General features: G+C 46.9%; 1 protein-coding gene, 1 long non-coding RNA gene and 1 other non-coding gene across 3 annotated transcripts; 1 reads left to right on the plus strand and 2 right to left on the minus strand.

The window, feature by feature from the left end:
- Positions 1–3,504: 3,504 nt before the first annotated feature.
- On the minus strand, positions 3,505–26,131 carry LOC130680893 (zinc finger protein 541-like). Its single transcript, XM_057492614.1, has 13 exons — positions 25,361–26,131; positions 21,893–23,720; positions 20,175–20,233; positions 19,737–19,896; positions 18,103–18,427; positions 9,501–9,564; positions 8,769–8,911; positions 8,288–8,391; positions 7,014–7,089; positions 6,375–6,463; positions 4,144–4,287; positions 3,799–3,980; positions 3,505–3,688 (listed from the first exon to the last, which is right to left on the minus strand). Exons 1-13 carry the CDS (start codon positions 25,588–25,590, stop codon positions 3,517–3,519), a joined length of 3,576 nt encoding a protein of 1,191 aa, XP_057348597.1. The 5' UTR covers positions 25,591–26,131; the 3' UTR covers positions 3,505–3,516.
- Positions 26,132–31,235: 5,104 nt separating this feature from the next.
- Positions 31,236–37,241, plus strand: LOC130681004 (uncharacterized). Its single transcript, XR_008994038.1, has 3 exons — positions 31,236–31,444; positions 31,588–31,684; positions 36,979–37,241. It is a non-coding gene; the product is annotated as an uncharacterized LOC130681004 (long non-coding RNA).
- A 16,442-nt stretch (positions 37,242–53,683) lies between these two features.
- Positions 53,684–53,821, minus strand: LOC118924538 (small nucleolar RNA SNORA15). Its single transcript, XR_005029636.2, has one exon. It is a non-coding gene; the product is annotated as a small nucleolar RNA SNORA15 (small nucleolar RNA).
- Positions 53,822–71,617: the final 17,796 nt, after the last annotated feature.

Here is a 71,617-nt window from a genome sequence, read left to right on the forward strand (position 1 = left end):
TAATTATAAAAAATTCTGGCCCAATAACTTAATAAACATGGTATTAAGCAAACTTTTCTTTCAGAGGTGTGAATCTTTTCACATGTGACTATGAGTCAGTCCTCATGATTGGAGCTTGTGTAGAAGATACACTACAGAGATAAATATTTCAACTCTCTTTGACCCCTTAGCAAAATAAATGAGAGCAATAAAGTTCACCCCTTCAATTCTTGCTTTGTTATCAAATATTCCCCAAATCATTAAGCCAATAAAAGTGATATAGTCTTTCAGGGGAAAAACAACAGCAAAAATATTTTGTGGGTTTTTTCCCCTCAGGCATTTTAAGAAAACTTCAATTCTAGATGTATGAATGAAATTACTTCTAAAAATTACAAAATTCTACCAGCTCAGAAATATGTGGCTACCTTTAGCAAGAAGTTAGACCACTACCCTAAAAAAATAGTATTAAGCCATTTCATAGTTTTCTTCCCCTCACTATAAACTGAGAAGAAATGTTGACCTCTTCTCTCATGTTTAGTTAAATTCAATTAGATCCATATATGAAAAAAATAAAAGATTAGGTGGTTCCGGGAGTCAACACTTCCTCTCATCAAGTGTGAGGAGACATTGATTAAGAGCCTTCGTCACACTGTTTAGTGTACATATACACAATGGGATACTATTCAGCCATAAGAAAGAAACAAATCCCAACATTTTTGCAACAGTGTAAATGGAGCTAGAGAGTATTATGCTCAGGAAATAAGTCAGGCAGAGAAAGACAAATACCAAATGATTCCCCTCATTTGTGGAGTATAACAATGAAGCAAAACTGAAGGAACAATATGAGTGTATATCAATAATACCTTAATAAAAAAAAGGAAAAAAGCCTATGATCATGTTAAGAGATTGGGTTTACATGGATCTACATCTAAAACAAATAAGCTACAGATGTTACCCAACCTGCTGTGACCATAAACGAGTGATCCTAAAGTGAAAAAAAATCCATTTTAAGCTCATTTGTTCGCCGCTCCTTTCATTCATTAACCCATTCATTCATTCATTCATTCATTCATTCCAGTCCTCTTCAACTAGGCTGTTCCTTGAGTATAAAGATTCTGTTTGATGAATACTCTGCCGCTAATACCCAGATCAATCTTAGATACCCAGCAGATGGTCAGAACATGTTTTTTTTAATGCAGCGCGGTAAACAACACCTCAAAATTTTGACCCCTTGCCTCTAAGGAATAGGGAAAAAAGTTCACTTTAACCTTTTGACTTCTTTTTGCCCTTCACCCAAAACTGGGTCACCTGGTGATATCTCATTGCTGATGCAGGGAAAGTGGCTTTGGGGGGCAGGTGGGAGGAGAAACTGAGTTCCTACCCGACCAGACTGTGTGCTCCGTTCCAGCCCTTGACAATGTATTCGGTCTCTGTAACTCTTAAATACTTGTGTCTCTGCGGCTTTCTTCATAAGCCTAAGATTCAGCTTTAAATAGACACTTTTTCCATGTGGCAAAAGTAAAAGAACTTAGGGTATTTTCCCCTAAAAATAGCAGCTTGCTCTTCATTAAGCGGCAGTCTACTGCCTGCTCCTGCATTCAGTCCTTTCCCTGGCGACATGTAATATAACAAAGGAAGAGGCCGGTGGTCACAAGCCAGGACATTGCAGGGCTCATTAATTACTTGGAAAATGGTGCCTGGGTTGCAGCCAGAATCCCAAACAAAGAAGGGAAATAGCTCCTATTCTCCTATTGACAAGTTGATGGGTGAGGTAAGAATGAAAATCATCCGGATAAGGAAAGGGGGGAAGAAATCAAATGGAAGCAGTAGTTTTGTTCAAGACCAAATATACAATTAAGACATATTCCCAACCTCCAGGGGTTTGATTCATCTCGGTTGGGACCATGGAATATCACGATCTGCTCCTGGCCATGAGGTGAACTCGTTCTCTCTAATACAGGCACTGGGGACACCAGTTTAGGGAAAGCGTTGAGTGTGTGGGAGCCTGGGCCAGCGGTCATGGTGTGTATACAAATGGGTTACCCAGAGGCTTCCAAACTGATCTGGTCCTCAGGGCACTATACTGTAAGTATACAAAGTGTTAAATACTCTTTCCCTAGGAAACAGAATCCATAACTTTGGCAAGGCTAGGAATCCTAAACCATCTTAGCAAATGTGTCATAATTAAATGGGAATAGTTTCAAGCAGGAGGAGTCCATTAAGACAAATGTGGATTTCTTAATGTTGATCTTAACAGAGATGATTGAAGAAAAATACACTCAGTGGGTTCAACAAGTGATTTTGGTGTGATTTTTTTTTTTAGCAATGTTCACAAAACTTAATGTGTGACTTCGAATTCTGAGCTCTGCAAAATACATAGGGAGGTCTGATCATGGAGTACTGTGCTGAAATGAGGCCGTCAGTAATTCATTTCCCAGGTCTGCATTAAACGGTTCCCAGGAATGAATGGCCACACTGTTCCTGGGCTATAAAGACTGTTGCATTAGGAAGAAAGGAAAATGAAGCACACACACACACACACACACACACACACACACACACGTACACTGTCGCCACTGCCACCACTGCCAACTTGCCAACTCCACTAGCTCTACAAAACCCCTATAGAAAGAAGATTCTGTGGCTGTTTCGTTGCCTATAAACAATACAAAAAGAACTTATTTATTGAAAGAAATAGATACTTCTGGAGTTTGTAGGCAATCTCACGGGCAAGCCATGTCCTCTGGGAGGAGGTTTCCAGAACTGCCCACTAACAGTCAGATGTTTAACGTCCCCGACATGGGAAAGCAAAATGGAAATTCAAGTCGCCCTGTAGTCATGCTGGGAGAAGTGCGGCCCAGTCAGGATGCAGGCATTAAAGGAGAAATAAGTTTGGGGTGGGTTGGTTGATTTTGTTTGGGGTGGGGTGCATATGGAAGAGATGAGAAATAAAATGGCGCTATTTCTAGGAAGAGACATGACTAAGTTAAGTAATGGGAGAGGAAGGAGGAAACATATTCAGTTTGCACGGTTGATTTCTGCTCAGCCCGGACAAGTTGAAGGCTAAGTTGTAAATTGGCTGAGCAGGTTCACGTGTAAAAGGAGCTGATCTTTTCATTTTACTGAAACAAGTGAGTGAGGCTTTGAAACTCATGTGTTCCTGTGGAGTAAACCATCCAATAGTTCTTAAATAACCTCCGCGGTTGTGATGGAATGCTGGGTCTGAGATATAATCAAAAGGATCACTGGAGAAACAGACTAGGAATCCTAACTGTGACACGTGACCCTGGGACACACTTGGAAGAGCAGGAAAAAGCAGATGCAGCGTAAATGGTGTGTGTATGGATAGCATGCTGCGCGCTGCTCCGTCACGGTGCCCATCGGTCTAAGTTGGACAAGCTGAGCTGGTCAGGGGGTCGGGGGTGGGGGTGGAGGCAGAGGGATGCCCTGAACACCTCGGGGAGGCTAAAGGGAGAGGTGATGGCCCGAGGTCCTCATCACGATGATACGCTGCCTGGCCCCGGTTCACGGCCCAAATCACCCCTGCAAGGGGCCCATGTCAGGCCCCGTCTCCCCTTCCTCCTCCTTCTCCTCCTCTTGCAGCTTAAGGGCCTTCGCTGGCCTCTCCTCCCCGTCAGTTCTTTCCACGGGGTCCTGAAGCCGGTGCCGCTTCATGTGGGCATTTCGACTCTTTATCTTGTCAAACACCCTGCAGAGTCAGCAGAGGACACGGGTCAGAGCAGGGGGAACGTGGGCTGAGGGCCACGGGGACAGAGGGCAGGCTGTGCGGGTGCATCCGGGGTCAGGGCTGGTGCCCACCTCTCACACTCCCCACAGGGAAAAGCGCCTTGGCCCTGGACGCGCTCCGGAGGCTCAGGGGTCCGCTTGGGAGCAGCACTTGGGCTGGCGGTGATGACGGATTCTCCCCTGCCACTCTCCGTCTCTGTCTTCAACTCAGCGGTTGGATGGTGGTTGGGTCTCTTCTTAGGGTTGCAAGTGGCCTGCAGAAGGGGCAGAAATGACATCAGGGTGCCCACCTTCCACCCTTCTGAGGGTGATGCTTTCCTCTGTAGGGGCCCCTTCCCCACCCCGACCTGGGTGGTCAGTAGGTCTTCAGACCAGCACTGAACTCCAGTGAGACACCCTTGCCCCAGAATCCCCTACCTTTGCTTCTGTTGGGTCTGCCTCGGCCAGCTTTCTTTTAACCCTCTTTTTCAGTCCTGGGGCCCGAGAAGAGGTAGTAAACCTGACCCTCTTTTTCCAGGTGTAGTAGTACTCTACACACTGGGCCACGGTCTTTGTCTGGACCTGGTGAAAGAAAACAGCAGCGGGCTTTGGGCACTGCCTCACACGCCCCCTCGCCATGGGGCTAGGCACTTTCTGAAAGCTCTCCTGGAATGTCTCTCCCCTTGGGCTTGGCATGCCCCTGGGCTACAAGGAGCACAGAAGCACAGAGTCCTGCTGGTGATGAGAGGCTCAGGGTAAAGCCACTGTAGCCAGCACCGTCCAAGCTCTACACGCTCTCTGAGCCCCAAGTCAATCCCGGGAGGCCTTCCCTACGGGAAGGTGTACACGAGGGCTCCCTACACAGGTGCTCACTGTGACGTCAGGACTAATGGCTATGCATTTACCAGCTGGGACTCCCTGCAGCAGGACGCCCTCATCAGCAGGTACCACAAAGCCTTTGCAACAGCCAGGCAGAGCCCTACAGCACACAGATAAGGGGCCCATGAGAGGAGGGGTTTTCAGGGCACAGTCGGATCCTTGGGCATTCAGACTCCAACATGTGCTCTCCCCCCACTAAGAATGGACCCCATTAATAATAACTTCTGTAAAAACAAAGCAGAACAGGAAAGTTTAATTGCTCTAGGAAAGCTATTTCTCAGGAAAATTAAATTGGCCATTTAAGATGTGGGGCTCACTTCAGAAAATACTTTCTCCATGTGAAATTTTTTCAGCTCTGTATATCTTCAAAGACTAGGAGCCAGTGTAGTAAATCCTCTGCCTAAGAAATATCACTACATTAGAAGAAAAAAAAAGAACTTGGACTTCTGCTTCCAAACAAGATGGAGCAGCAGGAGCTACACTGAGCTTCCCACTGAAAACAATGAGAAGAAACAGTCAAAATGTCTGAAATGATGTTTGGTGAGACGCTAGGCAAGCCAAGAACAAGTCTTTCTGAGAGACAGAAAATAAGCCCCCACTGTCCCTACACACTACACCCTGAGAGAGTTTCCAGGCCATGGTCTGAGGAGAGGGGTCTGGGCAGAGCCCGGTGGGCTTCCTGAGCTGAGATGGGAGGGGGGGTTCTGGGAGAACAAGGCGGTGAGAGTTCACAGGACAAGGCAGGACAGGGAAGAGAGCTGCACAGACGAAACTTCCACAGATCTGGGGGGCGCTCCCCTCGAGCGTTCAGCAATGTGCTGACCAGCATGTGCATATGAGGTGACCCAAAACTGGGTAAAGAACCACCTGGAAGAAGTAGATGAAAAGGCACTTTCTTGAAAAAGTTCAGTGTACACCTATCATGTGAGCCACTCATTCCTTTCCTAAGTATTTACCACCCGCCCCGCCACCAACACTACTTGGTCATGTAGAGATTTGAATGTGAATGTTCACAGCAGCTTTTTTTATAATTGCAGATACCTGGAAACCACGCAGATGTCCCTCAGTAGGTGAATGATTAAACGAACTGTGTTACATCCACACAATGGAATACTCCTCAGCAAGAAAAAGGGTCCACACAGTAACATGGATGGACCTCAAAATAGTGATGCTGAGTGTAAGAAGCCACACAAGGCAGACAAGCAGTGCACATGCTGCAGGATTGATAGAAAACACTGGAAAATGCAAACTAACTTATAGTGACAGAAAGAAGATAAGGAGGTGATTAGGGACAGGGGTGGTAGGAAAAAGGGATTTATCACGGGGGCAGGAGGAACCTTTTGGGGGTGATGAATGTGTTTCTTATCTTGATCATGGTGATGGTTTTGCGGGTATAAACATCAAATCTTACATTTTGGTTACGTGCAGTTTTGTGTGTATCAAGTTAAAAGAACAAAAAACATCAGCAGACATTAAGTGTAGTATGTTCGCATCCTTTTCTGAATACATGTGTATGTGCATGTAAGATCTGTACGGACAAATGCCTGAGGTGCCCAACCAAAGTCAGAGGTCATCATTCAGAAGTAGGATGATGGGGATGGGTGTGGAGGGCTTTGAGCACGTGATGGCATTTCTGTACTGTCTGCAGTTGTTCACATCAGTGGCTTTATAAACTACAAGCAGTTTACAGTGTGAACAGCGTGTCACCCAGATAGGCCCTCCAGCTCTAGCTCCTCTCAGCGGTGAGAGATGAGGCCTTGTCTACACCAGCCCACCCACGTACACCTTACCATCTGGTGTATCAAGGAAAAGTTGTTCTTATGAGCCTGGAATGCCTTATTAAACAGCTCCTTCTCTGTGGGGGTCCAGACGTCTGAACCTATTGGAGAAACAGGAGGGAGAAGGACAGTTCTGCGGCCACAGCCGTGACTGAAATGCAGCCTGCCCTTTTTAAAGCTGTCATTACCGTGTACCAATGATGTGCCAAGAATTCTGTTTTATCTCATACAATCCTTAGAAAAACCTTAGCTGGTTGGGATCAGTACTATCCCCACTTTACAGATGCAATAACAAGGCTTCCATTGGTTAACAGACTTGCCAACGGGAGGCAGGGACCCCCAGTTGCCTGACTCCCAGGCTGGGGTGCTCAGCCACTGCATCTGAGCCCGCCTTCACCTCTCCCTGGCCAGGGGACCCCTTTCCTGGCAGGGCACAGATGGTGAGGGAATCCCTGAAAGGGGGAAGGGAGGACCCAGCCAGGAGAGAGAGGCACCCCCTGAGGTCCCCTGGAGAGGAAATACCCTTCTGGAAAGGCAGGAGAAGGAGGGCCCCAAGAGCATGCCCAGGGGCACAAGCAGAGCCTGGCGCCGAGACTGACTGGCTCTGGGTACTAGCCGGGCACACCCACCCCCGCAGCCTCGCTCCAGTACCTGCGTAGTGATAGTTGGCGAGAGGGTGAGTCGGCGGCTTCTGGGGTCCGCTCAGTAGGAGGGTCTCTAGGGCCACCTGGAGCAGGAAGGAAAGCAGGCTACTTTCTGAGGGAGGGAAGGTGAGGTGGAGGCCTGCCTTCATCCCTTCATTCATTTGAAAAGCACTGACAGGCCCCCCTAAAGCCTCCCACGCTCCACGGCTACTCAGCGCGTGGTGGGGCCGTGGGCTGGCCGCGGCCTGTGAACTGCAGTGGACATGCCGGCTCCGTCACTGCGCATACTGCTGAGTGCAGCTGGGGTTTTTCTCAGTAGGGTTTTCTTGATGAAGGAAGCAGTGTGCAGATTTATTCCGGCACCAGCTCCTTCCTTCGTCAAGGACTGGCATTTGGAGGAGCCCTGCCTGTGCCACGCCCCATTGTATTTTCTTCATAGCACTAACCACTAACAATTTTTGAAAACAGATTTCCCTTTGACTGTCCTCAAATTAAAATGTAAGCCCCACAGAGAAGGATTTTGTCTCGCTCACCAGTGTAAACCCGATCGGGACTGGCCGTGGAACCTGCAGGGCCCAGCACAGAATGAAAACGCAGGCCCCTTTTAGAAAATTTGTTAATTTCAAAAATGGTGGAGGCAGAGCATTAGACCGAGTGGGGCCCCAAAGCCAGCCGTGCCCCAGGGCCACGACACTCATGAGGGCCAACAAACATGTGCTGGTTCCTTGGCTGAGCACCTACTCTGCGCCGCCCACTGCCTTGCAACCTGAGGAAAAGTACAGTTGCCAACACTGACTCCTGGGGCCCTAACTCAGGTGACTTGACCTCCCTTCCCACTACTCAGAGTGGGACTTTTTATTTTCTAAACTTCAGGATGGTCAAGCGGGTCCTTGGAGGAAGCAGATATTTTTGTTGCATCAGGGGTTTTCGTACATGGGCTTTTAATTAAAAAGATAAAGCTCCATCAATAAACCAGATCAGTACAGGACCTGAGTCAGTCTACTCGGCTCCAATCCCCCTGCCCCTGTGATCTCGGAGGAACCTGGTGCTCTGCTGCTGCTCCAGGTAAATAACTGACTAACTGAGCCCCATCTACACACTTGCCCTACAACTGACAAGGACATCAACCCCACAGCCACTGGGGAAAAGGATGGGTGGCCTTTCTCAGTTTTCATGAGCTGCAAAGCCCACAGATGGCACGTTACATGAACCAGATCCCCAGCCTCAGCAGGGCAGGGACTTCCCAGGGACCCACCAATCCCGCCCCTGCCTCTAGCTCACCGGGACGTCACCCTGGGCTTCGTGCAGGCAGTGCAGAGCGAGCTCCAGGTTGGTGCACCCTCCTGGCATCGTGCTGGAGCAGGCCAAGTTGCAGAGTTCAGTCACTATTCCCAGCAAACGTCCCCAGCCAAGCGTGAGAGATGGGAGACACAGGGAGTCAGTGAATACCAGAAAGGACATGTCCCCAAAAGCACAGGGAGGGGTTCCTTGTCCCTGTCTCCCTCACAGGTCCCTGAAAAGAATGCGAAGGGAAGGACGGGGGGGAAGGGCAGAAACCCTGCTCCTGGCACCTGCTCAGGATGGCCTGGCTGGTTACTGCATGAGGAGAATGAGGGGCGGGAGGAGAAGTCCTGGTCCCACAGCCTGCTACCCCACCCAGGGATACTGCTTCTTGGTCCAGGTGAGACCTGGGAGGAGGAACTCCTTGGAGATGAGGGAAGGGGGGTTACCCTTGGGAATTTTGCCCCCATGTCTCAGCCACCTCTATCCTGTGTTTCTGGATTGCTTGTCATATCGTCCCATGGCTTCCAGACGAGAGAAGCTCCATCTTCATCGGTCTCAGCAGGAGGGCGCTCCAGGAGCTCTGGGATCTCGGCCTGAAACTCGCCTCCTATCCTGATGTGTCTGAAATGAGGCCACACACGAGACATACACATGTGACTAAGATGGGAAATAAGACGGAGATGTGTGACGTGCCCTGCTCTCAGGCCACAACCCTGCTCTGTGGAAACCTGTCATCTCCCAGATGCATCTGCTGAGTATTCGTCACCCCGGACAGACATGGACAAGTGTTCTAGATACCGTCCAGCTACACTCTCTTCCTCCAATTTTCTTTACCACCAGGCTTCTCCCTCAGGGGCCCCTCGTGGGGTCCAGGACAGGGGAGGTGTATGCTGATGCCTGGCATGCTTCTAAACCCATGGCCACATCCCCCTAGTCACATTCCATGGATACTCAAGCCTCACATGTGCCATCACCAGTTCTACCTATGTCCGCAGGGTCCTGGGCATTTGTCCCCGTGGGCCGAACTATGGGATGCCCAGAAAGAAGGAACACTGGAGGAACTTCCCACATACACCCAGAGAAATCTACCACTTCTCTCCCAGAGAGCAGCTAACGCCCCTGTGAGGAAGGAGCTCTGACGGCTCACAAGGAGGGTAAGAATATCCCCACTTTGGTAGGACCCCCAGGATCTAAGTCTGTTCCAACTCACGGTTCAGTGCTGAGCTCCGTGTCATCCTCGAATGCGCAGATGCCAGAAGCGTCATTCACTAGATCTAGAAAACACGCAACAGAAAGCTTCAAGAACACGGACTGGAAGGCATGCAGGGGCCCCTTCTGCCTGCCTTTGTAGAGCAGCTGAAAGCAGGGTTTCCAAGCGTGCAAGGTCGGGAGCTCCCTCAGAACACTAACAATAGAACTACCGTATGATCCAGCAACCCCCCGTGTGGGAATTGACCCAGAAGGACAGAAATCGGGGTCTCAAAGAGACACCTGCACTCCCATGGTCACTGCAACGTGATTCACAATAGCTAAGATGTGGAAACTCCCAAGATGCCCATCGACATATGAATGGGTAAAGAATATGTGGTTTATACATACAATGAATCCTATTTAGCATTGAAAAAAGGACATTTTGCAATATGCAACAACATGGATGAACCCCTTGAGAACATTAAATGAAATAAGCCAGTCACAGAAAGAGAAATACTGCATGAATGCACTTAACATGTAGTATCTAAAACAGTCAAATCCATATAAAAAGAGAGGAATGGTGATGTCCAGGTTTAGGGTTGTGGGAAATGGGGTGTTACTAACCAAGGAATGTATAGTCTCAGTTAAGCAAGATGAATAAACTCTAGAGATCTGCTGTATGGCACTGCCAACAATACTATATTGAACACTTAAAAGATTCGTTAGAGGGTAGGTCTTATGTTCACTCTTCTTGTCACAACAATAATTGTTAAAAAGATCATGTGGAAGAGGACTAGGACTTCTGAAAATACAAAGAGTAAAGAATAAAAAAAAATACAGAGAGAAAAATAAATGAATGAAGGAAAACGAAGAGCCACAGACAAATGTGGGACATCAATAAGTGCAGCAACACATGCAATGGGAATACAAGGAGGAGTGGAGAAAGGAACAGAAAAATATTTAAAGTATTTAATGGCAGAAAATGTGCAAAATGTGACCAAAAAACAGTACATACATCCAAGAAACTCTATAAACTCCAAGTAGCATAAACACAAAGAGCTCTCCATCTGGGCACATCATAGGCAAAATACTGAAAGCCAAAGATAAAGAGCTTGAAAACAAAAAGAGAAAAATAACGTGATATACATGTACACTCCAGTAAGATTAACAGCTGACTTCTCATCGGACATGACAGCAGTTGGAAGGCAGTGGGACAACATGATCTCATTGCTGGAAGTAAAAACTCAACCAAGAATCTTATATCCAGCAAATTACCTTTCAAAAATGAAGGTGGAAAAAGACATCCTTAGGTAAATAAAAACTGAGGAAACTTGTTGCTAGCAGACGTATCTTACAAGGAACATTAAAGGGAGAGAATTATTCAGCCATGAAAAGAAATGAAGTTCTGATATACACAACATGGGTGAAACCCTAAGTTTTCATGCTAACTGGAAGAAAACACAAAGAAGCACACATTGTATGATTCCCACATATGAAATGTCTAGAAGAGCCAAGTCTACAGGACAGAAAGTAGATTTTTGGTTACCTACAGCTGGGGACAGGGTCGAGAGGGGAGGGACAAGTGACTACTGAGTACAGGGCTCCCTTGGACATGATGAAAATATCCAAAAATTGATGGTAGCAACGGTTGCACACACAGCTCAGTGAAATACCAACTAACAATGTATAGTTTATTTTAAGGGGATGAATTGTATGACATGTGAATTACACATCCACAATGAAAATAAATACTACAGGAAGTTCTTCAGACTGAAAGAGAATATGACATGAGATGGTAATCTGAATCCAAACAAAGAAACAAAAAACACTGCTAAAGGTACTTATATAGGTAATTATAAACCTCAGGCTAAATGCATACTTTTTCTCTTTTCTTAATTGAACTAAAAAGTAATTGCATAAAACACTACTGTTACAGGCCTGTAATTTACAAACATATATATGACAACAACAGCACAAGAAAGGGGAGATGCATTGGAGTAAAGAAATAGCACTGCATACAGTAACTCAAATCCACAGGAATAAATGAAGAGATGAGAAATGGTAACTAAAAATGTTATATAACAAACTGTATAAATAATGCTTGCATCCGCTGATTCTCTCAGTTTTTGTTACATAAAACAAAATTGTATAATATAAGAATTGATGTTTTGCTGGGTTTATATACACACACACTCACATAAACATACATATATAAAGTACATATATGAATAATAAGAGCAAGAGAGTTCGGAGAAATAGAGCTGTATAGTAGTAATATTTCCGTATTTCACTGTAAGTGACGGGAGGGACAGGGAGGAAGGCAGAAACCCTACTCCTGGGATCTGCTCAGGATGACCTGGATGGTTACTGCATGAGAAGAATGGGGGGCGGGAGGAGAAGTCCCGGTCCCACAGCCTGCTACCCCACCCAGGGATACTGCTTCTTGGTCCAGGTGAGAACTGGGAGGAGGAACTCCTTGGAGATGAGGGAAGGGGGGGTACCCTTGGGAATTTGGCCCCCATGTCTCAGCCACCTCTATCCGGTGTTTCTGGATCGCCCGTCACATCGTCCGATGGCTTCCAGACCAGTGAAGCTCCATGTGCAATGGTCTCGGCTGTAGGGCGCTCCTGGAGCTCCGGAATCTCGGCTTGAAACTTCTTTCCTCTCCTGATGCGTCTGAAATGAGGCCACACACGAGACATACACATGTGACTAAATTGGGAAATAAGACGGAGATGTGTGACGTGCCCTGCTCTCAGGCCACAACCCTGCTCTGTGGAAACGTCTGTCATTTCCCAGTTGCATCTGCTGAGTATTCGTCACCCCGGACAGACATGGACAAGTGTTCTAGATACCGTCCAGCTACACTCCCTTCTTCCCATTTTCTTTACCACCAGGCTTCTCCCTCAGGTGCCCCTCTTGGGGTCCAGGACAGGGGAGGTGTATGCTGATGCCTGGCATGCTTCTACACCCATGGCCACATCCCTCTAGTCACATTCCATGGATACTCAAGCCTCACATGTGCCTTCACCAGTTCTACCTATATCCCCAGGGTCCTGTGCATTTGTCCCCGTGGGCCAAACTATGGGATGCCCAGACAGAATGAATATTGGAGGAACATCCCACATACACCCAGAGAAATCTACCACTTCTCTCCCAGAGAGAAGCTAACGACCCTGTGAGGAAGGAGCTCTGAGGGCACACAAGGAGGGTAAGAATATCCCCACTTTGGTAGGATCCCCAGGTTCTAAGTCTGTTCAAACTCACATTCGAATGTGGGGCTTGGTGTCATCCGTGATAACATGGTTGCCAGAAGAGTCATCCAGTTGATCTAGAAAACACGCAACAGAAAGCTTCAAGAACACTGACTGGAAGGGATGCAGGGGCCCCTTCTACCTGCTTTTGTAGAGCAGCTGAAAGCAGGGTTTCCAAGCTTGCAAGGATGGGAGCTCCCTCAGAACACTAACAACAGAACTACCGTTTGATCCAGCAAACTCACTTGTGGGTATTGACCCAAAAGGACTAAAATCGGGCTCTCAACGAGACACCTGCACTCCCATGTTCACTGCAACGTGATTCACAATAGCTAAGATGTGGAAACAACTAAGATGCCCATCGACATATGAATGGGTAAAGAATATGTGGTTTATACATACAATGGAATCCTATTTAGCCTTGAAAAAAGGAAATTTTGCAATATGCAACAACATGGATGAACCCCTTGAGAACATTAAATGAAATAAGCCAGTCACAGAAAGAGAAATACTGCATGAATACACTAAACATGTAGTATCTAAAGTAGTCAAATCCATATAACGAAAGGGTGGAATGGTGTTGGCCAGGGTTAGGGTCGTGGGAAATGGGGAGTTACTAAACAAGGTGTATAAAGTCTCAGTTAAGGAAGATGAATAAACTCTAGAGATCTGCTGTGCGGCACTGCCAACAATACTATATTGAATACTTAAAACATCTGTTAGACGGTAGGTCTTACGTTAACTCTTCTTGTCACAACAAAAATTGTTAAAAAGATCATGTGGAAGAGGACTAGGACTTCTAGAAAGACAAATTGTAAAACAACAAACTAACTGGTAAAAATTATTTTTAAAGCAGTTAAAGTCTCCAGAAGTTATCCTGAAGGTATACAGCATTTTAAGAAATATTCATTCAGCACAACTGAGTAAATGTCAGTAAGAATAGTGAGTTTGTGGCACCTGAGCCATGACTTGCTCCCTTACCTACCAACCCCATGCACTGTGTATCAGAACCTCTACTTGGAGGGCTCTACTCCAGGGAGGGGCAGCCAGGGACACAGGGTCCCTCTCCTCCCAGCTCTCATACCTAAAGAGCTAAAGGAAGGTAAAATGAAAAATGCTCAACAAAGAGAGAAAACTATTAAGAGGTAGAAATTGTTTTTTTAAAGAAACAAATGGAAATCTTGGAGTTAAGATCCATAACCAAAATGCAGATTGGAGCTGGCAGAGGTAACCAGCAGCCAACTTAAAGCGAGATCCATGGAGATTATGGATTTTGAAGAACAGAGAGAAAAATAAATGAATGAAGGAAAACGAACAGCCACAGACAAATGTGGGGCATCAATAAGTGCAGCAACACGTGTAATGGGAATACAAGGAGGAGTGGAGAAAGGAACAGAAAAATATTTAAAGTATTTAATAGCAGAAAATGCCCAAAATGTGACCAAAAAACAATACATACATCCAAGAAACTCTATAAATTCCAAGTAGCATAAACACAAAGGGCTCTCCATCTGGGCACATCGTAGGCAAAATACTGAAAGCCAAAGATAAAGATTTTGAAGGCAAAAAGAGAAAAATAACATAATATACATGTACACTCCAGTAAGATTAACAGCTGACTTCTCATCGGACATGATACCAGTTGGAAGGCAGTGGGGACAACATGTTCTCATTGCTGGAAGTAAAAACTCAAACAAGAATCTTATATCCAGCAAATTACCTTTCACAGATGAAGGTGAAAAAAGACATCCTTAGGTAAACAAAAACTGAGGAAACTTGTTGCTAGCTGACATGTCTTACAAGGAACATTAAAGGAAGAGAATTATTCAGCCATGAAAAGATATGAAGTTCTGATATACACAACATGGGTGAAACCCTAAGTTTTCATGCTAACTGGAAGAAAACACAAGGAATCACACATTGTATGATTCTCACTAATAGGAAATGTCCAGAAGAGCCGAGCCTACAGGACAGAAAGTAGATTCGTGGTTACCTACGGCTGGGGACAGGGCTCCCTTGGACATGATGAAAATATCCGAAAATTGATGGTAGCAATGGTGGCACAGCTCTGTGAATATACCAACCACCACCCTATTGTGTATTTTAAGGGGATGAATTGTATGACATGTGAATTACACTTCCACAATGTAAATAAATACTACAGGAAGTTCTTCAGACTGAAAAAGAAAATGACATGAGATAGTAATCTGAATCCAAACAAAAAACACTGGTAAATGTACTTCTATAGGTAATTATAAAAGTCAGTATAATTGCATATTTTTTCTCTTTTCTTAATTGACTTATAAAGTAATTGCATAAAACACTACTGTTAGAGGCCTGTAATTTATAAACATATATACGACAACAACAGCACAACAAAGGGGAGACGCATTGGAGTAAAGAAATAACACTCCATACAGTAACTCAAATCCACAGGAATAAATGAAGAGATGAGAAATGGTAACTAAAAATGTTATATAACAAACTGTATAAAGAATGCTTGCTTTCTTTTATTCTCTCAGTTTTGGTTCCATAATACAAATTCGTATAATGTAAGAATTAATGTATTGCTGGGTTTATACACCCACACACATACATATATAATGTACATATATAAATAATAAAAGCCAAATGGTTAGGAGAGATTGAGCTCCATAGGAGTACTGTCTCTGTATTTCACTGTAAGTTATTATACATCTGAAGAGATTCTGATGACATTAAGATGTAAATTTACATTGTAGAGGAACCACTAAGGAAGGATTAAGAAAAACATGAAAAGCTAAAGGAATTAAAATGTTACAATAGAAAATACTTAATACATAAGTAAGCCAGAATAGAGGAACATAAGGAGAAAAAGGCAAGGTACATTCAGAAAAGGAAATGCATAAAGGCAAATGTAAACCTCCCTATATCAATGTAACATTAAATGACACCAGACTGAATAAACCAATCAAAATGCAGAGTTTTCACATTAGATAAAAAATGTATGATCCAACTAATATTATCTATAGGAAACATGGTCTATTTAAAAAAAACACAAGCACTTCGAAAATACAAGGTCAGAAAATATATACCAAGTAAACAACCTTAAAAGAGGCAGAATGGTACTGTTAGGCTAATTAGACTTTAAAACAAAAAACATAGAGATTATGATAAAATTATTGCAGTGATGATAAATAACATTGTAGTCATATCATGAGAAAAACAATCACTCCATCAGGATGTTATGACAATTATAAGCATATATGCACCTAAAAACAGAGTCCAAAAATACATGAAGCAGAAACTGACACAATTGAGTATGAAATACACAATTCAAAACAATAGTTGGAGATTTCAGTACTTGCAGTAATGGATCGGACAACCACACAGAATGAAACAAGACATAGGTACATTTTTGGTGCGTTCCACCCAACATCAGTAGAATATATTCTTCTCAAGTGCACATGGGACATTCTTCAGGACAGAACATATTGTAGCTCATAAAACATGTCTCAATAAATTTGAAAGGACCAACTTAATACAAAGCATGTTCTCTGACTGCAGTAGAATTACATTAGAAATCAATAAAAGGAGACAATTTGGAAAATTCACAAATATGTGGAAATAAAACAACACACTCCTCAATAATCAGTGTATTTAAGAAGAAATCAAAAGAGAAATTAGGAAATATTTTGAGATAAAGGAAAGAAGAACATAACATACTAAAACTTATGGAATGTGGCTAATGCAATGCTCCAAGGGAACTTATAGCTGTAACTGTCTGTATCAAAAAAGAAGAAAAATCTAAAATCATTATGGTCAGTTGATTTCCACAAAGGTGCCACACCAGCTCAAAGGGGGAAAGAATAATCTCTTTAACAAGCGGTGCTGCAACAACTGATACCCCCACGCAAAAGAATGAATTTAGACTCCTATCTCACATAATATAGAAAAGGTAAGTTAAAATTGATCCAAGACCTAAATGTAAAAGTCAAGATCATAAAGCTCTTAGAAGAAAAAGGAGTAAAAGTCAGCATAATTGCATATTTCTTCTCTTTTCTTAACTGACTTAAAGTGACTTTTGGTCAGGCAAAACCATAGATACAACACCAAAAGCACAAGTGACAAAAAATAAAATCTCTTGTACCACAAATGCCATAAATAAAATGGAAATACAAGACATGATACAGGAGAGAATTCCCAAATCATATATCTAATAAGGGACTTGCATACAGAATATAAACGGAGCTCTTACAACTCAGTAATACAAAGATAATAACTCGATTTTACAAAGGGGCAAAGGATCTGAATAGACATTTCTGAGAAAATACACAAATGGACAATAAGCACATGGGAAGATATCAACATCATTAGCCATTGGAGAAATACACATCAAAACCACAATGAGATATCTTATGCCCACTAGGAGAGTTATAATTGAAAAAGGTAAGGATCGTTGACTAGGATGTGGAAAATTGGAACTTGCGTGCCATGTGCATGGAAATTTATTCCCATGGCTCAGCTGTTTTGGAAAACAGTCTGGCAGTTCTTTCAACTGTTAAACATAGTTACCAGTGACCCAGCAATTCCACTCCCAGGCATAAGCTCAAGAGAAATGAAAGCCTTTGTCCAACAAAAACTTGTATGTGAATGTTCATAACAGCATTATTCACAACCATTAAAAGATGGAAACAGCCCAAAGACCCATCAGCTATAAATGGATAAAATGTTGTGTATCCACACAACGGAATATTATTCAGCCATAAAAAGGATTGAAGCACTGTATACGCTGTACCATGGATGAACTTTGAGAACATTATGCTAAATGAACAAACTAAACACCAAATGTCGCATACTGTATGATTCCAATTACATGCAATGTCCAGAGTAGGTGCGTCCATGATGATTAGAGATGATTAGTGGTTGCCCAGGGCTGGGGAGATGGGGGCTGTGGGGGGGGTGTGACTGCTAATGGATACAGTGCTGCTTCTGGGGTGATGAAATTGCTCTAAAATTACATAGTGTGATGGATGCACAACTCTGAATTTACTAAAACACATTGTATACTTTAATGGGTGATTCATATGGTATGTGAATTATGTGCCAATAAAGCTGCTAACAAAATTTTTCTAAAGGACAGGCAGAAGGGTGGTCAGGCTAAATGGCCTCTATATTTCCCTTCTGCCTGTAAAATTCTCAGCACCTAGAAGGCTGCTGGTTCCACATGGTCCTGGGATACCTCTGAGCAGCCATGGGACCCTCAAGCCAGACACAGCCACAGGCCAGAGAGAACGCCTGGACCAAATGCTACACGTTGAGGTGGATCTGGCCCATTGCAGGCCTGCCGTGTGATGGTCAGAGATGACGGGCCCCAGCCTCACTCACCAAGCTTGCTGCTGTTGAGTTTGTCAGGACCAGCCTGAGTGGACATGGAACAGAGAGTGCTGGAATCTAGCCCAGACCCCTCCCGGATGGGGCTGAGCACCAGGGGCGGTGTATCGGGAGAACGCGGGCACAGTCCCTGCAGGGAGTGGTCCCCCAGGAGCACTGGAGACTGCAGGCAGCTCTGGTGGCCTTCTTCAGGGCCCAGCCCCCCAGAGGCAGAAGGGGTGGGAGGCAGGAATGATGCCTTGGGTCGGGGGCACTCTCTCCGCTTTCTGGGCTGGCTGGTCTCCTCCCCATCTCTCTCCTCCTGGTCTCTGTCCTGTCCCTGGAGAAGAGAATTCAAAGCCACAGGGGGGTGACCTTAGGCCACATGTGCACAGCTCAGTCTTCAAGGGGGTGCGAGCACCGGCAAGGGCACTGCCCACAGAGACAGAGGGAAACATAACACCCAACACCCCTGTCCGAGCCAGGCTCAGCAAGGGAGCCAAGCATGGCCACCACGCCCGATCCAGACCCCGGATTCTCGGCCTGGATGGATGATGCCGGAAGCTTCCTCCTGTGCCCACCCCCCCAGGGAGAGGCCCTGATACACAGGGTTTTGGAGATGTATGATGCCAGCGTCAAGTTGGTAAAAAGACTGGCACTTAGAGATGGGGCCGGAGATGCAGTGCACCAGCATGACAAAATGAAAAATGACCGCAGCTCCGTGAGATGGATAAACGGATCTATGAACCCTGTTGCCTGCCTGGAGGGGGCTTCTCCAGGTGGGACCCTCCAGTACGGGCTGCAATGGCTGATCCCGTGAACTTAACCACCTCCACACAATCTCCCCTTTTTCTGCCAATCTTACTGCTCCTCATCCCCCAAGTCTCAGCTCTGACCCCCTCCTCCAGGAAGTCCTCCTTGACCACCTCAGGCAGGGTCTCTGGTGTCCCCTCAGTCCCTCTGCTCCCCCTCCGAGCCCAGCCCAGTCTGAGTCCTCACTGCCTGGCATGAGTTCATCTACTCGCATGGACTGGGAGCCCCAGGAGGCCAGGCTGGGGTCATCCCTGTCACCACGGTGTCCCCAGCACTGCCCCCACAGGGCCGGCCCAGAAGGTGAATGAATGAATGAATGTGCAAGCCAAGCTCTTCTGGAGAGATTTTTTGTGGCGTCTGGTTTGGGCTTTGCCTATGGCTTCCACTGGCAGGTTGTGCAGGAAGCAGTGGGAAGAAAGTGGACCAACCAGCACCCACCTTGGCTGTGCGCCCCGGGGGCCAGCTCACTGGGCCCAGAGGCATCCCCAGAGGAGCTGTGCTCATGCCATCTGGGGGCTTCACGGCTCCTGGGGGGCTCTGTGCCTCCACCTCCACCCTCAGCGCCTGACTCAGAGGCTTGAAAAACTCTGTGCCCGACACCTAAACACAGGAAGAGATGGCAGCGTAAGAGGAACCGTAGGCAGGCGGCAGAGGGGACGCTCCAGGCTCAAGCACCGGCCTGCCCCCCAGAGCAGCGCAGCCTGACCCCTGGTCCCTGCCCAGGCTTCCCCGGGGGGCGCCTCCATCCTGAGACCAGGACACCCAGCCACAGACTCCCTCCCCGAAAGCCTGTGAGCGCCCTGCGAGCACAGAACCTACTGTGCACGCCCCTTCACCTGCTGGTCCTGGTTCGCTCGAGGTGGCAGCCACTGGTCGTTGAGAAAACACATATGGCTGATTAGCCCCTCCTCTGTATAAAACATCTGGCTGCAATTCTTGCAGACATACGCGCTCCTTGACTCTGCCCAGTCTGCAGGGCCTCCATTTTGCTGGTTACTGTGGAGAGACACGGCACGGGGGAAGAACGGGAGAAGGGGACTCCACCCCTGTATTCTCTGTTTTTTTCTTTTTTTTCTTTTATGTCTAATCCACTGACAACTCTCGATGAATCCCCAGAAATGGAGACGATACCCCCTTCCTTCGTGGCCTGGCATGTACCTCTTCAGGGCTGAAGCATCCAGAACTCACTGGCCCAAGGCCAGCACATAAAAGCCCCCAGAGGACTCCTGAGGGGTTGAGCCCCACGCCCGGCAGGGAGGGGTTTCTGAACTTACCATCCGCCTGCCGTGCTCTCCTCCTTCACTGGATCGGGGAGCTGGTAGGTATTTCCATCCTGAAGATGAAAATACATCTGAACCAACATATCAAAAATGAGGCATATGCAAGGACTAAAACTACAAGGTGCCGAGAAGAAAACACAGGTGTGACTCCGTGACCTTGGATTAGGCCATGCTTTCTTGGATGACACAGAGAACAAACTGGACTTACCAAAACTTAAAACTTCCCTGCATCAAGGGACACCATCAATAAAGTAAGAACCCACAGAATGGGAGAAAGTCATTACACGTTATACATCTCATAAGGGCCTTGTATTTACAATACATAAAGAACTCCTACAGCCTAACAAAAGTCAAATAACCCGGTTCAAAAATGGGCAAAGGATATGAACAGACACCAAACCGAAGAAGACATGAATGGCCGATAAGCACATGAAAAGATGCTCAGCACCATCAGCCATTAGAGCCTCGTGAGTCAGACCATGATGAGGCAGAACCTCACACCCACTAGAATGGCTATGGTAAAAAAAAAATTTGGACAATAGCAAGTGCTGATGAGGCTGTGGAGAAATCGGAGCCCTCATACACTGAGGATGGGGATGTGAAAGGGCACAACTGCTTTGGAAAAGCCTGGCAGCTTCTCAGATGGTTAAGCACAGAGCTACCCCATGAACTGATAATCCCACCCCTAGGTCATTCCCAAGAGAAATGAAAATGTATGTCCCCACAAAAACTTGTATGAATGCTCACAGAAGCACTATTCACGATGGCCAAGAAGTGGAAACAACCCAAATGGCCATCAACTGATAAATAAACAAAATGCGATGTATCCACACAATGGAGTATTATTCATACATAAAAAGGAGCGAAGCGTGGCATATGCTACAACATGAATGGACTTTGAAAACATTATGCTGAGTGGAGGAAGGCAGACATGAAAGGCCACAGTGTATGATTTCAATTATATGAAGTGTCCAGAGTAGGCAAATCCATAGAGACAGGGGTAGATTCATGGTGCCAGGGGCTGGGAGGTTAGAGGGAGACCTGGGTGGACAACTAAGGGTGCGGGATTAATTTCTGGGTTGATGAAAAATGTGGTGGAAAAAGTGGTAATGGTGCACAACCTTTGTTAGTACTACTAAAGATCACCAGATGGTGTGATTTAAAATGGTCAGTTAGATGGCATATGAATATTAAAGCTGCTTAAAAACGAAGAGGATACAGCTGTCGGGTGCTAGACCTGAGCACGTCGCAAAGAGAAGCGGCTGACCGCCTGGCGCCCAGGTCCTCATGGCCACCACCTGGGGAGGAAACAGGCTAATGCTGCACAAGTGCTGACACATGTGGGCACCCCTGCCCCACAGCCAGAGATGGCATCTCATGCAGGAATACTGAGGGGGAAGGAACTCTACCTTTATATCCTCTGAAGAGTTTGAGGGGCAAACCCAGAAGGAAGAGAAGGGCAAGAGGAAAGCAGGCAGAAAAAACTCAGTGAGGAAAGGTGACACGGGGCGTCCCAGCGACTTTGCAAAGCCTTCATCCTGGCTTTTTTGCGGGGAAGGTTGGTGGGGGGCCATGATGTCTCTGAACCTTCACTTCCCCTCTGTAAAACTGGGTCTGAGGACTCACGGGCACTAAATAAAATGTCTGGACACTCAGAAATTCGGAAACAAGTGATGAGTGAGTCTCTCATCTCACAGCATAAAGTCAGGTACCTGGATCCTGTTGGATATCGTCAGCTTGGACTTTGAGTCCTGCGGGGTGTCCACTGAAGGCCCGGCCGATGAGAAGGAGGCCATGGCCACCTGGCTGGGAGAGGCCTCACAGCGCGTATCCATTTTCACCTTCTCCTTCTGGAAGTCCAAGAAACATTGGGCCCACATGTTGCCAGAGAAGAGCCTGTGGCCTCTGCCCTGGGAGCAGGCCGGGCCCTTTGCACCTTTCATGGCCCCCAAGGCCAGGCCATTCTCCACCTGGGCCTGCTTCCCTGGGAGCTGGGCTCCGGCAGGATTGTCCCCAGTTAGCTGGGTCTGCCGTGGGCCCCCTGTGGGGAGGATGTCCCCCAGGTCTAATGGCCCTTTCGTGGATCTCAGCTGCTTGGCCAGAGAGGAGACATCTGCATTCCCAGGGGGTTCCCATGGTACAGGGGCCACTTTTGGTCCTCCCTTCGTGTCCCGTCTATTGCTGCCGGGCAAGGCCTCTCTGGGGAAGGCGGGCGTGGTTTTTCTCTTGTGGGGCGGGGATCCCTCTGGCTCTGGGTTTGCAGGGCCAGGATGGAAGGAGTCAACTGTGGGTGCCAATGGTGGGGGCTGGTGTGGCCGCAGACCCTGCAGTGGCTTCAGCACAGCCTGCTTGCCCTCAGGCACAGCTTGCTGGGAGGAGACCACAGCCACCTGGGAGCCAGAGATGAACACCTGGGACTTGGTGATCATCTGGAGCACCTGCATCTGCCCTTGACTCACCAGACACTCCTGCGACTTCAGGAACAACTGCCCGGAGAGCGGCGTCGTGTTGTCAGACGACAGCCCACTCGGCTTCAGGGCCTCCTGGAGGCCGGGCTCCTCCACGTGCTGCCGTGAGCAGGAGTCGCTGTCAGAATCGCTCTTCTTGGAAGCCCTGGTGTCCCCTTCCTCGCCGGCATATCCAGCGCCATTGGAGGCCTCGGCAGGTGCCTTCAGGAGTGTTGGGGGGAGGGGCAGTGCATCCTCCAGACTGGGGCCACCGCTGGGCGAGGGCTCCCCCATCAGGGAGGTGCTGCTGGGCCTGGGCCCAGACTCGGAGCCCTCCTGAGGGGACACGGAAGTGGGCTTCTGGATGGCAAACACATCGTTCCCTTCGCTCTCGGGGCAGCCTGGCAGGTTCCGGAGCCACTGGAAGTTGTGGTTTGAAGGCTCAGCACTGGCAGGCGCTGCCTGGCCTTGGAACAGAGGCAGGCCAGCCGGCAGGGTCCCACCCTCCTGCCCGCTCTCCAGGGTGGGCGGTAGCTGGGGCGGCTGCTCCGAATCACCTGGGTGTGGACCACCATCCTCTGCTACCCTGGAGTGAATGGCTGTGAACCCAGTGGCGGGCTCCTTCCACAGGGGGTGACACGCCTCAGGAACATCACTGCCCAGGGTCCCTGGGGCCGCTGGGGTGCAGGGGTAGGGCCCCAGTGAGGGTGGGGAGTGACAGGCTGTGTTTTTCCCTTCCCCGTCAACTGAGGGCCCGGCCAGGACCGGGCCGGAAGAAGAGATCTCCTGGTGGACCAGGCTGCTTACAATAGAGCGCAGGGGCTCTCGGTTGGGCAAAAGGGGGCCTGGGGACCTGGCTTCTGGAGGCACCAGGGTCCACAGGCCATCCGCAGCAGGCTGGCCGGCCACCTCGTGGGCAGGAGAGGAGTCCCCACAGGCTTCTTCCTCAGGGGGGGCCTCCTTCAGGACGCACAAGCCGTGCCGGACCTCGTAGTGCCGGCGCAGGGAGCGGTCATCACAGTAGCTCTTGCTGCAGCCCTGCTCCCTGCACGCAAAGGGCTTGGTCTTCTGGTGGGTGAGCAAGTGCCTAGTCCTGGAGTCACACACGAGAAGGGAGTCAGAGGTCACTGGGGCTCAGCCTCCCACTGCAGGGTCCTGAGCCTGACTCCCCCAACAGTGCTCCCAAGGGGCAGTGGAGCTCAGAACCACAGTTCAGAACCTGCACTCAGCCCCCGGCTACAGTCAAAGCATCTGGAAGGGGTGCCCCTCTCCCTCACCGTTAAGCATACCCCTTATCTGAGAGAAAAATCAACAGAAGCCAGGCCAGAGTTCCCCAGAATGGGTTCCCCAGGAACACCAGCCCTCCTGAGTGGCTCCCCGAGGACGTGGGCTCCACTGGCAAGTCAGTCCCAACAGAGCACCATGTGCTTCTTGGAGGTTCACGGGAGCAAATGTAACAGCCACATAGCAGGTAGATAGATAGAGGGTCATCTGCTTAACCTGCCATGTCTCTGAAAATAGTTGCCCACAGAACTGTTTTTTGAAATAGTTCCTCTTAGTGCCCTCAAGAACCAATTTTGCAGAATACATTTGAGGAAAAGCTCATTTGGGGAGCATCCTGCCTTTAACAAAGGAGTCTTTCCCCTATCATAGAATTCCAATAAGGAGACAGCTGCCTGAAAACCCCCACAGGAAAAAATACAATTTACAGATGCCCAAACAGAACATTCTAGAAAACAGTCAAATGTGCCTCCTATAAAATAAAGGAATACAAATATGTCCTATGTTTATGTCATACTTACATCTACATTAATAACATAAACAGATGAGTAAATACCCTCCGCGTTCCCAGCAGCCCTACTCCGGACAGTCCTAACAATGCGGCACATGGGGCATGCTGATAAATGACAGAGCCCTTCTCCAAAGGGCGGCCCTGGCCTCCAGTTGAGGAGAGTGGCAGAGACCCAATCTCCAGCTCCCCTGTTAATCGGTCTGTGACATGAGCAAATCGCTGCCTTTCCCTGGCGGTGGGGGGGCTTGGCGAGAGGATGAGTGGGAAGGGGGGTCAGTCAAAGCCCTCTGGGAAGGCCAGGAGCATATAAAATGCAATGGACTGCCGACTCCCACTTGCCAGTCTCTTGGTTTGAGGAAGTCTGTCTGTCCTTCCTCACTAGCAAGAAAAGCTTATCATTTATCAGACATTAGGAACAAAAGGAATTCTGCTCCAGACTCCTTATGGGCTTTCTTTTAAAATCAAGAGTTAAAAAAAAAAAAAAAATCAGGAGTTAAAAGAGAGAGAGACAAGAGTTAATGTGCTATTGCCCCATTCTAGGCACAGGGATTTTGGAATCTCTCATGCCCTGTGGAGTCCCGGTACATGTTCCTCAAATAAACACGGGCTGGTTCTCCTCAGGCACCTATCACTGTCTCCAAATATTTCTCTTTAAAGTTAACCCGATTCCCTCCGTGACAAAATTGCTCGGGACGTCCCGTCTGCAAATCAAGGCAATGATTTTCTCATTGGTGTGACTTTGGGAGCTCGCAAGGGTGACCTGTTCAGGGCAGTGGCAGACCTGTCCCCAGACACGGAGTCCTCGTCTAAGCACGGGTCACAGGGACCCAACACCAACAGGGTGTGTCAGGCTCATCTGGGAGGTGATGAGAATGACCTAGGAACATGCCCCCTCCTCCCCAGGTCCCTGCACAGATGTTGGTGACCAGACTCCTACATACAGGTGGTCCTTGCGCTTAAAGGCCTTGCTGCAGATTCCGCAAACGTGTTTCCGTTCCTGGCTGTGCGTCAGGTAGTGCTTGCTAAGAGAGCTGGTGCGGCTGAACACCTTCCCGCAGAGGCTACAATCCAGAAGCAGCTTCTGAGGTGAAGTGTGATGCTGCTCTTCTTTCCCTGCGCTCCCGGAGGTGGCCCTGCCTCCTTCGTCACCATCTCTAGGCACCTGAAGCATGGCCAGCCTCAGGTCTAAACAAACAGAAGGAGAAAGCCCACGTTAGAGACACCTGGGGACATGGAAGAGCTCGGCTAAAGCGCTCCCCGACTCTTAGAACCACAGTAGACGCGGGAAGAGAGACCCAGGAACCCTTTCTCCATCTCCAGTACCTTAATTCACAGAGAAAACAAGACGTAGACTGGGTAGTGGGGAGAGAAAGGACCCTGGTCTGGCCACACTGCAGTACAGTGCCCAGTCAGAGGCTCAACTGTGGTCAGTTGTGGCCTGGAAGGATTCTAAGAACCAGGTTGCCGTGGCTGCAGGGGCCTTATGACATCATGGCCCTCTCACAAGGGCAATCCAGAAATACATCATCCAAAACTTACAGAAGTATAAATCCTTTCTCCCAGCCACTTTTACCTTTGGGCTTTTAAAGGAAATAATGTACACTTATATGAGGAGTTAACTGCAGGGGAATTACCCGCAGCATTGCCTTTCCTGTTAGAACAGCCTGCTACCTGTTCAGAGAGCATGTAGGTGACACCATCATGGTTTAAATGGTCTAGGACATAAGCATTTAAGGTAAAACTGTGGAAAACTATCTGATGACATGAAAGGACATTCATGCATTTATACTAAGAAAAGAGCAGCCTGTTACAAAACAAAATTATCCTAGTCTTTAAAAAAGAAAAATAAATTTTAATAAGAGAACAGAGAGAATTGAATAGACTGATAGGATTATGAGCCAATTTTATTTTCTTCTTCTTCGGTACTGGAATATGTCTCCATGCTTTCTGTGTCCCTTGGTAAAGTGATAAAAGGTATTTTAACAAGCCATGTCACCTGAGGACCAGACTGGGGGTGTGCAGGTGGCAGAGCGGAGGTCTTCAAATATCCCGAGGGCCAGCTTGTGAAGGAAGGAGCAGATTGCTTCTGTCTTGCAGAGGAATGGCTGTCTGCAGAAGCTCCTGTCTGGGACAGAGATAGCTTGGGGTCCAGGAAGCCAGGGAAACTGACCTCAAATCTTCAGAACCGTAAGGCCCTGGATGCCAGGACTCTGAAGGCTCACTGCTGGGCTCACAGACACTCAGTAACTGTCTCCGGTATGCATGAATCATGGAAGATTTTTCTACCCCTCAGATTGGTCTTCCAGGTGGAGCACACTGCCTCATGAGAGGGCAAGTTCAGAAATCACCCTTTATCTGGGACTCTGCAAAGGTGGGATCCAAGAATCCAACAGGCTAGGTTGTGGGGAGCGGAGGGGGCTCAACTTGAGGAGCCAGAGTGCTCAGCCTCTGAGCCTGAGACCCAGCAGAGAGACCGAGCAGGAAGGAGCCTGGGGTGACTAAGGGATAGGGGTGCAGACTTGTTAAGTGGTCTTTGAATACTTAGAATTAACTTAACAGGGAATTTCCCGCTCTGATTTATCCCTGGAATACCGGGGTCTGAGTCTGGGAGCAGAGCAAACAGCTTCCTTCCCAGCCCCCAAGGTGGGATGAGGTGTTCTCTGTTTGCTAAAGAGTAAGTTAAGAATCCAACAGTTTTAACTTCCTGGGTATTAAAATACAATCTTTCAGATGGAACCTTTCCTGCCTTTTACTATGTTGTTTAAGGCTGGGCCTGCATGCTAAATTAGTTGCCTAGGTTACAGAACTACTTAATTAGGGACCATATAGGTAAACTAGAATGTTTACCTATAGGTAAAGTAAAGATGAATTAAGCTGGGCCTGGAGAAACCTGGACTGGATCACCAACGGAAGAATCAAGCGGCCCTGGGAAGTCTTGGAGTGTTGAGGGTTTATTTTACACCTGCGGGCTCAGAGGGGAGTAATCTCCCAAGGTCTGAGCCCTGAACAAAGGCAAGGGGAGCAATACATATCTTTCTGCTTTCGTAGCTGCAACATTTCTGCAACATTTCTACGTGCACAGCAAACGAGCAAGCAAGGGGGAGTAAGTGCCTGGCAGAGCCGGGAGTGAAGCTCGGGGGAAGTTGAGTTTCTGTTGTCTTTGCGAAGAAGAGCAGCAGAAGGGAGCCACCTGGGCCAGACCGCTGTCCTTGTAAGGCGTTCCCTGTCAGGTACACTGCTCTGACTGCCAACATCCCGCCTTGCTTTTTCCGGAGGTCCTCCCCCTACTCTGACTACACCCACGCTCCCTGTCTCACAAGGACTGGCGATCTGCATCAGCACGTCTCCGCCCTCCTTGCTAAGTCTCCTCTCTGGAAAAGTCTTTGAACTCAGCGGAGGGTTGAGCGCTGAGCTCTGACTCCAGGACGAATGGAGAAGTGCAAATGTGGTTACTGGGGTGTCAGTGTGAAGAGCCCCATTCCCCCCAGGTAGACTTTTCGTTTCACATTCTAGTTTGCATGTCCCTCACACACAATTCCAGGGTTTAATTGCATTGCTTAAATTGATTTTAATTGCAGGCAGGTTCGTGGATCCAACCGTGGCCCCACGGCCCTTCCCCCCACCCCTCAAGGTCCTGGTTCCCGCATTGTCAGTTGCTTCAGCTTCACTGGCAGAACTTGCTTCCACCCCGCTGGAAAAAGCTTTTCACTTCAGCTGTTTTCACTGTGAGGAAGAAAACATCTTTCCCAGAGACAATGGTCCTCGCAACTCTGCAACATTGTATCTTGAATAGTCTGAAACATCCAGATAGGTAGGATGCAGACCTTGACGGAAAAAGGAGAAAAAGTTAGTGAACAAGGGACCTGCCAGCAGGGGGCGGGGCTGACCCAGCCCAGCTCAGGGCTCGGCCTCACCCGCCCGCCGTCATGCGCAGTCCGTCCCCGCGCACGCCCCGCCCCCAGGTCGACCGCCTCTTCCTGCCGCGCGCAGGTCCCCGCAGACCTACAAGCTCCCAGCGTGAGGCGGCGGAGGCCCGGAAGAGCGTGAGTCCTCCCGCCCTCCGTCCGCCATACGCGGCCCGGGGTCCCTCCGGTCTGTTCCCCGCCCACCACCGTGCTACCTCCGACGTCGCTGCGGCCGCCCACGCGCACCCCTTGCGGTTCACAGCCCCCGTGAGGCTGGGCCCCGCCCCTGGCCTCTCTTCCACGCCCCTTTCCCGTCGTTTTCCTGCCTGAATCCCTTCCCTGGCGTCTCGGGCCTCTCGCGTCTGGTGACCCTCCACCGGGGGCTGTGCGGCTCCCGAAGCACAGCGCCGGCCGCCCAGCTCCAGGAGGAGGCCCACCGCGCCCGCCGGTCTCCTGCTGGCCCGTCCGGCCGACCGCCGCCCCCAACCGCCTTCCCGCGGCCTCCGGCCGGGCCCTCTGCCCCCCAGGCCGCCCCTGCGAGGTGCCTCTTCCCCAGAGCGCGGTGCGGGAGGCGAGCCGGGACGCCTGGGACGCCCGGGCTCGAGCCCTGATTCCGCCGACGGTGAACGTGCTCTCCCGGGAGGCTGGCGCCCGGTGCCTCCGCGCCCCTGGGCTCGCGGGCGACGGCGCTCGTGAGAGGCCGGGCCGGAGCGGCGGGGACAGAAGCGGAACGAGTGCGGAGGCCGGTAGGCTGCGGGAGAGCAGGCGCCCGGAGAGAACGGGCGAGCCCGGGAAGGAGCAGGCTGCAGAGCCGGGGAGGCTTAGAGGCCAGCGGGACCTCCGGGTGGAGGTGAGCCCCCGGGGAGGGAGGCCCTTGGGGGGCGGCGGGGAGGCGCTCGAGAGGGAGTCCGGGGAGGGTGTGGGCTGGGAGCCATGGCCGCAGGGCGGCGTGGTGCAGGGCCCGAGAGGTCCGGGGCGGCCCGGAGGGCGGAGGAAGGGAGCAGAGCCGCCGGGGGTGCCGGAGAGGGTCGGAGGGCGCGTGACCGCGCGGGAGGGCAGGGGAGTGACTGCCCTGGAGAGTGTAAGAGGGCGGGCATGCGGGGAGAGCGGGGACCGTGAGGAAGGCTGGGGAGAAGGGGCAGCAGGAGGGGAACCAGTTGCAGTGTGGGCGGAACAGGGGTGAGAGAAGGCACCGAAGGGAGAGACGGCAGCAAAGGGGAGGGCAACTGAATGAGAAGCAACCCAGCGGAAAAACACAAAATCAAAGAGAAAAAGAAATAGGGAGGTGGATATACAAAATAAAAGATGGTAACACAACATTAGAGAGGCAGGGGTGGAGGCTGACGGAGCGGTGGTGGTGAGGCTCTGGATCCTGTTGATTGCTCAGTGATTCAGTTGTGATACATTGGTGGCTTTAAAAATACATCTAAAATTCGTTTCAGTGGTAGAGATGAGACTGAGAATTGCAAAACTTCTAATAGGCTTGGGCAATTTATATTGTATGTCAGAAAATAGCTTAAATTTGCAACTTTTAGCCTAAGGTCAGTGACCTGACTTGGTCAGTGGTGGGTCACCCCCTTCCGTTTTCCTGGTGTGGGTTAGAGGTTGGGAAAGACAAGTGTGGACGAAACGACTGGCACTGTACGGTGCTCTTTTTAAGGGTACAGTAAAATGACTGCTTTGCTTTTTAGTTTCTTTATAATGGAATTTTATATATGTATATATATATATATATATATATATATATATATATATATAGACACTTAACATTTAATTCATAATTTGGTAGTTTGAGATAAATGTTAGTTCTTTCATTTTCTACTTCCTTATGATTCTCAAATAAGTTTTGGTGACCTTTAATGAACTCATGTCATTCTTTTATCAGGATGATATATTCTTACATTTATTTTTAACATCAAAATGACTTAGACTTGAAAAACTAGACGTCATTTCCTTTTTAAACTTGTTTGTGGTTTAAGTCAGGCCTGCAGTCTCTGTCCCCTGTATCTTCTGTCTTGGACGTGTTCTTTGGTGACCAGTTAATGATTTTAGACTGTTTGATTGGTAGTTGGTAGGGATGTCAGTGATGTTTTAAGAGTCAAAGACTAATTTAACCAGTTTTGTAGTACTCAGTTTTCTTCCCTTTTATGTGATTTATTAACATAGTGAGCTGTGACCTCAGAGTAGTTGTTCCCCTCTGGTCTCTCTTGTCTTTTTTCTGCAGTGTTGAAGATGTGCCGGATTGACTTGGAAGCTCTGTGCAACAGAGCCCAACTATGTCTGGTGCAGTAACATTCTCAAAAGAAAAACAAAACCGCACCCATGTGTAAAGCTGAAATGAAAAGGAAGCATGCTCAGAACTTACTTCTACAACTTACTCGTTCAGTGTTGTGCACACCTGTAGTCGCTTTTTCACAATTCTGCATTTTAAAAACATTTCACAATGACTTTCTGGAAAGGAATTAAGTGTTGGTATCAGGGTGAGAACCTGGATGTGTAATCCTGACTCGTGGATGTTCCTTCGGTCAGCAGCCACAAATGGTGGTATGTGCATCCGAAACACACAAAGGACCCCCGCACACAAACACAGGTCTTCTATGCACTCTATTCTCCCATCTTTAAAAGCAAACGTTATCGCACACACTGCAGCAGTGGGGACCCCGGCTGTCCCCACATCCCTCTTCAGGTCACAGACCCGGTCTTGATCACACCGCATGGAGGCCTGACAGCTCTCCCTGCAGCCACCCCCAGCCTCAGGAGAGAAGCTCAGCGCCCTGGTGCTCACTGCTGCACACAGATGACATACCTTAAGGCTGGTCCCGTCTCACCTCCTGGAAGGAGAACCTCTGGTCAGGTGACACTATATAAAGGTTTTCACACCGATAGTAACACGTAACTCGTTTCCAGGAAATAATTGTAAAATATTTTAGAAATACAGAATTGCAAAAACATAGCTATGCATGTGCAAAATATTGAAAGAGTCAGTTGTAATCTCTGAGCAGATTTCTTTTTAATTCACCTTTATTGATGCATAGGTTTTTGGTTCAGAGTGTGCAAGGGCTTCCCAGGAAGGCGGGATCTGAAGAGATGGTGGAGGAACTCACTGGGTGGCCTAAGGAGGTTATTGTCCGCGAGTCCCTCCTGAGCAGTGGGCAGCAGGGGACTGTCCTTTCCACACCGGGAGGTCCCCCCATATGGTTGTGGCAAAGGAAGGGAATGCGATGATGACTCTAAGCATTAAACGGCATGTTTTCCGCATTCAGGATTGGCTTCTAAGAAAGACTCACGTTCCCTGAGGCCAAAGTCTGGAAAAAGAGGAGGAGGATGGCAGAGAAGGAGCCGGGAATGGCTGTTCCTCAGGTAAAGTCCCTACCCTTTGGGTGACCTTCTGTCTGTCCTTCCTGAAGGGCCCTTCCTGGGTCTCCCTGAGCTCTGACCCTGACGGTGTGACCCCTGGTCACTCCACTCACCCCTCAGCACCTCTCATCCCCACTTCAGTTCCATGTCAGCTGACCCAGTGACATGGGGCTTGTGTGGGGGATGGGGCGTCAGGGTGGGTGGGCAGCAGGGACGCATCCAGGGCTGCACCTGGATACACCGTCAGCTCTCTGTAGCCCGGATGAAAGAGGCTGCAGGGGGAAGCCACATACTAATGTTCATAAATACGTGGTAAGTTGTGGGAAAGGAGACCAAAGAGGGGCAATCTTTTCAGCCTGATTTTTAATATATTTGAAGCTGGACACGTGAGTCACTGGCTCAAAATCTTCATGATTGGGAAACACCATCAGAGATAGAGGGTGTGGGATTCTATCATGCATTTTAAATTATGGCGTCCACCTTTCCAGCACTAATGGCTCCTGGTCGTGTGCGTGGTAATGACCTGGCTGGGACTTCAGGTAGTTCAGCACTTTGCACGGTACTCCGGGCCGGGTGCATCCTGGGCCGCTCCCCGGGCCTGAAGGAAAGCTTCCATTCTCACTGTTTTATGTGTGCCTTTCATATAGGGCCCTTGTGTTTACTATTCCTGGTTCCTTCAGTGTTTATCTTCAGTTTGTCAAACGTTGTCAACGACTATTTTCCCATTAACTGAGATGATTGTGTGTTTCTTTTCCCTTCCTTCCTATTAATGGAGCGCATTAGCATTGAGTGGTTTTTGTATGTTGAATATTCCTAGCCGTGCAGGAATAATTCCACTTGTGGTCTGTACTGGTTTGAATGTGCTGTTGAGTTTTATTTGCTCGTATATTAAGGATTTCTGCATCAATGTTCTTCAGAAATATCGGTCTCTACTCTTCTTCCTGTCTCTTTTTCTGGGTTTGGTGTCAGAATCGTGATTCCATACAAGTGTTTCTGAAGATTTATAGCAGGATTCGTGTTTATTCTTCTGTAAGTATTTGGTAGGCTCCTGGGGAAGCCTTCTGGTCCTGGGTGTGTGTTGGAGGTTTCTGAGGACTGCTTGACTCTCTCTCTTTGTAACTGTTCACATTTTCTTTATTACTTGTTGATGTGGTCTGCGAGGTTGTATGGTTCTCTGAATGTACCCATATTTTCTAGGATATGTAATTTCTTGGCATATAATTGTTCATAGTACTTTCTTATAGAATATTTGCAACATTTCTGTGACACCTGTTGCAGTGTTCCCCTTTCATTTCTGATTTACTTGAGGGCTTATCGCCCTCTCTCTCTCTCTCTCTCTCTCTCTCTCTCTCTCTCTCTGTCTCTCTCTCTCTCTCTCTCTCTGTGTGTCTCTCTCTCAGCCTAGCTAAATGTTTGTCAATTTCTAAATCTTTCAGAAAACTTGTTCTTGGTCTCTTGATTTTATGTAGTTTTCCTATTCTGTTTCATTTCTCCCTGCTCTGATCTTATTCCTTCTGCTAAATTTTGGTGCAGTTTGTTATTCTTCTGATTTCTTGAGGTATAAAATCCTATTTCTGATTGGAGACCACTCCTTTTCTGAAATGTAAGATTTACCACTGCAGGCATCCTCCTCAGTGCTGCCGCCACTACGTCCCGCAAGTTCGCTGTGTTGTATTTCCATTTTTATCGTGATAGTTTTAAAAATCCATGTGATTTCTTCTTTGACAGAAAATCTAAACTTTCAAGTAATTTCAAGTATACACTGTAGTGTGCCAGCGATATTGTAGATCTCCAGAACTTATTTCTCTTGCATAACTAAAACCTTGTACTTTTTGATTTTTGAATGGCATCTCCCCATTTCCTGCTTTCCCCTCCCCTGGCCAATCATGTTGTGTCCTCTGATTCTCTAATTTAGACTATTTTAGATTCCACATACAAGTGTGATTATACAGTATTTCTCTTTCAGTATCTGGCTTGTTTTAATTAGCATAGTTTTCTCTAAGGCGCTATACATACTGTCAAATAATGACAGGATTTAACTCTTTTGTAGAGGTGAATAGGATTATATTGTACATATATATAGCATTTTCTTTATCCATTCTTGTGTCACTATTCATTTAAGTTTCTATACTGGTCTATTGTGAACAGTCTTTCGGGGAAAATTCATGGAGTATTGGTATGTCTTTGAGATCCTGATTTCATTTTCCATGGATATAAACCCAGTACTGGGATTAATGGATCACATGGTAGTTCTGTTTTTAATTTTCTGAGAACCCTCCCATTATGTTTTCCATAGTGATCATACCCATTTCCATTCCCACCAACACTGTGACAGTGTTTCCTTTTGTTCCACATCCTTACCAGTTTTCATTATCATTTGTGTTTTAATAACAGCCATTTTAACAAGTGTGAAATGGTATGTCATTGTAGTTTTGATTTGCTTTTCCCTGATGATTAGTGATGTTGTGTAACTTTTCATATACATGTTGACCATTTGTAGGTCTTCTTTGAGAAATGTCTGTTTAGGTCTTTTGCTGATTACTTTTTATTGAGGTGTCACCGATATACAGTCTTATGTTGGCTTCAAATGTACAGTACAGGGGTGCAACAGTTACCCATATTATTATGATTGTTATCTGTCAATGTGGAAAGATGTTCCAGAAACACTGACTGTATTCTCCATGCTGCACTACTGTCCCACGACCAACTTACATTCTGATTGTGAATTACTGTGCCTCTGTATCCCTCTCGCCCTTCCCCCCACCATCCCCAATTCCTCTCCCTTGGTAACCACTAGTCACTTCTCAGTATGTTTGAGTCTAATGCTGTTTTGTTCCTTCTGTTTTGCTTTCTTTTCTTTCCATAAATGACTGAAATCATATGGTGTTTGTTTTCCTCCACCTGGCTTATTTCACTGAGTATAATTCCCTCTAGCTCCATCCATGGTGTTGCAAATGGCAGGATTTCTTTTCTTTTCGTGGCCGAATAATATTCCACTGTGTTTATGTCCCACATTTTCTTTATGCACTCATCTACTGATGGACACTTAGGTTGCTTCCATAGCTTGGCTATTGCAAATAGTGCGGCAATAAACATAGGGGTGCATACATCTTTTTTTAAACTTTAATTTGGTATCATTAATCCACAATTACATGAAGAACATTACGTTTACTAGGCTCCCCACTTTGCCAAGTCCCCCGCACAAACCCCATTACAGTCACTGTCCATCAGCATAGTAAGATGCTGTAGAAACACTAACTTGTCTTCTCTGTGCTGCACAGCCCTCCCCGTGCCGCCCCCAACCCCGACATTACACATGCTAATCGTATGCCCCCTTTCTTTTTCCGCACCCTTATCCCTCCCTTCCCACCCATGCTCCCCAGTCCCTTTCCCTTTGGTAACTGTTAGTCCATTCTAGGGTTCTGTGATTCTGAGGCTGTTTTGTTCCTTCAGTTTTTCTTTGTTCTTATACTCCACATATGAGTGAAATCATTTGGTACTTGTCTTTCTCTGCCTGGCTTATTTCACTGAACTTAAGACCCTCTAGCTCCATCCATGTTGTTGCAAATGGTAGGATCTTTCTTCTTCTTATGGCTGAATAATACTCCATTGTGTATATGTACCACATCTTCTTTTTCCATCCATCTACTGATGGACACTTAGGTTGCTTCTGTTTCTTGGCTATTGTAAATAGTGCTGCTATAAACATGGGGGCGTATCTGTCTTTTTCAAACTGGGCTACTGTGCTGTTGTTATTTTGATAGGAATTGCATTGATTGCTTTAGGCAGGATGGCCATTTTGACAGTATTAATTCTTCCTATCCATGAGCACTGGATGTGTTTCCATTTATTAGTATCTTCTTTAATTTCTCTCATGAGTGTCTTGTAGTTTGCAGAGTATAGGTCTTTCACTTCGTTAGGTTGATTCCTAGGTATTTTTTTCTTTTTGATGCAATTGGGAATGGAATTGTTTTCCTGATTTCTCTCTCTGTTAGTTCATTGTTAGTGTATGGGAATGCCACAGGTTCTGTGTATTAATTTTGTATCCCACACCTTTGCTGAATTCAGATATTAGATCTAGTAGTTTGGGAGTAGGTTCTTTAGGGTTTTTTAAATGTAGAATATCATGTCAAACTGCCCTTTCTTATTTTAAATTCTGTGAAGACAGAGGCTCAGTGCTGCTGAACACCCAGCAGCAACTGAAAGGAAAAGAATAACTATATTGTGAATACAGCAGGTAGAGTGGCATCTGGATACCCTAGTGTCTGGGCTCATGAAGACAAAGGGGCCGACAGTGGGGAAGCAGGAACGCAAAAATGGAAGAGAGGATGTAGAAAGATAGAAAGCTGCTCCCCAAGGCAGGGTTCTTTGGGAAGCTCTGTTCTCAGAAGAAGATCTGGATGAATGGTTGGTCCTCTGAATATGTGGGAGTTGATGGTTCCATCTGCACAGGATGAACACCGTATCTATCCACTTGGTCATGAGTCCAAAGTACAAAACACAGGAGAGATTATAAAAGCTGTTAGTAGGGGATGTTATTGTGCCAAGCATGCTGGAGCAGTAGCTCAGATCCTTTTCATTGTGATGTTTGTCTGGCTTCATTCACTGGACACATATATAAAAACAACTCTATTTATAAGCAAGTGCAAAACCCATGGCAGGTCAGTAGAGAAGCCAGTGGAGCTGGGAGCTTTAACTTTAAGCTCTGTCCACATGGGGTTTCTGGAACTTGTTGTGATGGCCTGGATGAGGCTCAGGAGACATACGGTGCTGAGGGCATAACCCTGGCCACTCTGAACACGGAGAAGTCGGCCTCCAAAGTCACTGAGGAGATGCCTCCTTGTGTGGGAGAGACTTTTAGAAAGGAGTGCCGAGATATTGGCAAAGGTCAGGAGCCAAATTTGAGGACTTTAACCTGCATCCTCTGAAGTAAGTGATGAAATCATAATAAAAGAGAAATTCCCTAAAATTCCAGCGATGGTCTGTGATAAGCAGATAACCTTTATTGCTAAATCCCTGGGGGCCATGCTGCGACTTCCCAGATACTGATAGTCAGAGTTAGAATATGATGGCACTGCAGGGAAATCAGAGATTTGTGTTACTGTTAACATAACCATTGATATTCACGATTTTTCATTCACAAACACTCATTAAATATATTTTCTGTTAACAAGTGAGTTCATAAGTTTATAGATTATGCTTCATATATGATGAAAGTAGACTCACTTGTTACTGATTTGTATGTCACAACCGATTGTATCTTCAACTCTCTAAGTATTGTTGTTGTTATTTTACAGATGACGAGACCCTAGGCACAGCATGTAAAAACCGTACCAACTCACATCTCCCTGTGTTGCAGCATTAGAAGCCAAACCTGTGTTTTCTGGCTTCAAAGACAAGCCTCTTAATCACGCTGCTACATACAGAAAGGTAGTTTTTCTCTTCAAGTTCTCAACATCTCTACTTACTTTTGCTCATGTCTTTCTCCGTTTTTAAGTAGTTTTATCTTCATGAAAAATTGTGATTGTGGCCAATTTGTAATTATGTCTCTAAATTTATTTTATAGGCTGATATTACTTATGAATAAATATTTAAAGGTGCAAATAAGATGATACTGCATTGACTGCCATGAAACCCTTTAGAAAGATTATCCAAGACCAAGTGTTAGGTTTATATGGGCAAGACTGGCTTGATATTCTGATGGGGACAAAAGATGCAATTGTCCTTTTCCAAGGAACAAGTTTGTAATTGCAGCAACAACCAAAATCTGTATATCGTAAAATGATGGGCTGATCTTTGGATTTTGAAACACGTATAAGAGACGAAACACTGTAAAATAGAGGCTAAATTATTATTGATTATATATCATTGATTAATAATGACTGAAAGTCTAGAAATAATGTAACAATTATTGAAATAGACTGCATTCAAGAAAAATATTCAAAATAATATACAGAAGGGATGGACATGAATGTATTGAATAAGTTTAAATGGTTAAATCACTGTGCGATTCACCCAGCCTGTAAGAATCACAAACATTATTTTTCAGGATAGTAGAGGTATTGATATAAAACTTCCTTTCATGTGATGATTAATAAATATAACTCAGAAAAAATTTGTATTTATTTTTATAAATCGTGTATATATACAAAATTAATTAATAATATGTGTCTAGGTATTTCTGTAGAGAAATGATGTTTGAGAGGCAATGGCTACAATATAAACATCTTTTTTTCCCCTTAAACTGGGCATATTATGTGATTAATAGATGTAGTTATTGTATCTACAGTGAGGGAAAATCTCTGGTCTACGGATTTTGGTGGAACTATTGTCCCTCTTGAAATCAGGCAATGACTGTCTGGGGAGAAGTTTATATGACTGAGGGTTTCAGACCAAAAAAATCTTGAGACTTGGCGGTTTGTAGCTTCAAATGTGTCCAGTGATATTTTTCTGTTAAAAATAAACATTTTAATGTCTACTGTAGTCTTTACGTTCGCCTAACATTTACTGAGCCCGTGCTGTGTGCCAGGACCCATGAAGGACACTTTCACATTCATGATCTAGTTTACACCCCCAGCAACCTCATAAAAGACATCTTGTTTTCTCCACTTTACCAATGAGGAAACTGGAACTTAGAAGGACTAAGCGTTAAGGCCAAATGAGAAGAACACCAGGGGTCCAAAGCAGGCGTTGTAGAGCTGGTGGGATCCATTTCCTTGAGGGCCTCATCTTCACACATTTTACACCCGCTTGTCACTACTCTGTCTGGAGTTGAAGGACCATCTGAGTCCTAGCAAATACCACAGTCAGAATCAAGCCTTCCTTTGGTTTTGCCACAGGCATCTTCATCGGGGCTTATATTCTCCTCCTTGAATTTCCCTTAGGATGAGGTTTTTTCTTTCTCCCAGAAGGCTTACTTGCTCTTCACACAGGTAGGTTCGTAGTAGGGCAGCCCCACTAGCCCAGAGAGTCTGAATTCTACAGTGATCTCCAATGAGGCTTTCAAACTGCATGCCTCACAGCCCCCTCCGCCTCCTCCCAATGCACACACATTTGCTTTTTGAATAGACTATCCATCAAGCTACAGACTTGCTTTAGAAAAAGAAAAAAAAAATCCCTTGTCGAAAGATCAGAACGAACTGCTTTTCATTTATCTATGCTACGCCTAGTTCAATCAGCTGGTGGGGGAGCGATTAAACCCACCGTTCCTATGATTGGTCTGAATGATTTTGTGACTGGATTCTCTTCATCCTCCCAGCCAAACTTGCTGAAACTGTTCCGATTGGGGACCTTGTTATAAACTCTGACTCAACATTTTGCGAGTGGAACCTGGGATGCATAACGCAGCTAAGGACGTGCCCTCCTTCCCCTAACAGCCCATTCGGATGTATCTGGCTTCAGATCCTCCACATCCTTCTCGGACTGCAACCAGATGGCTGTGCCTCTGGGACTGCCTCTTCTTAGGAAAGAAACAGCAAAAGCAGTTTCACCCTCCCACCCCCTGGAGCCCCACCATCTCTGCCCTCAACCTGCCGTGCATAGGAAAGTTGACTTTCTCCTTTTTCTCTGTTAAGATTTTTCTTTCCTTTTCTTATTCTCTTCTCCTTTTGTATGCTTGATGTAGCCAGGCCTGTTGGCTCTTGAATAGAAGCCCAACTTCAGTATAATGAGAAGCACTGTCAAATTCTGTTGAGTCTTTTAGGAAACACCAAAACTGGACCTTGTGCTAAAGAGAACATCGCAACAATTTTCTCTCCTCATTTACATCCCCATCTACACGCCTCCTGCTCTAACTCTCTCCCTGAGCTCTTCAAATTCTCCCAGACTCTCCAACCTTGCCCTTGCTGTCTCATCTTTTGCTTCGACCTTTGCTTGCCTTTCACCTCTATCATTTCATCTTCCAGGGGTAGATGTTTGCTCTCCCCGAAGCACAGTCATCAAGGTCGTTGGTCTTCTCTGTTGTGCTCTGATACCAGTGTACACAAGGCTGCTGCCGTGCATGGCTGAGAGATGGTTCTCCTTAGCAAGAAGGAAAGACAGAGGTTGAATCACTCCTGCTTCCTACTTACACCTTCAGTGGAGGGGTCACTGTGGGACCAGTGTGCCCTGTGTTGCAATGGGCACTGCAAAGTGGATTTTTTTTTTTTTTTAATAATTATTTTTTATTGAAGGGTAGTTGACGCACAGTATTACATTACATTAGTTTCAAGTGTACAACACAGTGGTAGAACATTTATATACATAATTCTAGGTTCCAGCTATCACCCTACCAAGCTGTTACAATATCTTGACTATATTCCTTATGCTATACATTACATCCCGGTTACTTATTTATTTTACCATTGGAAGTCTGTCCTTTTTTTTTTTTTTTTTTTTTTTTTTTTGTGAGGGCATCTCTCATATTTATTGATCAAATGGTTGTTAACGACAATGAAATTCTGTATAGGGGAGTCAGTGCTCATGCAAAGTGGATTTTAAGACAGGACTTTGTCCCTCCTTCTGAGGTGCTCACTGTCTTTGGGGGAGAGAGCCCAGTGGTGATTCCAGTATTGCCTCTTTCTTAGGCTAATTGCATTTAAATGTTAATGAACTAAAATTGGAAGTTCAGTTCCCCTGTCACACAAGCCACATTTCAAGTGTGCGGTAACTGCATATGGCCAGTGGCCGCCCCATCGGACGGCGCAGACACAGAACGCTCCCACATTGCAGAATGTTCCAGGGGACAATGCTGCTCTAGTCATTGCTCCATTTTTCCTATTGAAACAACTGTTTTATGAAAAATTATTTTTATCAGCAGCAACGATTTAGGATTAGTGTTATGTGATAGCAAAAATGGACCATTCCTCCGAGGGCGCCCTGCCCCTCTGGGTCTCCAGTGAGAAGTCAAGCTAAAACCACTTGGTGCTGTCTGATACGGCCTCTCCCCTCCATGGAGGGGGGCAGGAGGCTGGAGACGTTAGCAGAATAGGCGCAAAGGGCATCCCCATTCCTAAGGGGTATACTCTCCCATGGAGGCCTCCATCCACGATTCCTGCAAGGTGAGGGAGCCCTCTCTCTGCTAGCCATGACTTGTACCACCTCTTGTTGGGGACCAGTGGCATTCCTGAGAGATTCATTTGTTGATCTCTGCATTCCTGGGAAGCAGAGACATCACTGTCATTCTTGTCACCCTGGGTCTGAACCAAGCCCCCGAAACCTTGAAGGATCTGTTTAATGTAAATTGAATTAGATTGAATGTTCTGTGTCACCAATCACTGCCAGGCACCTGTTTGAAGTCAGTGACTTGGTGAACACTTAACAGGGAGCGTAGAAATTTTAACCTTTTCAGAAACCTTCTAAGGAATAAATATCTATTCCTCTCCCAGGGAAAGCTGAGAGTAAATAAATAACTCCAACTCCAAACACCAAGGGGTTATTCTTGGCATCAAGGGGACCTTGTTTGGGACCCATCGGTAATAGGTTTTTCTGTTTCTATTGAAAACGCGCTCTTGATATTTAGCTTCTCAGTGTATCTCTTTGGCCATTTTGTTCTGTGTTTGAAATACTACTGATGTATGTGTTTTGAATAGTAATTTGGACAAAAGATATATTTCCTTTCTCAGAGGAAATAAAACAGATTTGTACACCTGTAGCCCCAGCTGTATGCCCTCATCACCAGTCCAGTTGTACGGCTAAAGGGATCTGAGTGGGGAGACAATGGCATGATTTGCTTAAGAAATAAAGTGGTAGATTACCAAAAAACACCAGATGTGTCAGAGAACTTCATATGTGTCCTATAGTTGCAGTGGTCTGTTTTTAATAAAGATAGTGGTTGGAGAGGGTAGGAGGGTCATGTGGAGCCCGACACTGAGGGACAATGTCAGGAGAACCCGAGTACCCACAACATGCGCCTTCCCACCTCTCCCGGAGCGCAGGTGGCCTCTCTCTCCTGAGGTCCACCCAGGACAGTTCTGCTGTTCTGGAGGGAGAGATGCCCTTTGAGATTTGCCTAAAAGCTGTCCTGGCCTAGGACAATGAATGTGTATGTTTGTCTTCCATAGCAGATTTGTATCAGTCTATTCTCTCAGTCTCAAGATAACAAAATGAGTCCTTAAACAAACCCAAAAAGAAAAAGAAAAAAAAAGAATTGGGAGCAAGATTTTCTGAGATCAATGCCGATTGTTCTAGGCATTGTCATGTTATCAGCTGAGATGAAGAAACAAAAATGAAAACATCTGGGGAAGTGAGGGAATGGCTCAAACATCTGCTTCTCGGCCACACCGTGGATTTGGAGTGGGATGTTTGGGTGAGCACAGGTAGCAGCCACAAGGCTAGGGCAGGACGAGGAAGGGCACACCTGGTGCTGCTCGGCCCAGAGAAGAGCCTCCCTCCGGGCAGGCCCCCAGCCCCCCTGGCAGGGCTGCCCCGGAAGCTGGCCGTGCCGCTCAGCAAGCGGCGGGAATTGTACCCCGCGCTCTGGGATTCGGCCGTGCTCCCCCGTTGTGGCCGGGTCTCCTCTGGCTTCTGGGATCCCGTACTTCCCGCAGACACGTAGGAAGGGCTGAACCACTTTTCTTCATGGATTTCCCCAAGAGTTGCCAATCCTGCGTGTATTATGACCGTTTGTCTGCCTTTACCCTTCTTTTTCCTTGGGCTCTGTCGCGTCACTGATGTGTTGATCTGTTCAAGTCATCCATTGCCCTTTCCTCTCATTCTTTCGGGCCCCAATTTAAAGATGCCATTCTTTTTCCGCTTCTCTGAATTATTTATAAGAACCCGTAAGCCTTTCCTCCTTAAAGACCACCACGCTAAGGGGCTCCGTAAATGTCCGCCATCAGTCACAACTGCTCTGTGCCCACAGGGGATTAAAACTCTGAAAAGGAAGATCACACCAGCTCTCTTGTACTGGGTGCTGGGGTCCACCCACCGGGACCCCCTTTGGGGACCCTGGCACTCATTTTCCCCACCACCGGGAGTGATGGCTGCGGACGGCTGGCTCTGTAGCCCTCGTGAGGAATTGCCCTCAGCTGAAGGCAGCCTCTTTGCTCCAGGTTGCACCTGCTCCCTGGGGGCAGCTCTTGTCCCATGACTGGCTGATGTCAGGGTATAAAGGCCCCGTCCCCTTGCCGCGATTCATGATGAATTCAGGGACCATCAGCTATGGAACTTTCTCTGGATAAAATGAGACCCTTTAACTATGACATCAGTGTTCAACTTCTCCTTCTACGCAGTTCAGCTTCCCTCACACCAAAACGGGCGCTGTTCCCTACAGGACTCTTTGTCAGACCTCCCGCACGCAAATCTCACCTCAGAGTCTGCTTCCCAGGGATCCTGACCTGTGACACCTTGGTGTGATGGTGATAACGAGGACGGTGGTGGCGGTAGCAACGATAGCTTATGCTCCCCGAGACTTACTGTGTGCGAGGCACTCTATGTTACATGTACTGTCAATGCAATCCACACCAACTCCCCATAGGGTCAATATGTTACTATCCCCTTTTTGAGAGGAGAAAACTAAGGCTTGAGGAGATGGAGCAACCCACCTGAGGAAGAGCCAGAGAGCTAATGCTAAGGATTTAAATTTAACTTTGATGACTGCAGAGAACCATGAGAACAATTCTTTGGGAAAACCTTTCTGGGGTCATTATTTTGACTGCTTGCTTGTCTGTGTGATTGCACACCTCCCGGTGGTGGTGGGGTGAGCACTCTGCCTGCACTTGTACAGAACCACTCATCACTCCGTAATGTAATCAGCTTTTGTGATTCTGTTTCCCCATGAGAATTTTAAGTCCCCCTTAACTGTGCATGTCGGACACTTAGTATACACTCAGCATATAGTAAATGCCCACTGAGACAGATGGGTCAAGAAGTCTTTTTGTAACTGGGAAAACGGAGTGACAGTCTCACAAGAGGAGAGCAAAGTAATTAGCTAAGAGCACAGTCTCTGCCGTCTCACTTCTTGCTTTCACACCTTGGCTTGTGAATGTCTATGGTCTTGGTTTTGCTCTCTGTAAAATGTGGGTAACGTTTATCTCTTAGCATTGTTATGGTTGTTGTACACATTAAATGATAACCATGCTCATAAAACACTTGATGCCATGCCTGCCATATAGTAAGCACCCTATAAATGTTAGCTGTTACTGAATGTTACAATTACTAGCTACAAATAATTCCTTTTGTCCCTATGCCCTATCACCAGAGAAATTAGAGTGGAGGATTCTGGATATCTGCTAGCGTCTTGGGGTCCCTTCTGTCACAAAGCCCTATGTGAGAATCATGGAAAAGGTCCTCTCGGGTATTTTTCTTTGTGGGATCAGAAAGCTGATTTTGGGCCAATGGAGCAGTATTTTCAACCCTAAAGGCACATGAGAATATGTGCCTGGGCTAAAAGAGACTCCCGGAGCTGGGGCCAGGATGTGTACACCATTATCACCGTGACACGCATCCAGAAAGTGATTGTACTAGAAGAAGCTCAATCAGGCAGCACCCTCTATGGTCAGGAATTACTGCAATAGGGGAAGGGAAATTGACTGCCATTCCCCACAAACAGAGAGGCCTCATGGACTTACTGAGTACTTGTCACACTTGAATTCAGTGTCTTGGAGATGTTTCAGAGAATTGTAAGAGCTCAGGATTTGAAGAAACTTAAAACATGTCACCTAGTCCTGTGTTTTAAATCCCTTCTCTGACATCTTCACAAACACCCTTAGTAACCAGGAACATGAGGCCTACCTATAATTTTTATCAGCAATTTGGACATAGAAGTTAATGGCATGATAACCACATTTTCAGAGGACCCAAATCCAGGAGGAGGAGCCAATTTTTTGGATGAAAAAATTAGGATCCAAGAGCAAGCCAAACAAATCGGAATGATGAACCTGATCTAATAAGGCTACATTTAACAAGGGTAAATATAATCCTTTGGACTAGGATCAAGAAATTCAACTGCTCTAGAGGACAACGAGAGCACTTTTCATTTTCTTATCTATTTAATCATCATCTATTAATTTTTACCTTGCCTCATTCCAAAAAGGACTTGAAATAGCTTAAAAAGAAACGATACAGCAACAGCTCCTCAAGTGTGTCCCCAGATCAGCAGCAGCAGGACCTGAAAACTTATTAGAAATGCAAATTCATGCACCTCACCCAGACCCACTAAGTCAGAAGAACTTGGGGATAGGGGTCCCGCAATCCGTGTTTTAACAAACCTCCTGGAAATTCTGATGCATGATCAAGTTTGAGATCCACCAGAAAAGAGTTTATGATTTAAGAAAATGGAAACTCTGAAGCATTCAGTAAGTTAAGATGAAGTTGAATCTAGAATCACATAGAGAATGAATGCCACAGAGCCCTGCAGCTTCGGAGAGAGAGAGTGTGTGTGTGTTTTACAGATTTGGATCCGAGTGTGTGTGTGTGTGTGTGTGTGTGTGTGTGTCTGTGTGTTTTACAAATTTGGATCCGAGCTTCCTAATAGCCAATGGAAAGAAAGAAATTTAATTAGTTTATCCATAGAACTGGGCCTGTAAGACCCCATACAACCAATCTTTGTGCTGAGATTTGAGGAGAAATACTTCTGTCTTTATAAAGAATCAAACATCTATTGTAACAAATGATACACTCAAAGGAAGAAACACGGTGGCTTTCTGAATGCCATTTCTTTGGCTGGCTGTCTCTCAACGGAACCAGTGATGGGGCAAGACGGGATTCCTATTGAGTATGAGTTCAAAATGTGTGCTTCAGCATCAGTAGAGGCTAAGCTGCTGTTCCTCCTACTGTTCTCTGTATAATGGTCTGACAACGTTTGGATTCCCATCGTCAGTACTGGGGATCCTGACAACTTGACGAAGGAAAGAGATGGCAGGAGATCGAAACTCCTTTCCTATGGGCGACCCCTAACCCTCCTTTCACCTGGAGAATGCAATACGGGGGATATTCTCCTTCTCTGCGTGTCTGCTTTGCTAAACTCCTTTGGGCCAATTTTGTCTCAAATTAGAAAATCAGTAAATTATAGCTGGGCTGGTTCTTCTGTCGTCTACTTAGTGGTGTCCTTTAAGAAATCATTTGTGTCTTCTTTGATATACTGAGCACATCCAAAAGCAACGAACAGATCCCAGATCGCTGAGTTGCGGTGACAAGAAGACACAGCAGCCTACCACAGTCTGTAGATAACAGAACGACACCCTACCAGTCAAACACTCAAGCCTGGAAGTCAGGTGAAAAGGGCTTGTGTCACAGTGCAGGAACCTGCTATATGGCCTTGGACTGGTACTTTATTTCCTCTAGGTCTAGCCCTGCTCTTACACAAAATGAAGACTAAAATGGCCCAGACTTTAATACTTAACATGTAGCATCATCATCACAGCAACACATAAAATGAAGACAGCCAGACATTTCTCATGAGATGTTACAAGGCTGACAACCATCACTTAACAGATAACAGGAAATACAGAGGCCAAGGTGAGCTTGCCGTCCTTTAGCTTCTAGACAAGATCTAAGCATCCCGAGTCAGTGTGTTTCCCCAAGACCATCAAGCATCTCTGCCTCTCTGCCTAAGCTTTGATTTGATGCTATTTTAAGCAGAGCGACAGGATAAAGGACCACCAGGTGGTGGCCAGAGTATGAGAGCAGGGGAGGGCTGCAGAGACTCAGCCCGGGTCCCGCTGCTCAACGACGGCAGTACAGGAACTGGAACCCATAAGGCCTGCATCTGTTTCCTTTCTGCACTTTTTCTTAACCTTCTTGCTCCCAAATCTTGAAATTACTGATTTTTAGCAACATTTGATTTCCTTGCATCTGACATTTCATAGTGCATGGGATATACAATAAGCAAGGAGTGTGAAGACCTTGATTCAAATCTCAGCTCCGCCATGTACCTATTATGTTGTCTTTGACAAGTCAGCTTTCTTATCTAAGGCGTCTCAGTATTCACATCTATTGAATGGGAAGAGCAGTAGCTGTACTTCTTGCCTCTCCAGATTATTACAAGGTTGAGGAAGTGTAAACTGTACTCTGTAGTGCAAATGAAAGAAAGAATCAGTTTTCAAAGAGATTGTCCCCACATTTCCCTGCATCTGCTATCACATCCCTCACCTGTCAAGCTTTTCAGGGTCCCTTTCTCAAATCCCTGCCTTCCTTCCTTCAGGATGTTGTATCTCGGGAAATACCCTTTATACCTAGGCTTTCAGTAATAATTTAGTATGAGAGGAAAAACAAAGGCCTTATTTACTGAAATCACACCAATCATCAAGAAAAATAAAATTCCCTAGCAGAACATGGTGTCCAGCACTTTCCAGCACTATTTTCTTTTGCACTGATCCACATAAATATTAGGTAATGTCTGAAGATCACCCACTCTGTAGGTCTGAGTCATCAGGCATAGTCACTACCACCACCCAAAAATTTCTAAATGAACATCAAATTATCCTACAGAATACTGGAAACTATAATTAAGAAGTTGTATAGCTTGATAAGCCCCTGTTTTTTCCTGTTGTGATGGGAAAAAGAAAAGTTCTAAGCAGTTCCAAGTTTAAGTCCATGGCCTCACCATTCACTGTGTGTGTGGCCTTGGACAAATAACTTAGTATCTCTAAACAGTATTATTGGTTTTGTCTGAAAAAACAAAACAAAACATGAGATCAATGATGTCTGTTCAGTAGGTGATTTAGGGTTATTGGTTTAGTATTTGTTTTGGTTTTGTATCTTTCGGTTTCACGAGGCAGAGACCACACACGTCAGCCAAAGAAAGAGGTTCTCTTATCAAGGTGTGTGTGAAATAACAAAGGAGCTCTTGGAAATGAGAGCTCGGGAGGCGTGCCGGGGCCTGGCCCCACCGGGCACAGAGACTGGACCTTCCCGTTCTCAGTAACTCGGCAATGACATTTGTAAAGTCCACCGCGATGCAGGCTGTTGGGTTAAGTCCACCGCTCTGAATGTCTTTTCTTTCAATTCCCTCACCTTCTGACTCTTTCACTTAATGCTTTCTCAGAGCAAAGGTCAGTAGGTCCCTCTAGCTCAATTTTTTATTTTGACATCCTTTCTGATACTAGGCCGTTTTCTTGCTGCATGTTTCCGAATTCATAATTTTGAAAGAACATCCAGTTCTTAGATCAGCTCAATTATTTCATAGTAAGGAGTGGGTCCCTGCTGAGATTATGAATGGCCGCTCCTCCGGTACCGGGCTCGCTGCTGGTGCTGTCAGCTGTCAAAGAGGTAAGTTATAAACATGGGCCCTTGGATGACCCTTTACCAAAGATGGTGGGAAAAGTCCCCACAAAGAGGTCACAGAATGTCTTCTGTTAGCACTTGGGTTCTCGACATGTTTGAATTTGAATCCTAACTTTGACAGGTTCTAAAGACATGACCTTAAGCAACTTACTTAATTTTGCGGAGTCTCAGTTTCCTCATCTGAGAAATGGGTGTAATAGTTCAGGCCTCGTAGGACTATTATTGAGTCTTAAATAACAAAAGCAAAACACTCAGTACAGTTCCTGCCACAAACTGAACCCTCAGTAAATGCCAGCTGTGCCCATCCGTGTCAGGATGAGGTGCGCGGGTCGTGCCATGACACAGGGCAGGGACAACATAAATATACTCCATTAGCAGCTGTTTACCCCCTCTTCCAGCTGAGACAAACAGCACTGACCCATCCCCTGTCCCCTGGGATATACCTGCTTCCTGTTTCCTTCCTGAAGATGGGCGGCTGTCCCCAGGATCCTGACGGGATCGCTGCATGCCTCCCCGAGGAAGGGGATGCTACAGGCTTCTGGGAAGCCAGCCTTAGCCCTTCTCACTGGTGTTGAGTAGCTGCCATCACTGGGCCCACCCCGTGCTGGGTGGAGGGTGATGAGTACCCAGGATGCAGCCTTCTCCAGGGGCTGGCACATTTACAGAACTGTCAAGTCATTGCTCCTGGCCTTTACCCATCGGGGTCTTGGGAAATCATAGGTTCATCACACAAAGACAAACACAGTGAGCTACAATATGCGTGAAATGGTAGGGAGCGTTTGACTTGGGACGTGGAAATTCCTCTCCCTGTTACACCGTGATGCTGCATTTGTTCAGTTGTGTTGGAAAACCGGCTGTGTCACAGAAGCGATGCTTACAGATAGCTGAAGTTTTCCCATTTCAGGCCTGAAACTATTTTTAACCTTTGTGTAATGGGTCTTCCTACGATGTCTCATGCACTCCTGCCTTCTTACCAGAAGATGCCGACGTAAAGGCTAGCATTTGTTGTACGCACACAGGTACCTGGCACCGTGCATAAGTGCGTAACTCTCGTTAATTTTCCAGACAATCCTGTGACCCTAAAAACAAAGGAGGGCCCTTGTAAGTCTACACATACATTTCAGAAGTATGTCCATGACTCTGAGCATCCCTTGGCTGCCTTTTAAAAGAAGTTAGTACTCAATCAGGCAGTACATATTTTTAAGTATTCATGAATATTCCTTTATTCAAGAGATGCTACTTCTGTACCTAGTCTGTTCCTGTGGGCCTGATGTATGCCAGGCACTCTGGGAGCGAGGAAATACGAGGCATGTGGCTGCCTCCAAGGACGCACACGTTAGAGATACTGCAACTGGGACAACGTGTGATGCTTGCCTGATTAGTGGGCCAGAAAACCTTGAGAGGGTGATGACTCTTACACCCACCTTTCAAGGAGTCATCGTCCTCGTCATTATTCACTCCCCGGGGATAAGGCTGCTGAGCACAGACCGGAGGATGTAGGCAGAGTTAGACGATTCAGGCTCCAAAGAGTGCACGAGAGGAATGGGCAGGCCGTGCGTGAGAAGTAGCTCAGCCATCTTGCTCGGAGGAGAAGCTGTGGCCAGGGGCTCCTGGACCCTGGGCCGGACCAAGGACTTTGGTTTCTATGACCTGAGTCTTTCTTTAGACGGTGGCTAATGAAAGCAGGAAGTACATTAAAACTACACTTGGTGGAAAAAGTACACACTCCGTGGGATGTGTTTTGTCATTTGACTAGTGAATAATGTGCCGCGCAGTTTCCAAGAGTAGCTCTAAAAAAAGTAAGAGCCATTGGGAGCATTGATGGCATTATTAAAATCAAGTAGATGGTTTTCCAAGATGATGACTGTAGTATATTTTAATGATAACTATTTCAAAAGTAATATGTTAATAGAAAATAATCTAATTTCTCTTATCCAGAGATAACCAAGAATTTTGAAACCAAACCCCCAGTATTCCCATATCCACGGGTCCACCCCTTTGAGCCCTCTTCGAGTCACCCTCCTCCAGCTGGAAAAAAATGGGGTCTCTTGGATCACAGTCACCACTCTGGGTGCTGTTTATGGCACCCTGGGCTGGGTTAAGTCTGCGTGATGATTGAGGCGTGACACTTGTTTAGAGACTTTTTAGTGGGACTGTTTTCTCTTTCTTGCTTTCTCATAGCCTGGCCGATGGCCATCGTGTCTGGCTGCTTTTCCTGTGTCTCCTTATAACATCTTCCTGGCGTATTTTTCACCCTCTTTTAAGTGCTGGAATGGCTAGTGACCAAGCTAGTCAGTTTGTGTTTTCAAACTAAGAGGAAGCAGGCAGTGAGAGGGGACAAAGGCACTGTCTTTGGAGTTCGTGTAAACTGTGCAACTGCTGTTTGGCCTGCCAGGGGAGCTTTACTTGTCTAGAGAGATTATTGTTCTCCTTTATGGATGGCAACTGGCCAAGTGATTAGGCCCATTTTCCAGAAAGAAAAGACAGTAGAGAGGGATGGGGGAGGAGCAAGGGAGGGAGGGGTCCGGAAGGAGAGAAAAGTCGAGCCAGTGAGTTTTTTGGCATCTTGTTTTGAATTTCTCTCTTTTCACGCTTGTGGTTCACAGTGGTTTAAACTTCCTGGATGTGATGGTGCAACAAGGGAATATCGACAACCCTCCCAAGACTCCCCTGGTGCCGGGGTTCAAGTGCTCCGGGATTGCTGAAGCTCTGGGAGACAGCATGAAAGGATACGAGGTAATATTTTGACTTCTGGCTGAAAGAGTAATATTTATCCAGAATCCATTGAGATTATAAAAGACTATACAACAAATGCTTGAAATAATCTATGATGCATGTTATTGTTTTATTAGCTTTATTAACAATGTTTATAAATGATAGGACTTTCTAAATGTCCCGCACCTCTCTTGTGTACCATCTTGGTTGTTTCCGGCAACCATCTGGTGAAGTAGCCAGAGGAATTCTTTACTCACGTTACATAGCTATTAATAAGAGTATTTAGCCTTGGAGTAACTAAGTGTGCACCCTCCCTCCCCTGGCCCATGCCCATCATTGTCTTATCACATCAGGTTCAAAAATCACTTGCAAAACACAAAAGTTGGGGAGAAATAGCCTCTGTATTTTATGATTCGATTCCTTTACATATATACTTAACGTGATGCATTGAAGTGACCATTTATAACTCATTATTCCAGACATTGGGGACGTACCACTTTGAATGGAGATTTTAAAGCCAGAGGACAGAATTGGCCAATGGGTTGATGACTTCTGGAGTGGCGCAATTGATTCAAAGGGTTATTAAATTACTCTGACTATTTTGTACATGTTCAGAATTTTCCATAATAAAAATTTTTAATTGGTGAAAAGATATATGACCCTTCCTACCATTGTTGTACAAATCGAATAGGATCCAGTCTATAAAAACTGTGGGCAAATCAATTGCACAGAATTGCAGCAGTTCTGAGTGAGAAAAGCCAATAGAAATCAGGTCCAAGAGCTCTTGCTTATAACTAAGTGCTTCCCCAGGGAGCGCTGAGTGGAGCTAGCATTTGAGAATCCACCATAACCAGAAATTGGGCAAGTTATCTTTTTGAACCTCACCACAACCCTACAAGGTTAAGGCTGTTATTACCCGCTCAGAGATGAGGTTCAGGAGGGTTCAGCAAGTAATGAGGTTCAGAAGGTCAGAAAGGAGCTAGTAAGAGTTGGACGTGGATTCAAGTCGCCAGTCTCTTTACTCTTCCTGCAATGCCATGATCTTCATCCCTACTCTCAACCTGCCAATGCTGCCATATTAGATGCCGGGATTAAAACCCTGCAGCGTGCAATGCCAGGGTGCCCTTGGCATTCAATCTAGCCAAGACTAGACTGCTGTCTCAGTCCTCGTGCACCTGAGCTTCAGTATACTCTGGGAATATCTATATGCTCCAAATTCAGTCTGATGAAGGTCTGGAAATCTCATCCCACGCCCTCAGTCTTTTTGTCAGTGGTTTCCAGGTCAAACAGCAGAAAAATGTTAAGAGGAAATAAATGCACTTTTTTTCTTTCCTTTCCTAAGACGTTTACATTTTCTGTCCCCAGGTAAGCAATATAATCAGAGGCAGCACCATCTCCCTGAAAGAGCTGTGTATCAGAAATACTCTGTGTTCTTCACTCCTCCACGTGGTCCCACAGGACCGCGAGCTCCTCCGTTAATCCTGAGCATGGATAAATAACCCATTATTGCAGAACATTAGAGTGGATTAAGGATGCTGTTGGCCTTGGTTTAGAGGGAGGACTTACTATACTTGATCATATCTATTTTCCCTTATCGAGGTTCTTCTGCTGAGTAGCCTGGGTTGCTTATTGTCAACCCCCTCTTCACCCCATTCCCCGCTAATGACTTTCAGCTGCACAAATAAAATACAAGAGGCCATCTACAGGTTTCCAGTCAGTGTGATTTGGAAGAAAATCAATACAATTTTCCTTCTATAGTTTTTACATAAGACCTTCCATCAGGTCGGAGGTGGGATTCTGTGTGCAGAACCCTAAATAGCTCCCTTGGTTTCATCCATTGCAAGGGGGGCTTGAGGTGTTGCCAGGGGTGCAGCAGTAAAAGAAAAATTTGGGCTCAGTCACCCAGAACTCATTTCTGTTTCTTAAAAGAATCAAATAATGAGGTGAAGTTGGATATGTATTTTTTTAAGTTGCCTCCTCCTGGACTCAGCCTGGGGCTGATGCTGTGGCTTAGCCACTTTTGCCATTTTGATAATGAAATGTTAGAGATGGCGCAAAGCTGAACGAGAGAGCTGGTGCGGCAGCTCCGGAGGCAGTCGGCTCCTCTGTGCTGTCACGCATCTTGGGGTTTTCATGATCCTGTGCAGCAGAGGATGTCAGGGTCAGACCTCAGTTATCCTCTGGTCTTAAATATCCTTTAAGATGATATTCCTGACAGTCATCATTTGGTCTTTAACCTTTCCAGGAATTGGGACACTCACTATGCCAGGAGCACAGCCTCTCCTTCCCATCAGTTCTTTCATTAAATAGCTATTCCTTCTGCTTCATGAAATATAGTGGGTCTGTATTTAGCTTTTGATCAGTAAATTGTGAACTCCATGAGATCAGAAACCAAACTGTTCACTTTAAGAGTAACACTGATTGCTCTCTCCTCCTTTTACATGCAACGGTGCGACATGCACTGCATGCATATTATGTTATTTAATCTTCATAAAGACCCTTTCCTAATATTATTCCCATTTTAGAGTTGAGGAAACTGAGATATGAACACTGTAACTAATATTTCCAGACTGGGTAGGATCCCCTTTTGTACATCCTTATATAACTCTGTCTTCTTGGCAGCACTTATCTCAGGTGTCATGAATTAATTATTTTTATTTGGAATCAGCCTGCCTAGATTCAAATCCTGGCCCAGCTACTCTTTAGCTACATGACTTGGAGCATGTGCTGTAATCTCTCTTTGCCTCCTTTTAACTGTCTGTGAAATCTATAGTCATCCATTGGTAAACCGGGACTCTTGTGGGATTCATCTCATAGGAGGCTTCTGTTGTTGTTTGTTGAGTAAGGGTAGAGAGAAATGCTAAGCCAAAAGGAAAATAGAACAGGAGAGTCAATTGTAAAAATATACATAAACTAAAACACACATACAGGAAAGCCATTAATTTATGGAGAACTCACTATGACCACAGCAATTTGAAGATTGCATTTGAAAGTCGTAGCACATGCAATTAACTTCAAATAGCAGAACGGTTCAATTTAACTGGTACTCGGCAGCTCATACTAGCTATTGGTAACAGTTCTTGGGTTTGTATTTCCCTTTAATAGTGATCTGTTAGGAAAATACTTAGCAGACCATCATAACCACTTTAAAGGGAAGACTGTTCTTTCTTTTTGCATGGTGTCTGGCTATCTAAAATACTGATAAAAAATATTCAGCCATGCTTTCAGAGGGGTTCTGTAAGGATTACATGAGTCTGAACATGTGACACCCTTAGACAATGCCTACCATGTAATATGTATCCAAGACGTTAAAATGTTCACTGTTGTTGCTCACACCTGGTGGCATGCTCCTATTTTTGCCCTAACCTGGTTACTCTGGTTCAGTCTCCTGCCCTTAGGTTTACATGGCTCTTCCGATGCACCATGTGTCACGTCCCCTGCAATTAGTAGTAACCCAGTGCTAACCTTTGATGTAAATAATACAGTGAGTGAGCCTGGCAGGGAAGCTCCAAGGGTGGCGGGGGACAGAGGAGAGTAGGTGACTCCTGGCCTTGCCCATGCATGTTGTCTGTTTATGCTCAAGAAGAGGGTAGAGAACCTGGCCTCCATGGCCCCTGAGAAGTTTTCCTAGATGGGCTTCAGCATACCCACCCATGCCTTACAGTTCAGGGCAGGTAAAGGTGTGCATATTTGAGGGTTTCAATGTTTTGTTTTGTTTTTTCTGGGATGGAATCTATACATTTCATCAGATTCTTAAGAGTATTTGAGAAATTCCTCTAAACAGATTAAGAAACCTCCACTGACCTTGTGCTTCCCATGCCCAGATTGGGGACCGTGTCATGGCATTCATCAATTACGATGCCTGGGAAGAGGTGGTCTGCACGCCAGTGGAATTTGTCTACAAGATCCCAGATGTCATGAGCTTCTCTGAGGCTGCTGCATTCCCCATGAACTTGGTCACAGCCTACATGATGCTCTTCGAAGTCGCCAGCCTCCGGGAGGGGACGTGCATGCTCGTGCACTCGGCTGGCGGCGGTGTGGTAAGTTGGTGGTGCCTGTGCGTGTGAGTCGTCTTCCTGGAAGTCGTAGCAGTGAGAGTGGAGCAGCAGCTGCCGATGAGATTCCTGGGTGGCATGTCCGTCAGTACGGATGAGCTGTACTGCTCAGGTGAAGGCCACGTGGATGGCGGGGCTCCTATAGGTGACTGTATTGGAGGCAGGGTGAGCCTAGCGCTGGTTTCTCCGGAGTTTGGGAAGGACTCCAAGATGGCACGTGGGGGCTCAGTGGGTGTCACAGGTGGTTTCTACGGAGAAGGGCTCTAAGTCCTGGTGCTCCGATGAACTGTCATGCCAGTCATTGTGAGACACCTCATCACTCATGTACTATAAATATTACCTGAAATACCAAAATGGCGGATGATCTACTTTTTCAATAAATTGCCATGGATTTGAGTTAGTTCCCATATTACTGACATCATTATTCATGTGTTCGGTTATATTTTCTTGAGTGGGAGAGAGGTGACTGGAGACTGTACAAGCACACTAGGAATTACACATAAACCCAAGTACCCCGACGAGAGTGAGTGCAGAGGGGAATGTCACCTGTCACATGTGTCTTTGACTAGGGGAAAAATAATGGAAATAAAAATCACCTCTGTGCAGTTCAGGGATGGCAGAAATTTCTTCCATGGTTTGGATGTACGTCAGTGCCAGGTATTCAGCACATGTTGTATGCCTGCCAGAGGCAAGCACTGAGTTCTCATCATGGTCTATTGGCATTGGAGAAGAATCCTAGTCTTTCTGAGAGTGAGAGGGATTATTCGTTAATTCATCAAGTATTTATTGAGTACATACTATGGGCACAAAGATTAAAAAGAGAATGTCCTGATTACACCATCTAGTAGGGTTTGAGAGCTTCTCGGTGTTGGTGATTCTGTGGTTTGATGAACTCAGAGATGAATTCTTCTGGCTGGGTCTATCTTGAAGATGTTTTCACTGGATGTGTTGTTAACATTGATTTTTTCAATCTTGAATTTCTATAACTATCGAACCACTGCTTGGTATAAAGCACATCGCTGTCTTGGCTTTCCAAGGAGACCAGCTCACACACAGAAACATGAAGGCAAAAAGACATGCAAGCTTTAGAAATTCTTTGAGAGGAATATCTTCAATCATGTTAGCAAAGTCGCTATTGTCTTTTGACCATGAGTAAAGATAAAACAAAAGCTAAATATCCCTCTGCAAAGAAATAGATTTCAGTGCCAGTGAATCTACAAACAGCAAGCAAGCCATTTGAATTGCTGGTATTTATGATCTGAGCGTGCTCAGCGTACAAGTATTAGAGACTTGTTTTCATATTTTCAAAATCAGTTCCAGTTTTGACAGTGGTGTTGAACTTAGTTCTCTGAGACTCAGTGTTTAAACATTGGCACTGATGATGTTTCCTTTAATATTTTTATTTTTTCATCAGAGTTACTTCCTGGAACAAAGAGGCATGTACCAAGGGCATGTGTCTCACAAAAGAGAACAAAAAATCTTGGGGAATAACATTGTTACCAGGCCTTATCTGGGGTTACAGATGCTACAACAGTAAGAACTAAAATGTGAAACAGATGAAGAACTGGGGAAAGAGCCAATGAGGGAAGCATGGGCTATGATGTCCTAAAGCTTTGCTGAGGACCCTTGCTTCCTTGCAGTGGGTGCAAGGAAAGCAAGAAGATCAGCCCTAACCTAGTGTTCACTGGATGGAAACAAACCAGTCACTAGGGACACTAACTAGTACTGGGTTCTGAGACTGGGGAAATGTTTCTCTCTGTGGTTTCTCATAAGAAATGTGTGCTGACATGCAATGAACGCCCTCAACAAAACTGTTACAGTAAATGCAACTATTTCTTTGATGCTTTTTTTCACTGTGTGCCCCTAAGGAAGTCTGATAGCACCAAAGTAAAGCAACATTTCATGAAAGCAAATATCCTGGGGCCAGAAGGATGAGGTCTGGCTTACTCTGTGGATGGTTGAAAGGTGTGGTTGGGCCACCCATCTTTCAGGTGAGTGGGTCTCCATAAATAGCACAGGCAGTGTGCAGCATTGAGTTCAATGTTACCGACAGGAAAGACTTCTGGCAAAGTGCACAGCCACGTATGTAAACACTCAACTAACCCAGGCAGAGGTGACACTGTCTCACAAAAACCAAGGAACCCTAAGGAGAGCCCAGAGCATTCCATTACACTGCCCCACTGTGGAAAGACCAATGAGTCACCCCCACAGAACTAGATTCCCCCCAGTAAGACCAGCCAGTACTCTCACAGTGGGGGAACCTCCCTGGAGAATACTTTTTTGTGTACTACCTGTGCTATCCTGGAGAGGAATGGAGAGAGAATTCCTGTCACTGCTCGGCAAACCTGGTTAAGTGCAGCCCCTAGCTGTGTGGTTGCTGGGGCGGGCAGGACGACAGCCTCCCGGAGGGCCCCGTCCTAATCCCTGGCAGCCGTGAGTGTGTCACCTTACATGGCACAAGGACCTTGAGACGGAGCGACTATCCCGGATTATCCAGGTGCGCCCAGGGTAATCAGAGGGGTCCTTAAAGACGGAAGAGGGAGGCCGAGGAGTCAGAAACATTTAAGGATGTAGCACTGCTGGCTTTCAGAGAGGAGGTGGGGACCATGAGCCAAGGCATGGGGCAGCCTCTGGGTACTGGAAGAGACAAGGAAATAGATTCTCCCCTGGAGCTTCCAGAAGGAACAGCCCTGCTAACTAACACTTAGATTTTATCCTGGAGAAACCCATTTTGGACTTCTGAGCATGAGAACTGTGATGTAAGAAATCTGCACAGGGTTTTGTTGTTTTTAGCCAGTAGCTCTGTGGTAACTTGTTGCAACAGCAACAGGAAGTAAGCGCGCCACTTTCCCTAGGCTGCCCCCTCTCCCTGCGCCGAGAACCCGCAGAGGCCCGAAGGAAACGCAGCTCGCAAGTAGCAGAACTAGGACTCATACCCTCATCTGGCTGATGCCAAAACCTGTTCTCTTTCCACTTGACCACCCAGGGTGTTGAACCCCAATCATTCATTCATTGAACAAATATTTGCTCAACCTCTACCCTGTGCAAACTATAGACATTTTCGAGTCAAAAGACTGGGCCACATACATGTTCCCTGAGTCGATATTGATGAGACGACAAGATTAAACCTAATTCACACAGAACCCAAGAATGGACTAACAGTTACCAAAGGGAAAGGGACTGGGGAAGATGGGTGGGAAGGGAGGGATAAGGGCGGGGACAAAGAAAAGGGGCCTTACGATTAGCATGTGTAATGTGGGGGGGCACGGGGAGGGCTGTGCAACACAGAGAGGACAAGTAGTGACTCTACAGCATCTTACTACGCAGATGGACAGTGACTGTGAAGGGTTATGTGGGGGGGACTTGGTGAAGGGGGGAGCCTAGTAAACATAATGTTCTTCATGTAATTGTAGATTAATGATACCAAAATAAAAAAAATAAAAAAGATTAAACCTAATTCAGATAAAATTTCCTAAACTGATTTAATATAAATGTGCAGTTCTGATGGCACCAAGACCTCTGTCTGGTTTTCATCAAAGGCCAGGATGGGCAATTTTCAGACAGAATATGAACAACCAAACCAGTAATTTTGAAGGAAACTTTAACACAGAACAGAAGACCCCCTTATCCTCAGGGAAAACATTCCAAGCCCCCCAGTGGATACCTGAAACCATGAATAGTAGTGAACCCTATATACACTATGTTCTTTTTCCTATCCACACATATCTGTGATAAAGCTTAATTCATAGAACAGGTGCAGTAGGAGATCGGCAACAACAACTAATAGTAAAATAGAGCAACTGTTACAATAAACTATGATAAAAGTTCTGCGACTGTGCTGTCTCTCGCTCTCTCTCTAAATACCTTGTTGTCCTCTAGGCACCCCTCCTCTTCCTGTGATGATAGGAGGTGATAAAATGCCTGTGTGATGAGGGCAATGCTGTGGGCGCAGCAACACAGTTAGGCTTCTGATGATATGGGGGGAGGATCGTCTGCTTCTGCACCTCAGTTGACTGTGGGTAACTACAGCTCCCCGGATGAGGGGGCACCACTAAATAGGGAAATAATTCGGTCCAGAGCAGGCTGCTTACTCAGTGTGCTTGCCCAAGGGTCTACACTGCTCTGTCGCCTCTGAGGACACTGTTTCCCTTTGACAATAGCACAGCCAGATGGTCTCAGAAGGTCATGCCTCTAGCAAGTCTTTAGGACCAGGCTGGAAATGGGCTGACACTCTCTTAAAGGAGAAGCCACAACATAAGTAACCAAGCGGGGCTCATGCCAGGAGCTTCATGAGGAGGGTCTTGCTGCCAGTCGCACTTAACAAGCTACTCTGAGCATCTGGATTGGGGATGCGCTCAATTTCTGACGAGTGACGTTCCTGACTGTATGTGGTTACTTGGATCTGTGCCTGACACAGGACGCTTTCCGTTTTTCAGAGTCCTTGCATGTTTTTCGTCATCTCTTCTGAACAGTGAGGGGAGCAGCCTGAGATGGGCCACGGATCTCGGGAAGGAAAGCAGAAATTAACCTTCAGAGAGGGTTCAAAGGCTGCTACTCAGTCACTGGATTCTGTTCACGGTGGGTGGGGCACTTCCCTGGGTCACTCAGATCACTCTGAAGGCAAAGCCACAGGAGGGAAGGCCAGAAGCAACAGAGGGGGCAGCCTGAGGCTGCCCTCCTCATCTGTGGGCCCGCGGTCCCCCCCGAACGGCTAAGCACACATCATTTTGACAGGAAGCTCAGAGCCTCGGGTGAGCAGGAACCCTCAGCATGCTGGAGGACTTGGCATAAGTCATTCAAGTTCAGCAGAAAAGAGACAACTGTCTGCAAATCACTATGGGAGAATATTTTGCTAAGAATCAAACTATGGTTGATCATGAAAGTCACCAACATCTACCCAGCTGTTCAAGAAGCCTGGTTAGCCCTTTTCCAACATGCTACACGTTTCCATATCCAGTGACCCGTTCCTTTATTCATTCACCAACACATATGTAGTGAGGGCCTACTTGGTTCAAGGTACTGAATCAGGCACTAGTGATGCAACAGAGAAAAAGACAGATTTTCTTCATTCAGTGAGAAGCCCTGTAAGTCAAAGGTGGTCATATGAATCGAATAATCACGTGGATCACTTTGCCAAGTGCTGTGAAAGGGAGACACAAGCCAACGTGTGTGCATATGATAGGGAACTGACCTGAGATAGAGGTGGGGACAAAATCAGGGAAGGCTTCACTGTGGAAGTGGCATTTGCACTCCCATCTCAGGATGAACAGTAGGCAAACTGCACAAGAGTGGAAGTGGAGGCGCTGGTGGGCATTCATATGAAGTAGAGGTGGGGAGCGGGGTAGGCAGGCCTGCATATAAAGAATTCCAGCCAGTAGACACCTCTTATATGCTGGTCTCGCTCTATCACTGCTCTCATATTTCTCTCCCTGTCTCCTCTACTGCTGCTTTTCTTATGGCCCTGGGGTCTCTCACTCAGATTACAGCAGCCAATTAACTGGCATCCTGTGCGGCATCCTGTCTCTTCAGTCCGCTCTTATTTGCAGCCAGACTGATTTCCCTACATACCAATCTGCTCTGTTTCTCCCTTGCTTATAATCGACAGACTCCCTTGTTGTTGTCAGGATAGAGTTCAGTCTCCCTAACTCCTTGGTATGAATGACCCTCATCTCTCTCTCTCTCTCTCTGTCTCTCTCTCTCTCTCTGTCTCTCTCTGTGGCCACTTCTCTCTGTTCCTCTTATGTCAGCGATACAGAAGGACTTGCAGCTTCCATAGGTGTGCGGCCAACATGGCTGCCCATCGGGCTCTGTATAATCCTTCTGTAGACAGAGTTGTTGCTAGTGAGCAGCTATGTTTTTAAGCCCCTGAACCTAGCTGGGGCCCACACACCCGAGCTTGAGCCTGTGGGGTGGGTCAGAGGCTGTGTGAAGCACGTTGCTTCCAAGGCAGCCCCTCCTTGTGAGGTCCCCCACGCTCTCTCTCTCCCCAGTTTCCTGGCAGATGCAGGCTTGACCTGGGAGCACACGTTAGAGAAGGCAGAGCTCCCACCCACCCAGGACCTTCAAAAATGCATTTTTCATGCTCCGGCCTGCACCTGCCCCACTGCCATTTAGACTTTTATGAGAGCAAGGGGGAAAAAAGGCCCTTCTACTAGTAAGATCCCAGGGACTGCCTGGTACAGCAGCCGGCGGGCCCTTTACTCCACCCGCAGGGCATCTGGCTTTCTGCGCCTGCAGGCTGTACCCACCTTCTCCCTCTGCTCTCCTAGGGCAACGCCGAATGCACAGGCCCTGGAGTCAGACAGTCTATGTTCAAAGTGCACCTCCTCAGGCAAGCTACTCAACTTCTCAGTTTCCTCACTCAAACAACGAGAATGGTACCAACACATTTATTCGTCAGAGGGTTTCTATGCAATGTTAAGTGAGCTATTTCTTCGGAGGCACTAACCATAGGACCAGACCTAAAGGAAGCATTCACTGTATCATTCTTGATTTTAATGGTTGATGTGCCCTCCCTGCCCTCCCCGCCACACACGAGCCCCTCCATCGGAGCAGCTGGTCTTACTCTTTCTGTGCCTTTTCTTTGCTACATAATAAATGCAGTAAACAAAGCTGAATCAAAAAGCTGTTGCAAGCCATTTTTCCATGTTTTAGAAAGTTATTTGCTGAGCTAAGGAGCAACTGTCATTGAGTTAATCCCAGAAAAGAAAGGTCATTCCTAGTGGTCTTATAAATGTCAGTGTATCGAGCGGTCCTCCGCGCTCTCGCTCACGCCAGCCAGCACTCTGAGTGATTGTCCCAGAGTTTCTGTCTGCGTCCGGTGAGGGTTGTTAGATGCGGCCCCCCTACCACGGGCCACCCACCGCCCCCTGCATCATTCCGAGGTTCAGCTACGCTCAGTCTGTATCTCGGAAAGCATTATTCCTTTGGCTCTCCGTACAGCCCCCCTCTCCGCACTGGAGAGCGTATGACAGCAAAGGGCTCAGTCGTGAACTCCCAAGACAGACTCTCTGGGCTGAACCCCAGCCCCACCTTCCCAGCCACTCTAAGACTCAGTTTCCTCACCTGTAAAGTGGGGTGGTAGCAGGGCTGGCTTAGGTGGCATTTGTGAACTCGAAGCAGTGTCTGGCACACGGTGAACCCAGTGAAGTTTGGCTACTGCGATTTCCCAGGTTAAGAGGGTCAGTGTTGTTTCCCAGGCTGCAGTATGAATTAACAGGAGGGATCAAATTTGAACCCACATATCCACAGCCAGGAACTCCCAGTCCAGTGCTCTTGGCACCACAACACAGCAGTGCCCCCAGAAACATCTGCGTCTCCCCCCATTTCTTCTGCCTGCCCCTCTCCTGGACTCACAGATAAGGGAGATTTCACTGCAGCAAGACCTCCCGGTCCCCAGGGGCCTGCAATGATATGAAGCAGAACCTCTGAAAATGTATAGAGAGTGAAGTGGCTCTGTCCTACCTTCATGAATAATTGAAGGTATGTGGACCCACTGCGTGTCAGCATCAGCAGGAAGGGCCGTGGCCTGGGGCTCATGGACAGCTGAGCACCTTCATTCTCCATGGGATGACCCTGAGAAACAGGCCCTCACCTTCCTAAATGTCAAAGATGCTTCAGAGGCAGGGAGCAAGGCCCACCCCCCTGCTTCTGACAACCTTTGGCGCTGGCCGCCAGTGCCCGGACTCCTCACGAGTGGGCCAGATGGCTTAGGGGAGGAAAAAATACATCGGGAAACACTTCTTCCAAACTATGTCTATGTAAAAGCTTCATTTGATCTTTCTTCTAGTTGCTTTTTACTTCTTTACAGTAAATCATGACTGGGTCAGAGCAACTCTATCATAAAATCATAAAGGTTAACTCTAGACCCTGAAACAGGATTTGTTTATTCAGTATTAGATTAATAAATATGTCAGTTCATGAGGAAATATGAGGATGGAGTCCAGTAGTTCCCGTATACTGTCTAAGAAGTAAATACTATCACATCCCCATTTTAATAGAGGAAACTGAGATACAGAGATGTTAAGTAACTTGCTCCAGGTCACACAGCGATAAAGAGGAAGATCTTGGTGTGGGAATCGGGTCTCTGAGTGCAGAGCCCCTGCTTTTTAAGTGTGGGATGTGCTGACAAGTGGGCAGTGCAGAAACGGGGCCCTGCTTCTGCTTAGAGTGAGCCGGGCTGGATCCCACTGTGGACTGACCCGGGATGGATCCCACTGTGGACTGACCTGGGATGGATCCCACTGCGGATTGAGCCGGGATGGATCCCACTGCGGACGGAGCCGGGATGGATCCCACCCCATGGTTTTGTTGGTGAGCTTTCTTCCCCAGGAACTGAGGACAACCTGGGGTTGCCCAGGAGCTAAGGGGTCCTCGGGAGGAGGGGAGGGTCTTCCTCTGACACAGCCAGCTCCTCAAGGCGTCAGGCAGTTCAGCGCAGAAGCTGCCCCTGGTGTTGCCTGGCTGGCTGAAATTCAGTCCCAGGCTACCACGAAGGCAGGATGGGGTGATCTCCTCGTCCCTGGGTCCTGCGCATGAGCCCAGTTCCCGGCACATCGCCATTACTTGAAATATATTTGTAGAGGGAAGAAAGGAAGAAAGGGAAAGGAGAAGGAAATGGGCCAGAGAGGCAGCATTTGAGTTACGGAGACAGTGTAGAACCTAAGGGCCCAGGTTAGAGTGGAGCTGGCTTTCATCCCAGTGTCTCTGGTTTCCCAGCGAGACCTCAGACAGGTACTGTGACTTCCTTGGACCTTGTTTCTTCATCTATAAAGTGGGTATAATACTTACTTCACAGGTTTTTATGGTGTTTTAAAGGAGGATTATGTAATACGCTTAGCCTGCTTTCTGGCACATGAAAAATTCAAACGTCAGCTGCCACTATTACTGTTGTTGTTACCATCACATTATTACGGTTGTCTGATTGGGAAATATTACTCATTTAGAGCCAGAAGCAAGAGAGCAGCAAATAGGACAGTGAACCGACAGCGGGTGGTTGAACCTGGAGCAAGGGGCTCTCTCCCCGACAGCGGCTGCTCAGTGTTCTCGGGTCCTCGCTGTCATACACGCCCCTTCCCAAACAGCATTTTCCCTAAATACATAAGATGTAATTAGACTTTAAGGAAAATTTAGCTCCATTGTTCCAGCCCTTGGACACATGCCAAGAACTCCACACACAGGGACCAGTCCTTACTGAGTTTATATGACCCTGGGGACCCATCCACTTCCCCAGGGACGCACCTGAAAGACCACAGTTGCTTTTCAGAATATTATTGCCCTTATTAACATGAAAAATCAGTTCAGCCGGAGAAGAGTGAGATGCATAGGAAGAGGCAGCCACGTCTGTTGTCACGTACACCAAGCTGTGAGCCACGGCCCTGGGACCCCGGCTCCCAGGCTGGCCACTGGCACTCATTGTGTCCAGCCTGCAGCTAGCTCCAGGATGAGTGATGGCCATCATTCACCCCAGTTCCCAATGTGCTTGGGCTCCTCAGCTGTGTGACAGCACATGAGATGAGCCACGAACCCCACCATTCCCTCAAACAGCCGGGGTCTTCTCCCACCCTGCCCCCGTCCTTCCTTGCCCCACCCCAACAGTCGAAACACCCCCCCGTCTCTGTCTCCCATCTCTCTGCCTAGCTCTCCTGTCTCTCTGTTTCTCTCTTCTCTTCTTTTTTCTCCCTCCTTCTCTTTCTTTTCTCTTTTTTTCCTTTCTTTCTCATCTTCCTTTCTTTCCTACATTTCTTTTTCTCATTTTCTCCTTCCTTCTCTCTCTCTTTCCCCTCCCTCCCCATCTGTCTGTTTTTCTTCCTTTCAGCATCTGCAGTAGTTCCCCATGCATGGGGGATGCATTCCAAGACCCACAGCGGATGCCTGAAACCACACTATATACTATGTACTGAACCCCATATACACTATGTTTTTTCCTATGTATACACATATCTATGACAATGTTTAATTTATAAATCAGGTACAGTAAGAGAATGAACAACAATAAGTAGAAATAAAACAGTGATTATAAAAACATACTGTAGTAAAAGTTATGTGAATGTGGTTTCTGTCCCTGTTTCGCAAGATAACTTATGGTACTGTACTTACCCTTCTTGTGATGACGTGAGATGAAAAAATGCCTACATGATGAGATGAAGTGACGGAATGATGGAGGCGTTGTGTCACAGAGTTTTAGGCTACTCTTGACCTTCTGATGTCACATCAGAAAGAGGACCATTGGCTCTCGGACCATGGTTGTCCACAGGGAACTGAAACTGCAGAAAGAGAAACCACAGCTCAGGGGGAACTGTGGTATCTAGTACGAGCCCTGGGCATCCCCGTGTGAGTCTGGGTTTTCCGCAGTGGCACACGCAGGCCTGATCCCACCCTGCTGAACGAAGCCTGCAGCCGCGTGGGAATGATCCCCGTTTCCAGAGGTGCAGGAATCACCAGCAGCATCGGTGGCAGGTGCTCCACGGAGGAAGGGAGGGTGCTGGGCCCGTAGAACATGGGACCTGAGTACCTGTCTAGTGGGTCAGAGAGGACTGTACTTAGGAACGAAACTTAGAAGTGGTATCTAAGGATGAGGATTGGATGGGGAGTTGAAAAGAGAAAGTTCCAAGAACGGGCAACAATGTGGAATCTGGACACATTGAAGGAACTGCCCAAAGTACAGCAAGAGAGAAGAACAGAGAAACAAGGAACAGTGAGTGACCGGCAGGTCAGTGACACAGAGCAGCTCCGGGGACAGTTTTATCCTTCTCTGTATCCCAAGAGCCATGTGGAGCCATCAGAAGGGTTTGAGCAGAGGTTTAACTCATGGCTGACCTGTTTATAAGGTCCCGCATTGCTGGAGGAGGAAGAGACTGGAGTGGCCCGTGAAGAAGCAGGGAGACTTAGAGGCGGCTGGGTTCCAGAGCATCTCCTCTCATCAGAGCAGGTTAGAGGAAGGGCTGTATGCAGAGCCACAGGCACCTGGACTCCATCCTTTGTTCTGATAGCCTCACGGAATAACCCTAGACAAGCCCCTCTCCATCCTCGTGCCTCAGGCAGATGCAGTATTTCTTCTATAAGACAAGGTAGACCAGATGTTTCTTCTGTAAAATGGAATAGACCCAATACTTCTTCAGGAGAATGAGGTAGCCCCATGTTGACGGTCCTGGGCTTCCTTTGATGCTCCCAGTCTTTCCCTCCTACTTGAAGACTTCCTTACTTAACACTCCCCTCACCAGCACTGCTCTCAAACCTCTGCCTCCACCATGATCTCCCTGTTTAAATTTGTAGAGTCAGATAAAGAGTTAACAACAGCTGATCAGGATTCAGGCTTTGGAGTAGACTTCCCGAAATCGAATCCTGGTTTCTGTGACTGAGGACTTAGCTGTGCTTTCGTTTCTGCATGTATAATACAGTTACTATGTACACCTCACAGTAATGGGAGGCTTGGATGAATCTATGTGGGTAAAACATTTAAATAATGCCTGAATAAAAACTGTTCCCTGGTGAACCTGTGATGGATGCTGTGGTGTGCCATCCAGAAGACCCTTCAGGACGGAGGTGCTCTTTCCCTAGCTGGCAGGTGTATTGGCTTCTGAAGACTCAGGATTGGAGCCCTTTCCAGTGAGCCCTCAGGCCAAGGTTTCTGCCCCTTGCTGGGCAGCCCATGTCTAATCCCCAATGGATGCAGAGCTACAGAAGCCTAGTGCCCATGCTTCAGCAGGGACAGCTCTGGAGGGTAGCGCAGGTTTGCAGCTCCTCGTGGCGCTGGCTAGAGCATCTGTTGCAACTGCACCACAGCTCAACTTTTCTCTCGGGGCAATCCTGTTCCCTTCACTCCTTTGCAGCCGCTGTTCCCAAGTGTATCCTCCACTGCACGTCTGGCACACAGATCTCCAGGGTCCTCTCCCAGGCACCTTGGCCTGCGGCAATCATTGTGATGACCTTCGTGGTTATCGGGCATCCTATCTGTAGCCCATGCAAAACTGCTGCCTACCTGGTGCATTGGTCAAAGCTCCCCAATGATGACCTTCATTTAGACCTCGCTTCCCATCCCTAGGCTCACTTAGTTCAGGAAGCTTATCTTCTCCTTTCTGAGAATCCCCCCTGCTGTCTCGAGCTCTGCTGAGGGCCCAGAACAGCTAATTAAATGCTGATGGGTTGAGTAAGTCGGTGGGCAGGGGGCTGGTGAATACTTGTTTCCTCCTGAATTCTTTGGGCTCCTCTCAGTGTTAAGAAACCGAGGATCTAGGCCAGCCAAAACATCAGAGTAACTTTGCAACATGGCCCTGAGCTGGGCAAACTGGACCTGGGCTTTAGCCCCTTTGGTGGGAGTTGCTGGCAGCGTCAAGGAGAGAGAAGTGAAGTTATCCTGGGCTCAGCTTAAAGAAGAGAAGCTCAAGTAAAAGATTCAAGGTGTGTTTCTCTCTATTTGGGCAACTTACCTAACCTCTCAGGCCTATGGTGTCCTCATCTCCACACTGAGGATTGAAGTACTGAGGTGAAGTTTCAGTGAGTTAATTCAAACAGAGCAGTTTCCTCTTTGGGGTCCCCGGACCCTCAGCACCACCTGGGAACCCGTTAGAAGTTCTTGGGCCCTTACTCAGACCTACTATAGAATCAGAAACTGGTGGAGAGCCAACAATCTGTATTTAACAAGCCCACTGGACCTCATTTAAGTCACTGATAAGCCCATAAGTTGTTAATGACCCAGATGAGGAAACTTGAGACTTGAAGGTATTAATAAATATACCCCCAAAACATCTAGTTAGTAAAAGAAAACAAACAAGCCCCCTGCGCGACTCCAGTGCACGCTTGAGTTTGAGAACCAGTGATACAGAGAACTTAGGACAGATGCTGACGAGGAATTAGACATCACTGTCATTGTGTGACAGTGTTTTGTGATGGGTAATGCATGCTAAATATACAGGTAAGGAATAAATTAATGTTCGTTTCCTCATTATTCATTATGACCCTGCATTAGTACAGGCTGATTCTTGGTTAGTATGGCATCGAAGTTTAGAGTCTTTGACGTCAGATCAACCCATACTGGCCTCCCAGATTCAACAGCTTATTGGATCTTAACCAAACTGCTCAATCTCTCCAAGCCCCAGGGTCCTTGTGTGTGAGACTGACATAGCAGTGCCGCCCCTTACAGCTGTTGTGCGGTTAAGGAGATGACAGACAGAACCCTTAGCACAATGCTTGCGCCAAGTGAGCACGCAGTAAATGGCGCCTGTGACTGCTCGAGTCATGCCCTACCTCGGAGATAACAGTAATGGAAAAATGACCTTGTTCACGTCTTAGTGTTTGCTAATAAAAGCTGATGTGTAACCCAGCTTATTGGGTGGGGAGGAGGGTGAGCAGGGAAGCCTTGTGAAATGGCACCCATTGTGTCCCACTGGAATGAATGGCTATTTCAAAATCTCTCAGTGCCAAACCTGTGAATTCTTCCACTTCTGAGCTTTTCCGATGCCTGGCCTCTCGGGCTGCTTGCCCAGCAGGCTGAAGGGCTGACTGCTCGCTGGAGCATGGACGTATTAGTTAGAGAGTGCCAGGAACACATTTTTGTGTAAAATGACAAGAAAAACAACCCACAGGAGTAGCTGGACACTAAGGACATTATTTATCCTCCTCGGTTTCATTTATTATTTCGGGTGCATAAAATCTGCCTGGCATTCATGTCTGTGTTCCTCGGCCGGGGCGGGCTTTCCACTTGGCACGCTAGGAGCACATATACACCCAGGTTGCTTCCTCCCTTGTAGAGGGCAGTGGTTGGGGCTCTGGCCAGGCAGACAAAGGCTCAAATTCTGGCCCTGCTATTTACTGATCATATAACCTGAAGCACATTTCTTATCATTCTCGAGTCTCTTTTGTAAAATGAGGAAACTATTTTAACGTGTATCAAGTAGTCAGTACAGGGTGTAGCATGCAAATCCTACTTAGCTGTTTTTAATTGTACTATTGGAAATGACGTTTTAGACTATCCCTCATGGATTTAAGGGAGCGGACACTCAGATTAAATTTTTACGTTTGCAGCTGCACTGTTTTGATTTCCCCTCCATTTTCAGGTTCAACTGGAGTTACAGTAACTCCATTCTCAAACCTGAGGCCAACTACACAGATGAAAAAGTTAGCCCTTAAACCAAATGCCCTGTATACAACCGTACATTTTTTGAGAGCATTTCTAAGTGATCGTATGTAACTGGTGTCAGGCAGGAGCACCCATTTCTACTCCCTCCTCGCTGACCTGTTACACATGACAGATCGTCACAGCCACAGACGGTGTGGTCTTGGAGGAGCGGAGGGGTAAACTGCTTCCTGTTCGCTCCCATGTCCAGGGAGCGTGCCAGGGGTTGATGTCCAGGCCTGTGCCAGGGGTTCAGACTGTGTCAGGGGCAGAGGAATGCTGGTGCATCAGAGAGCCGGCAGGAAGTGGCATCAAGCTGCCGCTCTGTCTCCTGGATGACCTTTGCAAGCAGGGACACCATGGTTCTGGCAGGGAGAGGAAGGCAGAGGGCTTCCTGGGATCGGAAGAGGCCAGAGGCTGCTTCCTCTGGAAATCACAGTCCTGAGCTCAGTGTGGGGTTGTGATGTGATGTCAAAGAGTTTCAACTTCCGTAAGGACAGGTTCAGACTCCGTTTTCCCTGAAGGGCATAGTGACATCCAAGATGGTATGAAGTCGGGGAAGCTACCAACAGCTCCAAGAGCAGGCTTGTTGCTCTTTCCCAAGAGGAAACTGAAGCTTCCTGGGATCAAATGCACCTGCGGTCCAGCTGAAATCGAGCCGTATGTGGGTGCCCACTCGGCTTGGCCCTGAGGAGACAAAGATGGCCAAGGACACAGTCCGTGCGATGGGAGGATGCCTAGTTCTCGGTAGGAGTCAGATAAGTAACTGACTTATAACTGAGAATATGTGAAGCAGAGTGTGAAGTCCACACTATTAGAAGCAATGAAAATAATTTGGGGGAAAGAATGATGAATTCTTTATGGGGAGCGATAGTCTGTCAGCAGAATTCTTATGGATAAGCAAGAGTTTTCTAGGTTGCCAAGAAAAACGTGCAGCAGCCCAAGGAGAGCATGGGGCTGCGGGGACGGGTTAGGTGATGGCAGGGCGAGAGGTGGGCGCGGGTAAGGCACGCGGACCCCGGCCCACCTGGGAGGCCGGCTGAACCACCCTCCCCTCTCCCTCCTCCAGCTCCGCTCACTGAATTTTAATCATAACTCTTTGAAAGGATAAGCTGATGGATGAATGAGACCCAAGGTAATACCTAGTAGCAATTAAGTTGTTTTCATTGTCAAATGACAATTTTTCAAATTTTGTGGATTTTATGAATATTATATATGTGTAAAATGAAGCATGGGAATTGGTTTTTGCTTAATTTTTCTACAAGTGTGATGCCAAGTGCCTTGCACTCATTCTTTCTATACGCTCACAACAACCCTGTGAGGTATATACTGTTATCATCACCCCATGGTGAGACTGAGGAAACTGAGGCTTGCTGAGGGGAAGGCCGTTATCCACAGCTGCATAGTTGGCCAAGACGGAGGGCTTCCACCCCCAGAGGGGTCTTCCTCAAAGCCTGTCTTAAACCGCTAAGGCAGGTCAGGAAGCGTGGAGGGAGACAGCAGGGAGAGGCCCAACCCATCCGCTCATCGCTTCTGCCTGCTCTCCTGTTTTTGGAGCGTCAGAGTGGCCTTGGTGCAAGCTGCCTTTTTTGATGGCCTGTAGTGTCATCTTGGCTTCTGAGAAGCTGGCTGAGCAGCAGGAGGGCAGGGGGAAAGCCGTAGGGTGGGCAAGGTGGTGGGTATGCCCCACGCTGGCTGAGAGGGGTGGGCATGTTACCCCTCTACTTCCTGCCTCTAACAGAAGGTCAGGCCCAGGACGGCTGCCAGATAAGCAGACGTGGATTTTATCTGTCAATTCTTACTTCCCAGGGACTCCCAAGATCTCCCACAAAAAGGTGTAACCCTTCTGGGGGATCACTTACATTAGTGGGGCTGAAATCCTGGATTGAAGGTGATTAGGAGATGCATCCCATCAGGCATGCATTAAGGACGGCAAGTACCTTAAGCCTCAAGGAAAGTGAGGCCCTGCTCTCTAGAATCCCTGTGATGAGAAACAGGCTACAAGTTCAACACCAAGACCAGGACTACCATTGCCAGGGCCAGGCGCCTGCTGCTCAGGGTTATTTCTCAGCCATAGCATGGAGAGATGACAGGAGCTTGAAGTCTGGTGCTATGGAGGGGGACAGTGGAAGACGGCCTTCCTCTGCCATAAAGTAGATGAGGCTGGTGATGGGCCCTATTCATTCACCCAGCAGGCACTTACTATGTGCCAGGCAGCATGCTAGGTGTCTATAATGCAGTGGCAAATAAAGGAGATAGGCATATAGCCAAATAATCAGTATAGGTTCATATGTCCATATATTTGTATATGTATAAATAATATATGTACACACATGCATATGTATATGTGTATATATTATATATGCATATGGAAAGGATCAACATGCTATCATAGAGAATAAACAGGGAGAAAGATGCACTGGGTGGGTGACATTTAAGCGGAGACAAGGAGGCAGTTCTGTGAAAAGCAAGAAAGCCCATTGCAGGCTGTGAAAGAGCAAACACCCCGAGCAGGGACTGCCGATGGCATGGAGGCACTGGAAGAGGACTGTCCTCCTTGTCTCATCACAGAGCGGGCTTGCTGAGATCTAGCCTGTTACTGAGATAGCCAGGCTTTGGGGCTGACACCCTGGATGCCCACCCCTACCCTCACCCCGAGGCCAGTGCACAGGCCCAGTCCCTGCCTGCAGATTCCTTCAGCTCTCTGCCCAAGGTCGTTTCTGGTTTGCAGCTTGGCCCTTGCTTGGGGCAGGCTGGAAACGTGCAGGAGTTAGAACGCCCAGGAGCACCTGTCAACAGGTGAGGGATGGGAGTCGGGGGAAGCCACCGGCTGCGGGGGAAGAACTGGGA

The sequence above is a fragment of the Manis pentadactyla genome, chromosome 15 (genome assembly GCF_030020395.1).
Source record: "Manis pentadactyla isolate mManPen7 chromosome 15, mManPen7.hap1, whole genome shotgun sequence".
NCBI classification, from domain to species: domain Eukaryota; kingdom Metazoa; phylum Chordata; class Mammalia; order Pholidota; family Manidae; genus Manis; species Manis pentadactyla.

What these genes read in the sequence shown, in the direction of transcription:
- LOC130680893 (XM_057492614.1), bottom strand. Translation starts at nt 25,590, where the DNA reads ATGCTTCAGGTGCCTAGAGATGGTGACGAAGGAGGCAGGGCCACCTCC. An exon ending in GAGAGCACGGCAGGCGGATG is followed by an intron (nt 19,897 to 20,174) that starts GTAAGTTCAGAA and finishes GTCTCTCCACAG; the next exon opens with TAACCAGCAAAATGGAGGCC. An exon ending in TTTCCTTGATACACCAGATG is followed by an intron (nt 4,288 to 6,374) that starts GTAAGGTGTACG and finishes TTCTTTCACCAG; the next exon opens with GTCCAGACAAAGACCGTGGC.